Source organism: Pipistrellus kuhlii, unplaced genomic scaffold, assembly GCF_014108245.1.
Source record: "Pipistrellus kuhlii isolate mPipKuh1 unplaced genomic scaffold, mPipKuh1.p scaffold_m20_p_19, whole genome shotgun sequence".
NCBI classification, from domain to species: domain Eukaryota; kingdom Metazoa; phylum Chordata; class Mammalia; order Chiroptera; family Vespertilionidae; genus Pipistrellus; species Pipistrellus kuhlii.
This window is the reverse complement of record NW_023425504.1, coordinates 9476999-9549087: the sequence shown is the minus strand read 5'-3', so window position 1 is coordinate 9549087 and position 72089 is coordinate 9476999. Positions and strand designations below refer to the sequence as shown.

The following is a 72089-nucleotide window of genomic DNA, read 5'->3' as shown; positions in this document are numbered from 1 at the left end:
AAAACTACAGGACCTTGAAAAAAGAGATAGAGGAAGATATAAAGAGAGGAAAGAGCATATCGTGTTCATAGATTGGTAGAATCAACATCATTAAAATGTCCATTCTATCCAAAGCAATCTATAGATTCAATGCTATCCCCATTAAGATACCAACAGAATATTTCACAGACCTAGAACATACTCTCCAAAAATTCATCTGGAATGAAAATAAAAGACCCATAAAAGTTGCAGCAGGCCTGAGAAAGAAGAGCAAAGTTGGAGGGATCATAATACCAGATATCAATCTGTATAACAAAGCCATATTCTCAAAAATGCTTGGTATTGTCACAAGAATAGATATATAGACCAATGGAACAGAACAGAGAACCCAGAAATCAACCCAAGCCATTATGTTCAATTAATATTTGACAAAGGAGGCAAGAGCATACAATGAAGTCAAGACAGGCTCTTCAATAAATGGTGCTGGGAAATTTGGTCAGATACATGCAGAAAAATGAAACTGGTTCACCAACTTGCACCATACACAAAACAAACTCAAAATGGCTTAAACATACAATCGGAAACCATAAAAAAGGACTTAACCATACGATGGGAAACCATAAAAATCTTAGAAAAATGTAGCAATATCTTTACTGATACGACTCCTATGGCAATGGAAACTATAGAGAAAATAAACAAATGGGACTACATCAAAATAAAAAGCTTCTGCACAGAAAAATAAACCATCAACAAAACAAGAAAGTCCACTGCATGGGAGAACATATTTGCCATTGTTATCTCTGATAATGTTTTACTAGTAATCTCCAAAATTTACTGGGAACTCATACATCTTAACAAAAGGAAGATAAACAATCCAATCAAAAAATGGGCAATGGACCTAAATAGATACTTTTTGAAAGAAGACAGAGAAAAGACCAAGAGACATATGAAAACATGCTCAAAGTCACTAATTATCCAAGAATTGCAAATCAAAACGACAATGAGGTATGGTCCCACACATGTCAGAATGGCTGTCATCAACAAATCAACAAACAACAAGAGCTGGAGAGGATGCGGAGAAAAAGGAATCCTCATGCACTGCTAGAAGGAATGCAGACTGGTGCAGCCACTGTGGAAAACAGTATGGAGTTTCCTTGAAAAAATTAAAAATGGACTTCTCATTTGACCAATAATCCCACTTCTAGGAATATATCCCAAGAAATCAGAAACACCAATCAGAAAGGATTAATGCATCCATATGTTCATAGCAGCATAATTTAAAATAGCTAAGATTTAGAAATAGCCTAACTTCCCATCAGCAGATGAGTGGATTAGAGAACTGTTTTACATCTACACAATGGGATATTATGCTGCATTAAAAAAGAAGGAACTCTTACCATTTGCAACAGCATGGATGGACCTGGAGAGCATCATGCTAAGTTGGAGAAATAAATATCATATGATCTCACCCATTTGTGAGACAAAGGCAGGATTTCAGGAGGGGCTGTTGGGCTGAAAGACTGGGGAGTGGGGGTGGCCAGGGAGAGATCAATGGGGGGAAAAGGAGACATATGCAATATTTTACTCAATACATAATTTTTAAAAAGAATAATTACTGTGCTCTTCTTTTGATATCCACATAGCTCATTGCCTCTTGACTTCTTCCTCCTTATTAAATTGTCAACTCAATAATGAGAACTCCCCTAATCATTGTATTTTAATATAGCAATCAATGCAGGGCTATTTCCCTAGCTTGCTATACTGGGTAAAATTGTGTTTCTTCAAAAGCTATGTTCAAGTCCTAACCCATATATCTGTAAATGTCTTTATTTTAAAACTAGAAGCCTGATGCACAGATTCATGCACCCATTGGGTCCCTTGACCTGACCTGCACCCTCTTACAATCTGGGATCCCTTGGGGGATATTGGACTGTGGGTTTTGGCCTGATCCCCACTGGCAAGGCCAAGAGACCCCACCAGTGCACAAATAATTTCACCAAGCCTCTAGTGTGCATATAAAATCTTTGGTTAATCTCTTCCCAACCCAGCCTTCACTCCTTCCCTCTGATATTCATCAATCTGTTCCATGTTTCCATGCCTGAGCATTGAGCATCTGCCCCCTGGTCATCAATGTACATCATAGCTACTGGTTGAATGATCAAACAGTCAAATGGTTGCTTAGGCATATATATATATATATATATATATATATATATATATATATATGGACTAGAGGCCCGGTGCATGAATTCGTGCATGGGTGTGGTCCCTCAGGATGGCCTGTGGAGATTGGACTCCAGCTTACGCCCCCAGCCTCGCAGTCCAGCAGCCCTGCCTGAAATCCTGCCTTGGCCTGGTGCTTCCCCCTCACCTGCTCCACCATCTCGCCTGCAGGGCAATTGAATGGGGCCGGCCCCCTGCCCAGCTCCCTCAGTGCCAGGGAGCCAGGCAGCAGGCCTGTTCCCTGTTGCCATTGCTGGCCACCATCTGCAGGGCCATCAGCAGGGCAATTGGGCCCCTGCTCAAACCCACCTTGGCCTGGTACCACTCACTTACCTGCTCCACCATCCCACCACAGTTTCGCTCTCATCAGGGCCATTGCCACCCGCTACCAGCACCGCATGGCCAATGCCTGCCATGTTCCACACTGCCCCCTGGTGGTCATCGCACGTCATAGTGAGCGGTCGAACTCCTGGTCTCCTGGTCAAACTTCCAGTTGAACAACCACCTGAGGGGACAATTTGCATATTTGGCTTTTATTATATATGATAGTATCTTTGCAGATGTTATATTCAGGTTAGATCACTCTGGGTTAGGCTAGGCCCTAAACCCAATGATTGGTGTACTTATCAGAGAAGAGACAGACACATAGAAACACACAGGAAGAGTATTGTGTAATTATGAAGGCAGAGACTGGAGTGATGCATTTACAAACCAAGGAATGCCAAGGATTGCTAACAACCCCCAGATGCTCTAAAGAGAAGGAAGGATCAGCCCCTAAAGACTTCAGAGGGGCCTGTGAAAACCTTGATTTTGTATTCCTCCCCTCCAGAAAGAAGTGAATAAAATTCTGTTGTTTTAAGCCACCCAGTTTGTTACAGCAGCCCTAGCAAACAAATGCACTTGTTTTACTTTTGGCACAGCACTTATCATCTAACATACCAAATATTTATTTTGTTTATTATATTTCTCCTTACTAGAGTGTAAGATCATTGAGATCAGGGACTTTTATTTATACTGACTCCCTAGCACTAAAAGGGTGCCTGGCAAATAATAGATGCTCAATAAACATTCTTAGAAGGCAAGCAGGAAGGAAGGAAGGAAGGAAGGAAGGAAGGAAGGAAGGAAGGAAGGAAGGAAGGAAGGAAGGAAGGAAACTTACTGGTCCTATACACTACACTAAATACAATGATTTTTTTTAGTTTGCCTTTAGTTTTTTAATTTTAAATGGTTTTTGATGTGAAGTTTTTATGTGTTCAATTTCATCTCTTTTTTTTTTTTTAGTGGTTTCTGTCATCAATGTTATGCTTATAACAGCTTTTCCCAATCATATATTCACCTTCTTTTCCTTTTGGCATTTTATAGTTTAATTCTTATTTTAATTGTTTGTTACGAAAAGTTTAAATATAGAGGAAAGTGTAGAGAATAATATAATGTGCAGTTTCATTTTTTTATATTCAATCCTCCATCCATCTGAAATTTATTTATGTGTGAGCTGAGTTTAGTTATTGTATTGTTTTAGGTTTGTTCAAAATAGTTAATCAATTATTCCAGCAATTTTTATTGACTAATCTATCTTTTCTTTACCAATTTGAAATGATACCTTAATAATCATCTAAATACTTACATATATACTTAGATCCATAGAACAGAATAGAAATCTCAGAAATAAGTATCTATTTTATTATTATTATTATTATTATTATTACTATTACTAGAGGCCCAATGCATGAAAATTTGTGCACTCGGGGGTTGGAGGTCCCTCAGCCAGACCTGCACCCTCTCACAATCCAGGACCCTTTGGGTAGGGTCCCTACGCCTGGCCTGAGATCAGGGCCTATTGGGGCTTTCCTTCCCTGGGCTGCAAGCAGCTGGCCCCACCCCTGCCACTGCCACTGCTTGCCATCTGTGCAGTGCTGCCTCCCCCCCTCCCCTGCCACTGGTGGCCTCCCTCTGCAGGTGACAGGCTGGGGTGCAATGGCTTGTCTGGCCTGGGCCTCCCTCTTACTTTGTTGGGGGGTAGAGTCAGCCCTGAGCGAGGCCATCTTCCTACCTGATCACCCCTAACTGCTGGTCTGCCTACCTGATCACCCCGAACCACTGGTCTGCCTACCTGATCACCCCTAACCTCTGGTCTGCCTACCTGATAACCCCTAATTACTCTGCCTGCCTACCTGATTGCCCCTAACCACTTGCTTGGGGGCAGGCCAGCCCTTTGAGGGGCTGTCTGCCTACCTGATCTCCCCTCACTGCTTGCCTGCCTGCCTAATTGCCCCTTACTGCTTGCTTGGGAGCGCAGCCAGCACTGACTTTGGTTGGTCAGCCTCTGGTCATTACTGGTCGTTTCGACCCAAGGTTTTTATATATTAGGACTAGAGGCCTGGTGCATGAAATTCGTGCATGGGGGGTGGTGGGGAGGGTGTTCCTCAGCCTGGTCTGCACCCTCGACTCATGGGATAACCGGCAGTCGAACATCTCTCTCACAACCCAGAACTGCTGGCTCCTGACCGCTCCCCTGCCTGCCTCATTGCTCCTAACTTCTTCTGCCTGCTAGCCTGGTAGTCTCTAACTGTTCCCCTGCTGGCTTGATTGCCCCTAACCACCTCTGCCTCAGCCCTGCCCCTGGGACCCAGGATTCCCTCCTCCAGCCAACCACAGGCACTCGGGATCTGAGCTTTCCTCCCTCTGGTCATAGGTGCCCAGGCTGGCTGCAGACTCAGGGGATGGTGGGCAGGTGGCTTTGCCTGGGCTGCAGCCATAAGTGCTGGTGCCTGGGACTGCAGTGTAGGTGGCTTCTCCACCTCCCAGGCCACAGCCAGCCGCAGGTGCTGGTACCTGGGACTGCAAGGTGGGTGGCTTCTCCATCTACCAGGCTGTAGCCAGCTGTAGGTGCTGGCGCCTGGACCACAGGCGGGTAGCTTCTCCATCTTCCCTCAGATGCAGTGGGGGCAACTTCTCTGGCTGGCTGCAGCCTGGGATCACAGGGCAGGTGGTTTCTTCATCTCCCAGGCTGCAGCCAGCCTCAGGAACTGGCACCCGGTTTCTTGTCTTCCCCAGGACATGGGGTGGGTGGCTTCTCCAGCTGGCTGAGGCCTGGGATCACGGAAGAAGGCAGCTTCTTGGTCTCTGTGGTGCAGCCAGCCCCAAGGGCTGGTGCCTGACTTCTCTGACTCCCACAGGCTGGGAGCGACTGTAGGGTGGGTCTGCCACCATGTTTTCGGTTCAATTTGCATACTCACTCTGATTGGTTGTTGGGCGTAGTGGAGTGATATGATTTGCATGTTTCTCTTTTATTAGTGTAGATTATTGTTTACACTAGGGGTGTCGAACTCAATCAGAGAAGGGGCCAAAATCTAAAATCCAGCCTAAATCGCGGGCCGAATGGTTTACTGAACAGTCATAAACTGTCATTGTGATGGAAACGCAGCGGAGTGCAGTGATGACAGCGCGGTGCGGGCCACATTGCAAGGCCTGGCGGGATGGATTTGGCCCGCGGGCCTTGTGTTTGACACATGTGGTTTACACTATTACAGATATCCTCATTATCACCTTTTTGCCCACCTCCACCTTCACTCCGTCTTCCTTCTGGACAATACCACACTGTTGTGTCTATGAGTTATGCAAATACGTTCTTTGGCTAATCCCTTAAACTTCTTTTATCCAGTGCATCTATTTTTGTACTGGAATCACTTATAAAATGCTACTTTAGAATAGTTTTTTTAAAAATATATTTCCTACAGAGAGGAAGGGAGATGGATAGTTAGAAACATTGATGAGAAACATCAACCAGCTGCCTCCTGCACACCCCCCACCGGGGATGTGCCCACAACCAAGGTACATGCTCTTGACTGGAATCGAACCTGGGACCTTTCAGTCCGCAGACCGACGCTCCATCCACTGAGCCAAACCTGTTTCGGCTAGAATCGTTTTAATATATATTCATACAAGTTCCACTTCATGATTCCTCTTTTCTCACTATTTTATTGACGATTATTCCCTGTCTATTCTTACAGATGAACATTAGAATCCTTGTGAAGTTTGGAAACCATCCTTTGAGATAGTTTTAAATTTATCCATATATTTGTAAGCAAAAGCTGCTTATACCTCTATTCCCTCTGCCTCTGTCCTGAATTGAATCCTCATCTCCCATCTTAAAATAGCCTCCTAGATAGCTTCAGGCTAACATTGGCTGTCAGAGTGATCTTATTAAATGGGAAAATTTGGGTTTTGTTACTTTCCTGCTTGAAACTCTTAAGTGACTTGCCTTTCCAGTTGGAATAATGTTCCATAACCTGGTCCTAACTAACCTACCTATCCGCTCACAAACACAAGACATTCTGAACCAAGTACAATTCTTTGAAGGAGCCTCAATCTGATTTCTTCCTTCCCTCATTTTTTGCATAAACAACTCTGTCCCCCAAAAGACCCTTGATTGGCTTTGCCTGCTTTAATTCCCTCCAGGCTACCTCCCCTGACAGTGCACCTGGGAAGTACTTCCTGACCCAGCCACACTTTCCAGGTCTGAGGTTATGTGAACCTCCTCCTTGCCTCCAAACATTTAGCACAACACTCATCTGTTGGTCCCTAATTGTTCATTTATCAAAACCTCAAACAAGTAACTCCTTCCTGGGCTTCTGTTTCCTCAGTTACTAAGGAATAAAGCTGAGCTATGATTTATAAGTAAGGATTCTTTCAACTAAAAGTTTAAACAGTAGCTTCACCCATTTTGTTATTTATCCCTTGTTTGATAGTTAATAGAGCTGAGGATTGCCGAAAATGCAACTATCAAGTCAACATATGTTTGGGCTCAACATATGTTTCGGTTAATTAAACCTATGCCATGTGAATTCTTCTGACTAGAGAAAATTAATTCCAATACTGATGACCTTGAAAAACCATGGGATAATAAATTATTCTCTAAGTCAAAGGTAGAAAATATACCTGGTTGTGCTTCCACTGAACTTTCTGTAACTCTTTAGAAATGAGTAAGCCATATATCTAGTGTAGGTACACTAGTTTTGCCTGTAACTAATGATTTCAGTTACCCCTTTCCCCCAAATTCGAAACAAATGACTTAAATGCATAGCAGTTTCAGAATTATTTGAGGCATCTGACTTTAACAAGGACATATGAGAAATTTTGAAGATGGAAGAGGCCCTGAAATAATCCAGGTCAGCCCTGATTTTAGATGAAGGAATTGAGACCCTAATGGGCAGAGTAGCCTACCCCTAAGTGAAACAGCCTCTCCACATATGCCCATTAAAAGTGTAAACTGCAATAACTGTCTGCCTACTAGCCACCTTTGGTATAGCACCAGTGAACCACTAGAGACAATAAACTTGTATTATTAAAGCAGAGGTTTGGTGGTGTTAAGGATTATAACAAATAAGCTTTAATCCCCTCTTTTACTGAGCTACTTTATTAGAGAGGAGGGAGACCTTTGTTTTGCTGCCACATCAAACTTAACTATGATTAGGCACCAACAAAGTAGTAAGCATTAGACAGCACAGGAAATATCTGTAGAGTTCTTTATGCTTGTATAATTGCCTCAAGCATTAGTCACTTTTAAAAAAATCACACACACATAATACTGGAAGACAGAATTTACTACTGAAAGTCTCTTTTCATTAAGATTTCACTTCATCACTAAGAATTAAAATCCATCCCCCAACGCTACCACCAAAGAGAACTACTTAACCCCCATATGCTTGAGGTAGACCAACATTATCACTGTTTCCCCTAATGAGGAAAAGGAAGCCTTAAACAACTAGCTCAAAGCTAAAAGCAGTTCATTAAGAGCTCCTCTTATTGATTTAATCGGACCAATGTTATAAGTGAAAATTAAAATGGTTTGAAAATTCAAAAATCTCAAGGCAGCAGGAAATAAAGAATAACACCAATGTATAGTCTAGTTTGCAAGCAACTTTTTGATGAGAACTAAATGCTCATGTTGGCCGACAGTAAAACTACCACATACCTAGTTTTTCAATTTGTCAAAAAACATGACAAGTTAGTCTTAACGATTAACGTTAAAATATGAAACACAGAACTAGAAAGCAAACAGGAATTGCCTAGACTACTTTAAATTTTATGAATTTGAAATTTTAGACACCTTCCTCTATTTGTCCTAGAAGCTGAGGTCTTTCATTCTTTAGTGGCTTTCAAAGTGCAGTCTCAGGACCTGGCCACAGCAGCAGCATAACCTACGAACATGTTAGAAATGCAAATCTTCAGACCCTCCCCCACCCCAGTCCCACTGAAACTATCTCCGGAGGTAGAGGTGGCTCTCTGTGTTCTAACAAATGCTAATGTTTAAGAACCTCTGGAGAACCCAAACTGCCTTATCAAGGTGCCAACTGGCTGGATAAACTGAACACTTATTGTGTTATTAGTCAATATTCACTTTTTCTACCTTGTGGTCTGTCTCAAACAGCTAAGTACCAGTGCATGAATAATTTCTGCTCAAATTTAGTCACCCTACAGAGCTCCTGAACCCCAAATCCTAACATTAAGCCCAGGTGTCCAATATTTACTAGACTCCGATGTAAGGCTGTATTTCTCCCTCTCAGTGGCCCTTATTGAATTTGATAAGTTTACTCTTTTCTTATGGTAGATCAAATGTGCCCAGTTCCTCAAGGGCAGGCATCCTATGGGTTTACAGCTTTGCATTCCTCTCATAGATTGAGCATGTGTACTTAAAACAAAATGAACACGTTTTGCCTCAATATTTGTAAGTATAACCAAATTCCCAAAAGTAGGTGTCTGGTGTTTTATATAAATGTAAACTTAAGTAGTGATGCCCGAGTTTTCCTTTAGGACCCCCTCCCCACCATGATATATCTTTTTTTTTTAATCCTCTAGTCTTATTAATCTTTAAAAAAAAAAAAAAAAGAGTCCAGGTTTTTTTTTCCAGATCTATAAATGTCATTTATTTTGCAAATCCGAGATTCATTTACTTTAGTAACAATATGATCGTCCCCCATACTGACAAAACATTTCGTGATTCCCATTTTGTTTTTAAAATTTTTACATCATTTTAAAAATCCAAATACAATTCAACACTTTTAATAGCAGTAACCTGAGAAAGGATTTTACCATCTTACTTTATATTGATAAAAAACTGCCGTCAAGAAAGGTCCTGCGGTTTACAGATGGATACCGTGCAATTTTTCACCTATTATACTAATCAAAATTGCATCGATATCCACCCGACAACAGCAAAACAGGTCATTATACAATTACCAAATATCATAAATCAAATCCTTCAAAAATTAAGACGATAAAATCCTCTTTTCTTCCACAGGCCGGGACAAGTGCAATACTTTATATAGAACACAAGTAATGCAACAAATCCCCACCCATGGATGAATGGGTGTGAATGCTGGAGATGTGTGTGAAGACAGTCATAAAGCAGTAGGCAGCACACATTATCACAATCAGTTTTGCATGGATTTGCACAGCCATATATACATATATACGCTGAAATGCAAACCTGCAAAACTAATCGTAAGTAGCAGTCTCTTGGAATATTATCTCCATCAGCAAGAGATTCATTATCCAAGAGTACTAGAAGTGCTCATACTACAGTAGAATAATGGCAAAACTACCTGCACTATGAGCACTTTGGTACTACTAGGATCTTATCCTTGGTAAATAACTGTACACTGCACACAGTTCCCAACATCTGCTCCCAACAAACAATGAAAATGCAAAATACAAATCTTTGAAACTTGGCCTAGTCAAATGATTACTCAAGGCATACTTTTTTAATGCTGTGTATTAGGCAGCCTGTGCCAGAAGGGGCATTTAGGGCAGTAGATTCGAAGCTGCTTCACTAACTGCACTAGATGCACCTTAACACAAGAGACACATTAGGAAGGACAGTTCAAAAGCATCAACAACTTAATTATGCACAAACTACATTTCTCAGTAGCCATTGATTAAATCACCATGGTAATGTAAGAAGTGCTTGCATTGCAGTAGATCTCAAAAAGCTACCTGCACTGTAAGCACTTTTACATGGCCAAGGCCTATTCCTGTAGTAAAATTGTCTTCCACTAGCTCTTCTTTTCCATCTTCACAGATCTGTTCAGACTCACCTGGTTAAAAACAAAACAAAAAATTAGATACTGGACAAGTAAATGATCAGTTAAATTCCTGAAGCATGCTTTCCTTTGGCTTAAAGTACCCAAGCTAGATTTTGGAATAATCTGAATTATTTACACTAATAATTTATTGCTAGTTGAAAACACTAGCAATTTCAAAAATCCAGTTCTTAAGTATAAGCAGATTTTGGACTTCTCTCCATCTAAGAAAACTTGATATGTGCATCCCAGTACATTCACAGTCCCATTATGTCCACTCTGGTTTTAGAAGAGTCTTATCTAGAAAAGATGCATGCAAAATCAGGGTGAGCATTCTTTTCGAGGTAGGACTCTGTAAAAGATGACTGTTAGGTTAAATGAATATTCCCTGCCCCCCACCCCATTAATAGAAAATGAGAGAAATATTAGAGCTGGTTTAAGAACAGCCTTCTGCACTCTTCACATAATGCACAGATGGCCTAGAGATGTCACATTTTGATCTATTTCAAAGGGCTCTTGTTCTGTTTAAACATTTATGGACCCATTTTCTCCATTAAACCCAAAGAAGGCAGATTAGCTCTTCTTTCCTTCATGTCATTATCATCCATAATAAAACCTTCTCCCATTTCCAAGTGCTTATTTTACCTAAGAACATGCAGCAAAGTGAGCCCCTACTTGAAAAGGATTCCCAAGGTTCCCCTACCTCTTCCATGATAGGTTAAAATGTGTAAAAAAAAAAAAAAAAAAAAAAAAAAAAAAGGTCAAGGGACATAGAATTTGGAAGACGTTTAATTAGTGTGGGTCTCTTAAAAGTTGAGCTTCCATCATGGTATCCCACACAACTAATTCAAAGAAAACTCTTTAAACTGATTCATTACAATCACACAAGTCTAAAATGGATTTTCTACACAAGACTAAAGCTAATATAGAAGAGAGTAGGAATTGTCCTCTTTCATCATTTCTACACTTCTAACTTGGCAAAACGGAGCCCCACGGAGTCAGAGAAAGCACCTTCTCCAGTTAGTACCTTACTTTAATTATCTATTCATCTTGTGTAGAGATAATTGGACACTCTCTAACTTTTTGAAATTCTAAAAAGAGAACAAATAAAACCCCCTCCCTGTCGCCTTGGCGAATCCTTTGGCCTCTTCCCAGGGCTCTCACACCCTTACCTACTACTCCCACTGAAGTCGGAGCAGCCCGGTCCAGGGTGTGCTCCAGCTGCTCACACCACGCGCTCCAGTCCTCGTGCTGCAGCCGCAGCCCCAGGAAGATTAAAGAGAAAGAAACAAAGCATCATGGGAAACAGAGTTCTCCAATTCAAAGCACCAAAAAAAACCGCGCCAAGCCCACGCCTCCTCCCCCTCCATTCCGGTGTTGATGGGAGAGGAGGCAAGGGGGAAGGGAGTCCCTCTTTCCCCCTCCACTTACATCCCCCAATTTCTCTAGGAACTAAAAAGATCAGCAGTGGGGGAGAAATGGGGATGCTTTCCCACGCGCTCCCTGCTGCCCCTCCACTGCACGCTGGTACTTTGCTTTCCTCAAGACCTGCTTGCTCTGTCCCCTCCCACCCATCCAGTCAGGTCTCCCCATCACAGATGCTCCCACGCAGGTCTCCCCGGTCTGCCTGGTCCCCCTAACTAGACAACCCCGCGTGGAACCTAACTTGGACCCGCGCCCGCCCTCGCAGGTGGTGCGCGCGTTGATCCACCACCAGTCACCCCTCTCTGCATCTCTCCCTCCCCGATGCACCCGGGGTCGCCCGCCACCCAAGCGCCCAGGTCCCTTGGAGCCCGAAGAGGAAGAGAAGCAAGAAAAAGCGTCCGGGAAATTCATTGGGGCACCCCTCACCCGAAGCGCCCCAGTCCAGAACAGCGCGGAGCCACCAGTCTTCCCGCTGCCACTGGAAGAGCGCTGGGTCCCTGAGTCCGAAGCTATATCCCTGGGAAAAGCCCGCCCCTCCGCCTTTAATAGCCCAGGGGGGAAAGCCCGCCCCCGCCCACCCGGCCCGCACAGGAATTAGGAAACGGAACCCCATCTCCGGCAAAGCGAAAACCCCACCGAGTTCCAGTTACCCATTTTTTCCCCTCTTGCCCCCAAGCCCGGGTCCTTCATTAAGAGGCGCGCCTGGGAAGACGGGCATCCGTGCGGGAATCGGGTGCCACTGAGGCCAAGCCCAGGATGGTGCACTCGCCACCACCTCGTCCGGTACCGCTCCCGGGGTGCTCGCCCCCTCCCCTCCCTGGAAATAAACTGAGAGATCCGCGGAACCGTGGGACCTGGGTGTCCCGTCCCCCCCCCCCCCCACCACCACCACCACCACCCCGCGCGCGCATGCGTGCCACCACGCGGCTTGATTGAAAGTGTTCCTAAGGCCCAGGGAGAAAAGAAATACCCAGCACGTTCACTTTAAGCACATGTGAAAGTTTTAACCTCTGGCACCTTGTGCTGATGTTAGGAGGGTTTAGCCTTTGCCAGCCCCCCCTCCCCCACGCCCCAATCAGGGTTTCTTGGCTGGCATCGCTTGCGGTAGCTGCCACAGAGCACACGCACACATGCAAGGAAGATACGAATATGATGAAATTATTTTGCTTTCTCTTTTCATTCCACAGCTGATGAGGACCAATCGAGGGCAGACTGCTTAGAGGCCGAAACCCAAGTACACGCTGTGCAAAAAATAAGACGGTGTCTTAGTTTAAGAAACACAGTACAAATGGAATTAAACATCCCAGACTTTGTCCACTGGGATCATGCGCCCATCCGATTCCCTGGCGCAGGAGGTGAGAGTAGGGGCAGTGTGTAGCGTGGAGATGAGTTACAAATCACAGAAGGCAGTGAGTACGCGGGGTGCGGTGCAGGAAAACACTGGAAGGCAATCGGGAGTGGGGTGGGGTGTTAAGGAGAGAGAGGTGGGGGGATGCAAAATGAAGCTGGACTCCTCTTGTGACCTCGAGGCGTGGTGGCAGCCCAAAGCCACAGAAGACAAGGGGGCCTCATGATTCTTAACCTGCCGCACGGTAGTAGTTCAGGCAAGAAAATTGCAAAAGACAGACCTCTCCTGCCTATGGCCCATGATGGAGTCCAACCTGAATGGGCCAGCGGAGGATGCAACAAAAGCCACACTTATTTCTCCAACGTGAGTCCTTCTTGCAGGTGGGCTTTCTCCCTTTTCACAAAATGAACAGACAGACTTTGCAGCCCACCCTGACGGGTCTGCCTGATCCTTTCTGGAAACTGTGCAGCCCAAAGTTTATTACCCACCAAGATCCCTCCAGTGAGATCGCACCCACTGCGATGCAACTTTCGTCCTTGAATGGGAATGACTAGCAGTGGCAAGAAGAGGAGGGGAGGGAAGAGGTCTTAAACCCAACTTTGAGAAACATTGCATTAAAGCAAAATAAGGACAGTACCTTTAAGCTCCAGCAAAGCCTGGAGTAAAAAAAAAGGGGGGGGGGTTGCAAAAGTGGCGCGAAGATAATATCATGTGATCTGACCCCAGGACGTCTCCTTCCCCTTTTGCCAAACTCCCCTCCCCCCCCCAAAAAAAGGGGGGGGGTAGGGGAGTTACATCCGCTCCTCAGGAGCTATTAGCATAAATAATTGTCTCCTGCAGCTGCAGGTTAAGCTCCCTGTCAATGAGTAAACATATCCTTATCCTCATCACCATCAGAATAAAAAGACCCATTACTCTGGTTTTGGAAAATGTTCCCCCAAAAATTTCATTTTCATCCAAAGTCTTACTTTAGCATTCCGACTATGTTTGAGAGACAGAATAGAGTTAGACAGCACGAAATCATCTTATTAAAAGGGAACAAGCAGGAGTAGCTCCCCCAAAAGTGAGATATTTAAGTAGAGGCATTAAATGGAAATGACTTTTTGAGGGACTTCACTAGCTTAAAATTTTCCAAAAGTTTTTATCGGTTCTTCAAATAAGACATCCTCCCAGAGTCTTTCTACTCAGCCCCCCAACTCCCACCCCTCCTTCCCTTTAAAGCTAGAACAATGCCCGGAATAAGGTATTTTGAGATTGCTTTACCGGGATATTTTCTTGTTTTTAATGTTTTTAGAGGCTTGCAACCTATAGAATGTCCAGATCAAGTTCCCAAGTGGCGAAAATAATTTATTCCATTTATGTACCTGTCTAGCACAAGGTAAATTTAAGGGCAAGATACAGGTTATTTAAAAAACCAAGGACACACCAAGAAATTCTTGTCTTTTTCCCTCTAGAAAAAAGTAATCTGCCAAAATACCTAGAGAATCAAAAAAATAAAAATAAAAGTTAAAGAACAAAGCATCTCTCTCTCTCTCTCTCTCTCTCTCTCTCTCTCTCTCTCTCTCTCTCTCACACACACACACACACACACACACACACACACACACACACACTCAGAATAACTAACAGCTCAAAGAAAAGCACGTGATCCCTTCATGCTTTAAAACTTGTGGTCATGCTGAGGCTAAAAGCTAAGAGCTTGTGACCCCACAACCCCGTCCCCTCCCCCAGACCACAGCCCAGGGCTTAAGGCTCCAGGCTCCCACCAGGCTCCTGCTTGCTCCCAGTATTGTGAGACAAACAATGCTAAGACATTCTACAAATTAAAGGAGCCACAGCTCCTAGCCCCAGTCACGTCATTTATGCCCAAAGAGATTGGCCTGTGTGAGTATATAAATGCTATATATCATATAGGATGTATGCATATTCAGAAGTCCAGTTGTTATATTGGAACTTGTAAGAAAGGTATGAAAACTGGCCAAAGGGAGGAAGAACTTACCCTTTGTGAGACTAAGAATTCTAATCACAATTTAAAATTATTGTCATTATTTTGAGTTTATAATGGATTTTTAAAAAATAAATATCCTGTTAAGTATTGCCCCCCAAATCAAGATGTTCTGAGCTTTTATCTGCCTGAAAAGGGGAGGAGGGGCTCCTCTAAATTGACCTCTAGATTTCATTGTGCCTTATATAAAGCATCAATCTAAAGTAATCTGAGTTGTAGCACCTTTAAAAATACCAATAATTGACATTTTACCCAGTTGAAAAATCATTTCATTTGATTTAGTAATAATATTTAGTGGCTCTGTTCAACCTAATGATTGGTATCTTATAACAAAAAGATCCCCATGGAAACCAGAAAGTAATTTAAGAGTATTATGTTCCTCACACAACTAGAATAGAGCTTTTGTTCAATATGTATTTATTATACTACTTTAATTTTTTGGATGACACTTGCAGTAAGGTCTCTTACACTCTAGTTTTGTATGGGATAGGAATTCAGTGTCTTTGTGCAATATGTGCTTTGCTATATTTGTGTGATTCTGTGTTCTTGTGTGAGTGTGCATGCCTATGAGGGCTAAAACAAAGCCAGCACATCAGAACACTTAGTGAATAAAATGGGGTGTGTGTGGGGGTGGAGGTACCAAGAAGAAAATATTTCAGATGCTATTATGCTACTTGATTCTAGAGCTGGAACTGTGACTTCCTTAGAATCAGATAAAACTGGTCTTTACTAACTTTGGTTTTGTAAAATAAATATTCCTTTATTTACAAATATTTAATATTTTAAAAATGAATCCACCTTGTTTTGAATGATCAGAAAACTAAGATAAATCAATATGATAAAAATAAACTAAAATATTTTCTTTACCAACCCTTCATCTGTTTTGAAAACAGGTCAGCAAAACAAAGGGGGAAATTAGAGTTAATAATGAGTTTCTGATTGTTATTTCTTTTCAATAGCATCTAACATACATCATGGAAATAAAATAAACAATACATCTCTAGTGTCAATGTGAATTAAATCTCAACTTAAAAAAATTGACTTCTTAGTAAGAAGGAGAAAATTTCACTAATTGAACATACACAGTTAATATAATTTGGTTTAAAAATGTAGGAATTAAAAATATATTTATCCTAATCTCAAAGAGTTTATCATGATAACAAGAAGTGCATTGACATTCTGAAATGTGCATAAGCTTAAGATATACAATTTACTAGATTTTATTTGTTAGTAAATAACTTTTAGAAACCAATCTTTGTTAACTTTGATACTAATACAGTATTTACAAACATTTCTGTTCTTTATTAACGAGTTAATATTTGGAATGAATTACAATAAAAAATTACAATAGAATAAACTTATATCTTGCATAATTTGGATGAAATATGTTGGTACTAGCACTTACAACATGGAACTAATTTTGTTAATATGTGGTGCTTTAAAATTACCTTGTTCCATGGATCTTTTGCTTCTTTCAGTAATATGTTAAAACATAGTTTTCTTTCACTAACAACTATATTTATACAGATGAGATATTCTAAGCAAAATGCTTATGTAAATATTGAAAATATTAAATAACCTGCCTTCCATCAGTAGAAAAATTGTTTCTCAAATTAATTCTCCTACCTTGAAAATAGATTCAATAGACATTAAAGTGATTCACTATTAAAACTAAATAGTGTTAAAGGCATTTTTACATTGTTTGAAACACTTTGATTTTCCTGTTTATGTGATCTCAGAAGTGGAACTTCTGGTATTACAAACCATAAAATTGCTAGCAGACTGTAATACTATAATCAAAGAAAAAGCTGTAAAATAGAAATGTTTTACACACATTACTTCTTTTAAATCACTTTTCTGATTAAATATGTCCATCTTTTGCACCATTATAAATTTTCTAAGTGAAAAAAGTAGTCATAGTATGGAACATGATGAAAGATAAAGTTTTATTTTCAAAACACAATCTCCAAAATCTTATCACCATGACATTTTCTTCCAAAGCCAGCAAATCATTGTGTTAAAAATTATCTAATTATATAATAATTTTACACTAGTAAGTTTGTCATTTGAAAATGTCATGATTAAGAAGTAAAAACTTTAGATCACACCTATTCTTTTAAAGTTAGAAAAATTGAAATCATTTATTGTTTTCTCCGCATATAATTGAAATAAAGCATGATATGATTCTGCTACCTATGTTGAAAGAGAGCACAATATTTCTTGGAGTTTCTCTCTCTTTTTTTCTCCTCAAAGATAACATTTATCTCCAGCTAGTCCTCCACTCTAGTTAGAGATTCACTTTAACTGTCTCCTAACTTGTGATTGCTGAAGGAAATAGAACTATTGTGTGGCCTTTTTCATGCTGAGGAGGAAGGCTCAGTGAAATGTGTTGAATTATCCAGATGCCTGAAAGAGCTGCAATGAAAATTTAGAACCACCTAAATAACAGAGCTAACACTCACTTGTAAAAGGGAATCTTTCAACAGATATAGTCTACAGAGGACATCTACTTTAAAAATGAAAGAGATTTTATTTTCTCAAAACAATGCAATTTAGCTTACTTTTGAAAATCTTACAAGAAGGTCTAAGTCAAAAAGAAAAACTAATGATTAAAATCAAACATGAAAAGATGCAATTTTATTTTTGTAATTATTTAATTTATATGGCTGTTTAGAGCTCTACATGTATTTTTATTCTTTCAGAAAGGAGTGATCTGTTCATACCATTTCACACTCTTTCAAGTCCTAATGAATTTAACTACTTGAAATTTTACTCCCTAAAGTAAAAAAAAAAAAAAAAAAAAAAAAAAAAGATTCACATCACTAAGACAAACAGCTCCTTTATAGCTGTTAGTCATCCCATTTCTATAGCTGCTACTTATTAAAACATCTTTGAGAATTAAAACACTTTATATTTTAGAAGATTAAAGAAAAAAGAAAACATGGAAGTTGTGATTCAATATGGGTTGCATATTTTTTAAAATGTTTAGGTATCAAATTGATAAACTTGCTGAACTAAATAACATTATTATAGGATGTGTTTTAAGTACTCAAGAACTCAAGGTTAAAAAAGCAAACATGATATGTTGGTATGTATTACAAAAAATACTGTACTACAGAATGTTAAACCTTTTAATGTTTTTTATAATTAATTAACTAGACCAAAGTTCAGTGTTTCCTTGGAGGATATCAAGGCTAATAAACAAAAGCATTTTAAATATAGTTTGTCTGTTGATTTTGGAGAAATGGCAAGACAAATAATCCTAGTGAATCTCTATAGTTAAATTATATTTTTAGAATGTAATACTTGACTAATCTGTAAATCCTTTCATGTTTATTTGATTTGAAATTTTGCTTTAAAGACCTTTTAAACAAATGCATGGAAACCACTAGATCCTGATGAACTACAGTATTTAGCTTCTTTAGAGTAAGATATACACCTTGCAAATGTTAATAGCCTTCAGACTCAATTACACTTCTTGAGGCTTTCTTTAATTTGATCTGAAATAAAATGTTTTCTTCTTTACATGTTTTAATAATGCTTTTTCAGCTCTCAGAAATATACTTATTCTTCTGACACTGTATTATTTATATGTATCTTGATTTTTTAACTAGTTACCAGATATAGTTATAGCCATATATTTATTGCTCAACATAAATTATTTTTTTAATTTAATGTATCTAAAGATAATCAACAAACAAGAAATTGAATAGACCCCATCAGTTTCGTTAATCACCTAACAAATGCAAGGCCAATTTTTATTTGCTGTATTAGTCCCACTCAATTAATTACCCCTTTTCATTAAGCTTCAAAAGGCTCTTCTTAAAATACTACTTTATAACATCTTTAAAACCTGCTGGCGGGGGTGGGTGGGTGAGAATTCATACATTTACTTGATTTTTTTTTTTTTTTACTTCTGTGTCAAATATTTAAATATAAAATTAAGAGATTTCATTTTATATTTTGGTTCCTAAACAAAGTGCCCTATTTATGCTAGTTTGGGGGCAACAGTTCTTTGGTTTTATGCAATTTCAACTATTTCATTTACAATTCAAACTCACCATTCTTAAACTAATCTCTACACTTGATTAATCCTTGCATGCATACTGCATCTTTCTTAAGCTCCAGTAACAAAATTAGCAAGTTTACATAAATGTCTTTGATATTTAATATCTAAAGCTCTTAGCAAATTAACCCTAAAAGTAATTTTTCTGGCTTTTAACACTACCAGATATTTGCAGCTACATAAATTAACCCTAGTATTTTACAAATTAGCACAAACTAAAAAAAAAAAATCCCAAATTCTAATTTGCCTTACGTTATGCCTGACTCTTCATCAATTTCTTAGTTCTTTCAACACTAAGTGTATGATGTACTTAACAATATTAAACCCTGAAATGACAGAGCAGGGTATCTTTTAAAAGATAGTTTAAGCCAATATTTCAGGTTGGCATTTTTTTTAGTGGGCATCTAATCTATCCACTGAGCCAAACCGGTTTCGGCAGTGGGCATCTAATCTAATCACTTTATTTTACAGAAGAAGAAACTGAGACCCACCTCCATTCTAATAACATGACTAAAATGCCTTCACCAAGGGTCACAGAACCAAAATAAAGAAAGCCACTAGTCTGGCCTACTTTGAAAAGAACTTTATATAGTCCTTGACTTATTTTCCATCTCAATTTTCCTGTAGGGCAGTTGTAAAGACTAAATGAGATAGTGTGTGAAAGCAACAGAATGATCCCAATACGTGGCATTTCAGAGTGCTCAATAAATGTGCTTTTTTCACTTTCATGCTGATGAGTTATGACTATTTCTCAGACTTCTTGCCAAGATCTTGATTTCTTACTGCTATCTTTGGGGCACCGGAAATGCAAGCAAGACACTAAAAGAGGGTTTGGGGAGACTCAGGCTATCAAAAATTTAACATTCTAGTCATCTTCACACTTTACCCACATTCTGATTATACCAGCTGAAAAGACATAAAGTGTTCCAAGAAACCTGACACAGGGAAATGGGTACATGCTATATTTCTCACCCCTCACACCCTCACTTCAGATTGGGGTCCCAAATCATGATTCCAAATAGAACAGAACCAAATTTTTGCCTCCATTAATTGCTTTTTTTGGGATATTGGTTTCAAGCTGTTTATTAAGAAACAGAAGACTCAGAAAGAACCTTTGACAGTCCCCAATTTCCTGCTCAAGAGACTCAGACAGAGAAACCTACGCCTAATTTGAATTAAGTGTGGTAAATAGAGGGCTTCAAACAGAAGCCTGTTAGCTAGATACCCCCTGTGTCGCATTGTTTCTGAGTTGACTAGCAAGAATTTTCCTGCCCCATGTGTTTCACTCTTAGTCAACTACCTGTAAATAGCCCATTCTCATTTCCAAAATCTAATACCCTACCTCCCTTTTCTCCTTTATCCAAAAATGTTTTATATACCCAATGTTGCTTTGCTGTCTTTGGAATTTTCATGCCTATGTGAATTCCCCAGGTGCGTGTATCAAAACTTTGATTTTCTCCAATTAATTTATCGCTGTCAATCAGATAATTAGCTCAGCCAGAAGAACTTAGAAAGTGGGAGGAAAAGTATTAATATTTTAGTCCCCCCAAAATAAGGAACATTTGAAAATCAAAATGCTACTTTATGTTCAAATTCATAAGCTGCAATTAAAATTTCCTCAGATATCAATTTCTTCTTAGGTTTTCTTCAACTCTATAGTTGAAAATTAGAAACACAGCTCACTCTCTGATGCCTTTATATATACTAGCTTGACATTAAAAGAGCTATTAATATTATATAAACTGTTATACCATCTGTGTTATAATTCTGCCCCATCAGGTTTTATGGAATGACCCCCTCATACCATTTCCTTCATTCCACCAGGCATGTCATCAAAGGAGAATAAATTAAGTATTGTGCCAGAAAATGTGGTCTACTTTCTAAAAGGCATCTATCTCTAGCTTTCAGAAATGCCTTTTGGAATGAGCAATGTGGAAACAGTGTCCCCATTGTTGTATAGGAATGTCATGAATTGGATCCCCACCCCAGCCTTTTATAGAGAAAAAGAATAAAAAGCGTTCATCTGAGTTTAAAATTATCATATTTTATAGCATATGCTAACATGCTAATGAGATGAGGTATTATCACATCTTTGCTGAGGCTATTATGGATAATTGAGCTTTGTCCATCCACCAACTAGATTGTAAACTCTGTGATGGTCAAGACAACTTCAACTTTGTCGTTTTACGAGACCCCTTTTAGAATATGTTGACACTTCCATTGTTGGTCTAGTGACTAGGTTGAATATTTGTATTGGGGGATATCAGAAATGCCAGCTCTTTGTAAATTCCATTTCAACACTGTTTACTGGTGACTAAAAACCATATAGATAACATGAGCAATTCTTTAACTCTGTCTAAAATATATCACTGAGAGATCAATGTTCCTCTAGTAAATAAAGATAACTCTAGGGAGTTTCTCTGTAAAGATTTAGACAGCTCACAGAGAAGTTCCTTTTGGTGGTTTGACATAGAAAGGGGTAGGAGAAGATTAAGGGACTCCAGTTTAGTTCAAAGTGTTAGAGAGAGGTTTTTGCATCTCAAAGAAGGGGAGGAGGAGGGAATCTAAGAAGATTGGGGCTGGGAATTTGGCCCTTTTCCTTCCCACTGACTGCCTTAAACTCCCTCTCCCAAAACCTTATAGTTGTGGAGAAAAAGGACCTGTGAGAGAATCAGGAGATTTCAGTTGAGTCTGCGCTCTGTCACTAACTACCTGAATGACATTTAAGCAAATCACTTACTAGATTACCTCTGAGGTCTCTTCCCACTCCATAAATCTTTGCTCTTTATCTCATTCTCCCCCTCCTTTTTGTTCTCCTTCCCCCCCCCACCCCCACCCCTTCTTCCTGGTCTTCCTTTTAACTGCAATAATAGTAATCATTAATTAGTTACCTCTGGAGAGAGAGTTGAAATGGTATGTGGAGTATTAATGGAAACTAGCTTTTTATCTCTGTCATAAACTTTTTTCTTTATTTCTGTGGGTTTTCTTTATTGATTAAATTATAATTTCTCGTAAATTTAAGATGCTTATTACATGTAAGCATTCAATAATCTGCCAAAAAATGTTTCTTCTTTGTAAATATAAATGTTAACACAAAACATTTGGTCACAAAGAGTGCAGTAAATCAGAGGTTAATGTGGAATTATTCCACATAGATTTACCATGTAGAAAAATACTCCACAAAAATAAGTGTTGGAACCCATGGCTCATGTTGCTTTTTACCTCATTCATGTAAGCCAGAAGAAAGATTCTGGGAAACCCTTTGACTATAACTGTGTTCAAAGTGGATTAATGTTTTATCTCATGACATGTTCACATGACTGGCAGAGATTTGGGCAGATCAGTGGTCTCTAGTTCTCTCTCCTCCCATTCTTTAAGGATTCTTTCAAGTCACACCTCCTGCCTGAAGCCTTCCTTGTTAAGTCAACCACACTCTGATTCTTGCCTTCTCTGAAAAACCAGGGCACTTGAGTTCCATTTTGTTTTAGTGTATTTGGGTATTTATACAAGAATCTAATGACAGTCATGATCTGTGGCATCTCTTTTAGAGCTCAACAATTTTCAAAGCACATCAATATATAAGTATTATTGAGTTTAAAATTTATCCGAAACCTGTGAGATAGATGGCTGAAATTATTCCTCTTTCCATTGGCAGAACTGAGGCTCTGAGAGGATAAATAATTTGGCATGATGGAGCCTGCACTGGAATCTGGGCTGGCCTGTTACTCAACACCATTTCAGAAATCTTTATTCTTACCACAAAGGAGACACAGCAAAGTCATGATTAGTAAATCAGAGTAAAGCCTGGTACTGGTGTCAGTGAAAGAATGTGTCTTCCCTTGGAGCTTCTGAGAGGGATGGAAATAGAATTCTTTGGGACAGAGTTACATGGTGGGTTAGCCTCCAAAGAGACTTTTTTGGGGGGAAAGGTTTAAGCTCATACGGTTTAAGCTCAGACTGTATGTTCTTTGAACACTGCACTGTCCAATAGGAAGATAATATAAGCTGCACATGTAATTTTAAATTTTCTTGTAGCCAAATTGAAAAAGTAAAAGAAACAAGGAAAATTAAGTTTAAAAGTATATGTTATTTAACCCAATGTATCAACAATATACTCATTTGAACATGTAATCAATATAAAATTAGTAATTAGATATTTTTCCTTTTCTTGGTATTAAGTCTTTCAAATCTGGTGTGTATTTTATACTTATAGCACATTGCATTTCAGACAAAACAGATTTCAAATGCTCAGTAGTACATGTGACTAGTGGCGACCATACTGGACAGCACAGACAGAGGATTTTTGCTGCCTTCTGACACTGACCACTCTATTAATATCACTAGCTGTTCTCTCTCCATCTTTTTTCTTCATCATCCACAGTGACTGTTAACTGTTAGTATTGCTTTGCCAATGTTTTCAGATCATCAAGCCATCTCTGTAATAAAGGGCTCACTCCATATTTATCTCATAATAACAGATAACATTCATTGAGTATATGTATTATATGCCAGGCCTGCTTCTAAGTGCTATAACTTTATATATATGAATTCATAAAATCATCCTATCCTAACAACCATATGAGCTAATCTTTTCACCAACCCCTCACTTTACAATTGAAGAAACTAAAGTATTTAACTCCCTAAGTTATCCAACTATTAAGTACTGGAGGCTTGATTCTAGCCCCACAACATTAGCCACTTCTCCACCCTACCCCTACCCACACCCACCCCCCCTGGCCCTGCTCAAGAACTAGGGCCACAGACAACAGGAAAAAGTAGAACTTCATTTCAGTCAGTGACAGAAGTATAACTTGGTCTCAGCTCCTCCTGAGCCCTTCAGACCTGTGTGGGATTTGGACACAACTGTTCTTCTTTTGTGTGGTGGTTGCCCATAGCAGCTAGTACATATATATTTGGGTCTGTACCTACACACACACACACACACACACACACACACACACACACGTGCACGCAAACTATCCTATATAATAAAAGCCTAATACGCTAAGTGGCTGGAAGGCCATTCAACCAATCGAAATGTAATATGCTAATGATATGCTAAGGCCACCCAACCTCTTGCTATAATGTGCACTGACCACCAGGGGGCAGGCAGTCAACTGGTGGACCAGTTGCTGTGACATACACTGATCACAAGGGAACAGATGCTCTGACTGGTAGGTTAGCTTGCTGCTGGGGTCTGGGCAATCGGGACTGAGCAAGACAAGCCCTGGAGCCCTCCCACAATCCTTCCCCAACTGGCCAACCTCCCACGTCCCTCCTCAGTCTTTACCTTGCACTGGTGGGGTCCCTTAGCCTGGCCTGCACTCTCTCACAATCCAGGACCACTCAGAGGATATCAGAGAGCAATTTCAGCCTGATGGTGGAACAACAATCACTATGATGCACACTGACCACCAGGGGGCAGACACACAATGCAAGAACTGCACCCTGTTGATCAGTGCACTTCCAAAGGGGGAGGCTGCTCAGCCAGAAGCCCGACTCAGCTGGCAAGCACAGTGGTGGTGACAGGACTGTCTCCCACCTCTGTGGCAGCACTAAGGATGTCCAGGGAGCAGTCCTAAGCCATCAGTTGGACATCCCGAGGGCTCCCAGACTGCCAGAGAGCGCAGGCCAGTCTGAGGAAAGCCCCCCCCCCCCCCCCCCCCGCCACCGCCAAGTGTGCAAATTTCATGCACCAGGTTTCTAGTAGAGTTTGTAAAAAACATAGAATTAAGGAGTCAAAAGGGCTCTTAAATGCAGTCTCATCAAGAAAGTGCAACATGGCACATTAAGGAAACTTGCTCAAATTTCCACAATTAAACTAGAACCCAGATCATCTGACACTTCAAAAATTTCATAGCTACTAAATACCTCTTATGCATAGCAATTCCTACTTGAAAGTAGCAAGTCTATTCTCACTAATATACACATTATCAAATGTTTATCTTCCTGCCAAAGTATATATCTTTAAATTTTTTTCAGTATTTGCTAAAAGCATTTGTGGTTTTTAGACATTTAAATTTGAAAAACTCTGAGTTAAGTAGATTCCTCTTGCCTTGTCTTTGGTTAAACATTTACTTTGTTTTCTAAATGTTTCACCAGGTCAGCAGCATATTGCATTTTTTAAGGATTGCACACTTATTTAAATTCTCTACCACCCTAATTCTGAACCCTGAATAAATGTGTAATTAACAAAATTGAAATTGTTCAATTGTATGAAGAGATTGGGTTTAGCCATTCATTTTATAGATATATGTTTTTTAAAATGATGTTAAAATGCACTACTCAAATGGCATTGTTACCAGCCTGACCTTGAAGATTAGTGTTGGTAGCCTTTTCAGCCCAAAGGACAGCAGTAACATCTCACAAAGATTTTTTTTTTTTTCTTTCAGCAACAAACTAACCATCGCTCTTTCCTCGGATCCTTCTATTTCAAAGTGGAGAGCTTGACCATATTTTAAATGTTGAAATGTTTTCCACTTAAGCACACTTGATTTCTTATTAAAAAAAAAGAAACAGGGCTTTCATATATTATGTTTCAAAGTGGAGATGGCTGTGAAACTTGAGCCCTGACACACAACCTCAACCTGACTTTTTAAAAGTGCTCAGAAAACTGTTCTTCTAATAAGCATGACCACAGCCTGCTCTTTAATGATTTTTTTTTTACCAGCCTAAGTAATTTATTCTAAATCATTAAAAAATCAAAATAGTTTACATTAAATAAATCCTTGTGTAGGAAAGAGGATGGCCCCACTCATTGGTGAATAAAGACTGAGAGATGTAAATGGAAAATACAAAGCTAGTTTCGGTGTAGTTACAGCTTAATTCCAGGAGCTGATGCTTACCAGACTTTTTAAAAGAAAAGCGACATGTTCTGAATCATTTGTAAAATCATGCAAAACAAAAACAAAACAAAAAAAAACACACACACAAACAAACAAAAAAACCCCAAAACATTAGGGACTATGGGAAATTAGTTTTGTTTTGGCTTTCACATTTTCAGAGCCTACCACAGAGAACAAAATGCTAAGTACAAAAGCAAATGAATTAACATTAAGGTGGTTAAGCCAGAGTCCTGTTTTTTGTTTATTGCTCTTTGATTTTTTTTTTTTTGTTAGAAGCCCTAGGGCTACTAAATAGATGAATAATGTCAATAATAACGAATACAGCCTGCTATGGAAAACACTCTGTTTTCAAAACCACAGGTTAGTTCCTGGAAGTCAGCCATCAGAAAAAGGATGTGGTATAGCAGCAAGTTTAAATAGCTGTGCAACAAAGGAAAGAGATCGGTTGACTTCTGCCTCCTAGAGGGTTGAAGTCAGAAAGAACTATATTTGAATATGGTCATTCAGAAAGCATTGAAGATGAAGACTTTATCAGATTTTGAAAAGCTTCACTGATCACTTCTGCGAAATAAGGTGAGAAAGGAACTAATGTAACAGGATAAAGATAAGATGAAAACACATTAACTTTAGGTTCAACAAATTTTGGCTGTTATACAGAAGGCATTAACTTCACTTTTTAAATGAAGTCCCAAATCTCATTTCTCATTGTTGTGAATTGGAAGTCATTGTAATACACCTGGCTTAAAATTTCTGTGCAGTGGTCGAGTTTTGTAGCCAAATAAGTTCCACAAAATAAACTCATCGCAGGAACAGGAAAAGCGGCTCTTTTGAAAATACCTTGTGATCAGGCTCTAGGTCATGACCTGGGTCTTGAGAAACTTGAGTTAGTAGATGTTAGTTTTTCTTAGCTCTTTGTTTACCCTGGACTTAGACATTTTGTATTATTAAAAACCTGTGGCTTTTAAGGACATTCTATTTATCTTTCTAGGCTTTTTTTATGGAAATGCCTGGATTTTCTTGGAAACGGGGATTTTATTGTGGATTTCTGCTGCCCCTGGGAGAGGCTTATTTGTCTGGACAATAGTTTTCCTTAGTGCCACTACTCTTTTTATCTCCCAACGGTCACTAGCTCCAAGGTCGAGAAAAGTGCATCCTTTTGTTCTAATGAATCTGAAATTCCATTTTAAAAAGTCTGCAAAAGGGACTCTTGGTTAGTAACTTAAGGTATATTCCCACTACTTGACGTATCCAGAGGGTTAGCCTTCAAGACATTTGGGAAAAAAGAAAATCCAACTCAGTTAAAGTCAGAAATTGAGCAGCAGTAGGATTATTGCCACTTAAGAGTTTTATCTTTTGTTGTCTGTATTTTAAAGTGAATTGTAAAACATTGGCATGCTTGCTTGTCATTGTTAAAAAAAAAAAAAAATAGAACCGCTGAAACCGGTTTGGCTCAGTGGATAGAGAGTCAGCCTGCAGACTGAAGGGTCCCTGGTTCAATTCCTGTCAAGGGCATATACCTTGGTTGCGGGCACATCCCCAGTAGGGGGCGTGCAAGAGGCAGCTGATCGATGTTTCTAACTATCTCTCTCCCTTCCTCTCTGTAAAAAAATCAATAAAACATATATTAAAAAAAAAAAAAGAATAGAACTCAGTAAACTTTGCATAAGGCAGTAAATTACCACTGCCTTTGACTTTAAGTGAAATTCTCAGGGTGTCAAAAGTTCTATTGCTCTAGACTGCATCTAGTCCTTGTGATAGCATAAGCATTAAAATGCTTTGTGAGTTCATGTTGTTTGAGTGCATGGTCTTTTCATCAATAAATCAATCTTTCAGGAAAAAAGTGGAATTTTTTAAATTAAAAGCTGCAATGCTACCTAATTAATGAATATGAAACAAGACAAAAAATACAGTTCTTCCGTCTCACTAGCCACATTTCAAGTACTCATAACCACATGTGGCTGGTGGCTACTGATTTGGACAATGAAGATATAAAACATTTCCATGATTGCATAAAGTTCTGTTGGAAACACTGCTTCAAAGAGTGCCTATTCTTTGCCATAAATCTTAATACCTGGTAGCAGAAAATGCTGATTATTATTATAGCTCGTCGTCCACAGAATTCCAGCTTTCTAGATGATATGGTATGTCTTCTACAGTCTCAGTGTGTAGCAATTCATTGAGGCTGGTAATTTGGTATGATTATTAAGGACTATGGAACTTTCCCTCCATAGTTGTTTTTTACTCTAAACTGCAATTTAAAACAAACAACCTCTCAGTGACTCAGAGCCACCTAACTTTGATTAAGCAAGGAATGAATGCGGCTTCCTCTATTTTTTTCTAATCAGGCTATGCAGAACATTATAGAAACTATGCTTGATTGGCCTAAATTAAATGCACAAATTGCTAAGAAAAGATATAAGGGTAACTTTTTGCAAAGTGACTACTGTTGAAAGGATTCATGTGATAGTATTTTTTAATCACTTATTTGGCATTTTATTTTTTATAGTAATAATTGTTTTCCTTTTAATCCTTCGAAATGTGTCTCATAAATAATTGTGCTAATTAGAGTGGCTTTTTATGCTTTCCAAGTTCATGCTCCCTCCAATTCCCCACAAGTCCTTTATTTGCTCTATGGCCCACCTGGGCTTTCTTCATCTCCCACCATTGGTCATGCCCTTCTTGCCATCTGGAATGCTATCCCCATGTCTGCCTTTCTGAGACTTATCCATTCTTCAAGGCCCATTTGAATTGCCACCTCTTCCCGATCTCTCCAGCTGAGGTGACCTTTCTCCTGATTTTTTAAAAAAAATATATATTTTATTGATTTTTTTTACAGAGAGGAAGAGAGAGGAACAGAGAGTTAGAAACACTGATGAGAGAGAATCATCGATTCAGCTGCCTCCTGCACACCCCCTACTGGGGATGTGCCCGCAACCAAGGTACATGCTCTTGACCAGAATCGATCCTGGGACCCTTCAGTCTGCAGGCCGATGCTCTATCCACTGAGCCAAACGGGTTTTGGCTTTCTCTTGATTTTTAACTGCATTATAATGAAGTTTCATCTCTCTTACTAGATTATAAGCTCATGGGTACAAAGATCTCGGCCTTACTCATCACTAGATCCCTCCACATACTTGACACAGGGCTATTGCTCTAGATATGGGAAATTAAACCAATTTTCTAAAAATACACATAAGATTTCTTTTTGGGGAGGGGCTTTTGTAACATTTTAAAATGATTAACAGTATTACAATTGTCTCCCATTTCCTCTCGTCTTTTACCACCCTCCTCCCAGCTCCTACTCAACCCCGAGGTCTTCATTGCCCTATTGCTCATGTCCATGGGCTATGCATATCTATCTATATATATATATATATATATAAAAGCCTAAGTGACCAGCCAACCATTCGACCAGCCAACTGGTAGCTATGATGTGTATTGACCACCAAGGGGCAGACACTCAAGGCAGGAGTGGAAACCATAGGCATATACAAATGGAACAGACTGATAAATCTCAGAGGAAAGGAGGGAGGGTGGGAAGAGATTAACCAAAGATCTTATACGCATTCTAGAAGTCCCTGGGCCTGGCCTGTGCTCACTTTCAATCTGGGACCCCTCGGGGGATGTTGGAAAGCTAGTTTTGGCCTGATCCCTGCAGGCCAGGCTGAGGGACCCCACCAGTGCATGAATTTGTGCACTGGGCCTCTAGTCCTAGCTAATAAAAGAGTAATATGCAAATTGATTGTTACTCCAACACACAAGATGGCTGCCCCCATTGGTTCAAAGGTGACTGTCCCCAGGTGATGGCCTGCAGGGGAGGGCAGTTGTGGGTGATCAGGCCAGCAGGGGAGGGCAGTTAGGGGTGACTGGGCCAGTGGGGGAGGGCAGTAGGGGGGAACCAGGCCTCCAAGGGAGGACAGTTAAAGGTGACCAGGCTAGCAGGGGAGGGCAGTTAGGGGCAATTGGGTCGGCAGGGGAGCAGTTAGTGGTCAATCAGGCTGGCAGGCGGTGGTTAGGCGGAGATTAGGTTGGCAGGCAGAAGCGGATAGGGGCAATCAGGCAGCCAGGCAGGTGAGCAGTTGGGAGTCAGCAGTCTTGGATTGTGAGAGGGTCCCAGATTGGAGATGGTGCAGGCTGGGCTGAGGGACACACACACAAACACACACACACATGAATTTCATGCATTGGGCCTCTAGTAAGTATATAAGTTTTTTGGTTTATCTTTTCTCATCCCCCTCCCCCCCGACACACACACACACACACACACACACACACACACACACACACGGAGGTATGTCAATCTGTTCCATGTCTCCATGCTTCTGGTCTTATTTTGTTGGTCAATTCATTTTGTTCATTAAATCACACAAGATTTCTTTGAGTTTCATCTGCGTTGACAAACCAGGGAGTAGCATAGCACATATGGCTTTACATTAAGTTTTAATAAGTATACTTTGCCCATGCCAATTCATTTTGACTTATATAGATCATTTGTAATGTTATCACAGTTATGTATATTTGCCTACCATATTGTACTCATGTGAGCTAATAAACAAGGAAATTCGGCTGCAGCAATGTGTAAGCTGATTCTAGCTAAATCTAGATTGTATTATCACTTGACAAGATAACATTTTTTCTCACATCAAATTGTCAAAAGTGTAAAGAGCTTGATCAAGTAGTGTTGATATGGGGAAACAGGCTCATTTATTTCAGATGGGAATGTAAATTGGTACAATTTTTGTGGAAGGCATTTTGGTAATTTAGTAATAGTCATCATAATAAAAAATGTAACAAGCAATTTCACTCAGAGGAATGTATCCAACAAACTTCCACCTATAAACCAAATTTCTTATGGTCTCCTGAGGGAAGTACTCAGCACCATCTAGTATGTGTTCTTGCCTAAACATTAAACCTGAATCTGATAAAGTCTACTGATAAGATCACCAGTTTTCAGGAAATACAGAGAGGAGAACTTGTTAAAGAACACCATGCAATGCAGTTAGCAAAACCCAAAATGTGGAAAATTGTAAGACAAAAGATCTAATTTTGCCAACAAAAAAGTTGCAAGGAGAAAAAAGGGAGAAGAAATTTATACATTACAAGACCTAAGAGGCATGTCAATCAAATATAATGTGTGGACCTTATTTGGATTCTGATTTTAATAAATTAGCTATAAACAATTGTCCATAGGGGAAATTTGAACACTGACAGCATCTTATGGTATCAATAAATTGTTAATATTTTACATATGGTAATTGGATAAGGTTATTTTAAGATGTTATTATCTTTATTGATATACAATAAACTACAATACTTCTGGAATAAATTTGCTTCAAGATTATCTGGTGGGGTAATTGGAGGAGTATAGCCCATGAGTCAGTTGATTATCATTGAAATTGGGTGTCCATGATAGAGATCATTGTGCTGGTTTCTCTATTATTGTACAATATATCTTTCATATTTTCCGTTTTAAAGAGGAGAGGTATAATGTTTTATGACAGTATTGTTTATAATAGTAAAGAAACCTAATAACAACATATATATCTAGAATAAGGATTGGTTAGATAAAATAATGTAATGTCAGTCAATGGAATACTATGGTATTGCTAAAAAATATAGAGAGAAATAGAAAGGCAAATAGAACTGTTATGGAACAATCTCTAAGATATAGTAAGTGAAAAATAATGTAAGAAGCTATGAATAATATGCTCCCATGTAGGTAAACAAGAAGGGATAAATTCACATATATGTACATATATTTGTATACGTTATTTTAAAAAGTATTCTTTAGAAATTGCTAATAATGGTAGCACCTGGTGAAAGGGTTTGGCTTTCTAGGAAAATTGAATGAGAGACTTCAACTACTTTTCTAACTAAAAAAAAAAAAATACTTTTCATTTTTTAAGACCTTAAAATATTTCTGAAACCAGTAATCAAGAACTCAACTTTTTAAAATGATTCATGCTTATTGCCAATAGGTGCTAGAAATATTTTTGCCGACTGGTAAATGTTTGGGGGTAGAAACACATTTTGAAATGATCTGTAAATTGCCAAGCATTAATGCTCTCCTTTTTGACAAAGGAAATACATGCATTTCTAACTCACAAACAATAGAAACTTTCCCATTTGGAGATTTCCCAGAGGGACCTATATTTATAACTAAACACATGTTTTCAAGGGCTAGGAAGCTGCAAAGGAAATTCGACCCTCCAGAGCAGTGGCAGAGATAATCTGAAATAGCAGATAATCGAAACTTCATAACATTTTGTTTTGAAATGAATATTATTTTTAAAAGCTGACCATTATGTTCTTTATTATGTTTTGCTGAGTATAACATACATATTAAAGTGAATTTGTAGTGTCAGGACATCTATCAAAGGAAGGGAGTGGAAGACATGGGCCTGAAATATGCTTTGTGGTCAAGGAGATACTGATAACCTATAACTAGGTCAGGAAGTGATGACTGTAGATTTTTATTTCATTTCCCATCACCATTTAGACATTCTGCCTTTGCCTTTATATGAACTCCCTTCCAAAATCTGAGAGCATTCCATCTAGTTTTCCTTCCAAACCAAAGTTAACAATACTAATCTGTAAGAAATCATTAGCATCCTTTCCATTTATAAAGTAAAAAGATTAGGATATTTTTCAATTAATATATTCCACATGGACAGCTCTATTATTCCTGCCTAGTGAAAGGCGAGTGTCCTATACACCAGTTCCTCCAGGTATACAGTTTAACAAGTAGGGCAGAAGCCTTAGATAAACCATGTGGAAAGCTGTAGATCACTGATAAGAAGGCATTATTTTAAACATTTTGTTGTTGTGTTGGGGGTTTTGTTGTTGTTGTTGTTGTTGGGGATGGAGCTGTTGGATAAAGCAAAAACTGCACAAGGTGAAAGAATGAAATAAATCCCTTTTCTGATCACTGCCTGCCTGACATTGTGCTGGGCACTTGCAGACATGGTACATGTTTCATTCTCACAAACACCCAGTAATAGAAGTGAGGGCGGGGAACAGCTGCATGGAGCAGAAGAAGGAATAGTGACACCCCCCAGATTTCTAGTTTGGCAGGCTGGATAGATTTGATGCCTTTAACAGAGATGGGGAACACAGCAGGAGCTACAGATTTGGGTGAAAATTAGGAAGAGTTACTGAGTTCCATTTTCCACAGGATAATTGGTGGGTCAGTAGGTTCTGGCAGGTCATATGGTGCATGCTGGGTCATAACCTTTTAGCCAGTGAAAGAAACAAGCCAGTGAAAGAAACAAGCCATCCTTTCTATCCCTCTGAAAATCTTAATTCCCACCATATGTTTTACTGCCTATGGCACATTACAGATCATTGGTCGATTTTTTTAAATGCCAGAACACTGTATTTCTATTGTTCTTGTCTCTGTGCTTTTCACATTGATATTAGCAATAGAAAAAATTTATTTCTTTGAAGTGCAAGTAACATGGAAGTATATTTTATTTATTGCAACAGCTGTGTTACGCCAAAGTGGTATATATACACATATCCATTCATTTTCAACTCTCTTTAGTGAAGTGCTTCTTTAAAGAAATACAATTACCCAGTAAAACATTAAAAAATGTTCAACCTCACTCACAGTCAAAGAATGCATATTAAGCCTGGCTGGTGTTGCTCAGGGGATAGATCATTGTCCTGCAGACTGAAGGGTTCTGGGTTTGATTCCTGGTCAGGTCACATACCTGGGTTATGGCTGGATCCCCAGTGTGGGGCATGCAGGAGGCAGACAATCAATGATTCTCTCTCATCATTAATGTTTCTATCTCTCTCCCTCTCCCTGAGGATTAAAAAAAAAGAATTCATTCCAAAATTTTATACAATATACAGATAATTTTTTAATTTATCTTTGTTTTGTTATGTTTTTTATTGATTTTTAAAGGGGAGAGCAAAACCGGTGTCTCTTTTGATAACATGTCCTCCTTAAGTACAATCTGAGATTTAAAAATATATTATTGTAGACCTATGCACCCAGAGGCCATTGGTTTGATTCCAGTCAGGGCATATGCCTAGGTTTCTCAGTAGAGAGTATGCAGGGAGTAGCAGATCAATGATTCTCTCAAATCATTGATGTTTCTATCTCTCCCTCTCCCTTTCTCCCTCTCAAATCAATAAAATATATTTAAAAAATAAAATAAATTCTTACAACTGCAAACAAATCATAACAATGCAACAAATATTTTATTTCCAAAACTTACATACTCACATTCCTAGAAATTTTAATACTATCTTATCCTACCATCTCTCTTAATTCTCTCCAGAATGCTTTTTTTCCGTTTGCTTTATTTTATTTTTTTATTGAGAGATAAGGCATATAAAATTGTATAAGGCATACAACATATTGATTTAATACATTCATACAATATATTTGAAAATGATTGCCACTCTAGTGTTAGCTAACACCTGCATCATGTCACATAATTACCATTTCTTTTTGTGGTTTGAACATGTAAGATCTAGTCTCTTAGCAACTTTGAAGTATATAATATATACTTATTGACTATAATCATTATTTTGTACTTTAGCTCTCCAGAATGTATTCATCTACTAGTCACAACATTTTTTAAAATTTCTTTATTGATTAAGTCACGACATTTTAAAAATTTTTATCTTTATTGTTAAAAGTATTACAGATGTCCCTCCCCATTGGCCCCTTCCTTCCCACTCCTTCACACCACTATTGTCTTTGTCCATGGGTTATGCATATAAGTTCTTTAGTTAATCTCTTCCCTCCCTCCCCTTCCCCCTGAGGATCCTCAGTCTATTGCATGCTTCCACATATCACTTATATGTGGAACTTAATGAACAAAATAAACTGACAAACAAAATAGTTTCTAGTTATAAGTTTTTAAAAACACTTTTAAACAGCTTTATTGAGGCATAAGTGACATAAAATGAACTATACATATTAAAACTGTATTATCTGATAATTATTGCCACACGTATAAACTCATGAAATCATTATCAAAATCAAGATTTTTTTTTCTATTTTATTATTGTATCCTCAATGCTAGAACAGATCCTGGAACAAAGTGATGTTCAATTAATATTTTTTAAAAATATATCTTATTGATTTTTTTTTTTACAGAGAATAAGGGAAAGGGATAGAGAGTTAGAAACATTGATGAGAGAGAAACATCAATTCAGCTGCCTCCTGCACACCCCCTACTGGGGATGTGTCCACAACCAAGGTACATGCCCTTGACCGGTATCGAACTGGGACCCTTCAGTCTGTAGGCCAACGCTCTATCCACCAAGCCAAACCAGTTAAGGCATTCAATTAATATTTTTAAATGGATGAATGAATAGTAAATTAAGCATTATGAATTAACCAAGGGAACCTTACCATTGTATATAATGTTGGATGTGTGGAAAATATTTTCAGAGTTACAAATAATGAATTTGCAAGTCAGCATAAGAAACATGCTCTTGTAGATGATTATTTATTTGCTTTAAATAAAGTATAAATAATAATAATAAGCCATGTATTAAGTTATTGAGGAAAGTGCTGGTTTTACCCATTAAATATTAATCAAGGTAAAGTACTCTAGGCTATAATGATTTAAACATTATGGGTCTATTCTAAGATATGTCTTATTTTTATCCTGATCTCTATGAGTATTATTGTCATATAACTCATACCCCTTGGTTCTCAGTCTGTGATCAACATGTAATTTCTAATTATAACTGTAATTTCATGTAGGTTTCCTTAAAGAGATAAAAAATCAATGATTCAGCATATACTTTTTGGACTTCTACTATGTGTCAAACACTATGCTAAGTCCTGGATGTAGAGTGGGAAAATACCAAATAGGGCTTCCACATTCCTGGCATTTAAAGATAATTGTAGAGAAAGAACTTAAGTACTGTAAATAAATTTGTCATAAATGTTTAATCACAAATTATGACACATTTTTTAAAGGAAAAGTACAGATGCCACTGGATTAGTTGGTCAGAGAAAGTAACAGTTAAAGTGAGATATGAAATATGAGTAGGAGTGAACCATTCAAAAAGCACGGAAACAATATTCCAGGAAGAAGAAACAGCATGTTAAGGATCTAAGGTGGGAAAGAATAACATGTTGAGTAACTGAAAAAAGGTCAATTTGTCTGTAGTATTATATAAGAGGATATTCTACACTAATAAAAGAGAAACATGTAAATTAAACATCACTCTGCTATGCCCACAATCCACACCCACCAGCCAATCAGGAGCAAGTATGCAAATTAACCCAACCAAGATGGCATCTGGCCACAGAGCTGGAGCAAGTAGGAGGCTTGGGTTGTCCTGGCAATTGAGGAAGCCAAGCTTCCAGCCCATGCTCAAGACTACAAAGTTTCAATTATAGGAGATAAATAAATCCCAACAAAAATGGTGATGGCCATGAAGCTGGAGTGAGCAAGAGGTTTGGGTTGCCCCAGGCAATGAAGGAAGACAAGCTTCCTACCCGCCCTGGCTGGCCCTGGCTTCTGCTCAAGGCTAAAAAGTTTCAATTATAGAAGATAAATAAATCCTAGATACTTGCTTCCAGCCAGCCCTGGCCTCTGCTCAAGGAGACACTGAAAAAAAAGAAAGAAAAAAAGGAGGGGCTGGGACCTTGGATTAACAGGGGGTGGGGTGATCAGGCCAAAATGGGACAGCAGGGGCCATTGGGGATAAGAAGACCAGCAGGGGGACCAGTTGGGGGTGAGCAGGCCATCAGTGGGGGTCAGTTGGAGATGATCAGGACAGTGGGGGACAGTTTGGAGTGAGCAGGCCAGCAAGGGGGCAGTTGGAGTTGAGCAGGCCAGTGGGGAGGGAAAGTGGGGATGAGCAGGCCAGCAGGAAAGGCAGTTGGGGTGAGCAGGCTGACATGAGGGGAAGTAGGGGGTGATCAGGCTGGCCGGGGGAGGGGTGTATTTGGGGGTGAGCATGCCAGTGACAGGGGGCAGTTGGGGGCGAGCAGGCCAGCAGGCAGAGTTGTTAGGGGCAATCAGGCAGGCAGGCAGGCAGGCAGGCAGGCAGGCAAGTGAGCGGCTGGAGTCAGCAGTCCTGGATTGTGAGAGGGATGTCCCAACTGCCAGTTTAGGCCTGATCCCTGTAAAACGGCAGTAGGACATCCTTTGAGACAGTAGGACATCCTTCGAGGGGATCCCAGATTAGAGAGGGTGCAGGCTGGGGTGAGGAACCCTCCCCCCACCCCACCCCCACCCCGCACAATTTTTGTGCACCAGGCCACTATGGTTATATAAGCAGGAGTTAGATCATACTGTTTTATGGACAATATTAAATAGTTTGTAATTTATCTAAGGTTGAAATGTAGTACTTTAAAGGGTTTGACCCAGGCAAAATGACATGATCTAATTTTCATTTTTTTAAAATTACTCTTCTTGCTGTGGGATGAATGAATTGGTTGGAGAGAAGACTTGGCAGAGGACATCCAATGAGGAGGCTATTAAATTAATGTTAAGAAAGAGATGTTAGTAAGCTTAAGGCAGAATGGGGGCAGAAGACATGTAGAAACAAAAGACCCGGATCTGAGCCCTGAGGAATGGTCATTGAAGAGTTACATAGAAAAGTGAGGTGTTGTAAAAGCCAGAAACTGGTTCTAAGAGAAAAGGAATTATCAGGTGTGTCAGAAACTGCCAAGAGGTTGAATTAGATAGGAATGAAAAGTATGTCTGATCAATATGGCAACTTAGCCATCTTTTCTGACCTTTGTAAAGGAGTTTTAGTGGATCCAGCAGCTATGTTGAAGCAGACCAAAGAGGGAGTATAGGTTTTCTGTTTCTGGAATGTCATTACTGCTGAATACAAAAAGTAATGCTTAACAGATAAGAAAACATATATTTAAAAGCCTCGAAGGGTGCTCACTTTGGCAACCCATATAGTAAAATTGGAACAATACAGAGAAGATTAGCATGCTCTCTGCATAAGGATGAAACACAAGTATGTGAAGCATTTTATATTTTTGCTGTAGCCAGTGTGGCTTTGTTGGTTGGCATCCTCCCGTGCACCAAAAGGTTGCTGATTCAGTTCCTAGTCAGGGCACATGTCCGAGTTGAGGGCTCAATCCCCAATGGGGGGGGCGTGCAGCAGGCAGCCAAATGATGTTCCCCTCTCACATTAATATTTCTCTCTCTCCCACTCTCTTCCTCTCCCTCTAAAAATAAACATACTTTATTTTTATTTTTTATTTCTTTGGTTTTGCATTATTGTATTTTGCTCTTTCCAGTCTGAAGCTACTATCATGGGCATTTAGTTATACAAATGACACAAAAAAATAAAAGACCAAGACACCCAGAATGAGATGCATGGCGGACAGGGGGGTTAGGGGGCTGGCAGGGGTGCGGCTAGGAGCCAAGGGTCAGGGCTTTGTTCCACCCGGAGACCTAGAATCCAGTCAGACAAGGAGCACCAACCTGTCGGCAAATTAAAATATTTTAAAAGATAAAAGACTGGAAGATTTGTAAGGTAAGGAATTATCAAGGTAACGCCTAAGAGACTGTGAGAACAAAAAGAAGCAAAGTAATGACATCAGCTTTGTTCTGAAGACCACTGTAGAATTGGGGGAATGTGAGGATTTCAACTTTGCAAAAGCCACCAAAAACAAGTCACAAGTCCTGCAGCCAATTAAAAGTGGAAAGTCTAGAAGTCTTTCCCCCATGTAATTGATGCCCCAAATGAATAAGACCTCAGTGAAGGAGAAATTAACTTGATTTCGCACCAATTTTCCCCCAGGGACTACAAAGGAGTATTTCCTTTGTGGTGCTAAGCAGTACATGGAGGAACATTTTGGCCTACAGTTTCTCATCATGCAGTCCCGATTCCCACTGCCTGAATGAATCAATAAAAATAAATAAATAAACAAACAAATAAAACAAAATAAAAGAAGAAGAAATATCTAGTCATAAATTTAAAGTCAGCCCTGGTCAGGTGGCTCAGTTGGTTGGAGTGTCTCTCCCCCCTCCCTGTCTCCCTCTTTCCCTCTCTCCTTCCTTCTCTCTCTCCTTTCTCTCTCTCCCTCTTCTTCTCACTCACCTCTCTCCCTTTCTGCTTACAAATCCTCAGGTGAGAATTTAAAACAAACTAACAACAACAAAATAACATATCCTTGAGTGAGGACTAAAAATGTTTTAAGTGATCCAGCGCTGGTCTGTTAAGGGAATTTTCCCAAACACTTAGCAAAAGCAATGCAAACATATATCCTTTCTGAAGAAATTCACCTTTGTCCTAGATCACAAATAATTTATTCAAATTATTTTGTAAGAAACGTGAGCAGCTCACACAAAAGAGTTAATAATCAAACAAGCAATTGAATTCCCACCACAGGTGAGAACTGGCAAAAGTAAGAGACAACAGAGCCACATCCTGAAGTTAATTAGATTCTGGGATCATTAAACACAGGATGTGTAGAACTACTAGTATGCTTATTATGTTTAAAGAAATAAGTATGTGTGTGGAGAATAAAAAATTCTTAAAAATTGCCATACTTGAAAATTTATTCAATGATCTTCTAGAAGAAGAAAAAAACACCATGATTGAAATTAAGAACTCAATCAATTGAAGAGATTAACAGCAAATTAAACACAATTAATTGGAGAATTCATGAGTTGGAAGACATTTCAGAAGTTATTCATAAGAGAATAGATCTTAAAAGTTATTATAAGAAAAATTCTATAACTGTGGTAAAGATGGATGGTAACTAAACTTATGGCAGTAATAATTTTGCACTATATGCACTACATATAAATATAAAATCATTATGTTGTACACCTGAAACTAATATAATGTTATATGTTAATAATATCTCAAATTAAAAATAAATTATTTAAAAATAAGCACAGAGAGGCAAAGAGATAGAATATAGTAGTCTACCTTATCCCTGGAGCACAAGTTCCAAGACCCTCAGTAAGTGCCTGACAACACAGATAGTACTGAATCCTAATTATACTACTTTTTTTCCTATACATATATACCTATAATAAAGTTTAATTTATAAATTATACAATTTCACAGATAAAAATTCCATTCTTACCATAGGTCTTAGCAATTTCAACATTTTTTTCTTGCTAAGTTGAGAACTTTCAAATTTTTTATTTAAAGACAGCAATTTATGGCATCTCTTTGGTATATTCAAATTGCCTGCATCATTACTCTTGCACTTTAGGGCTATTATTAAGTAAAATAAGTGTTACTTGAACACAAATACTGTGATACCATGACAGTCAACTGATAAGCAAGACAGCTACTACTTGACTAATGGGTGGATAACATATACACCATGGATAAGCTGGACAAAGGGATGATTGATATTCCAGGTAGGATGGGGTTGAATGATGAGGGACTTATTATGCTATTCATAATGGAAGGCAATTTAAAATCTATGAATCATTTATTTTTGGAATTTCCCATTTAATAGTTTTGGAACACAGTTAACCATGGGTAACTAAAACTGCAAAAGCAAAACTGTGGAAAGGGAGGACTACTGTATATGAAAGAAGGTATAAAATGATTTTCTAGCCAGGTTTTGCTACTGTTTGGTGAGATTCAAATCAAGTTGTATAATATATCGATAATATCTAGCACATATTATAATAAAGTTTTTTTTTTCCTGAAGAAAGATAAAATAGCCCAGCCAGTGTGGCTCGGTGGTTGAGCATTGACCCATGTATCTAGAAATTGCTGTATCCATTCTGAGTCAGGCACATGCCCAGGTTTCAGGATTGATCCAAAGCAGAGGACATGCAGAAGGCAGCCACTTGATGTTGGTATTTTTCTCACATCGATGTTTCTATCTCTCTCTCACTTTCTTTTCCTCTTTCTCTGAAATCAATAAAAAAATTTTTTAAAAGATAAAGCAAACAAGAAAGAAACTTGGAATTTAGAGTTATCGACTCAGGTGTAAATTAGAGTTATAGAAGTAAAGGAGACAGAAATAATAGTTGAAAGCTTTCAGAACTGAGAAGAGACACCACAGTAGAGCAGCCAAAGAGAAAAGACAGATTGCTTTCAAATAAAGGAAAAACACTAGACTGCTGACAGCTAATTCCCAACAGCAACATTGGAGCCAATAGACAATTGAATGATAGCTTTAATGTGCAAACAGAAAACAACTACCAACTTATAATTGTATATGGCTTGCAAAAGCACATTTCAAGGAAGAGAGTGAAATATGGAGAACATGCCACCAGTAGAATTTCAATAAAGGACATCCCAAAGGTAGAATAAAAGTTATCTCAGATATCAGAGATGCAGATAGGAGGGAAGAGCAAAGCATGTGAAAAATAGATAAACCTAAATAAATATTAACTGTATAAATATAAGTAAGTCTTAGAGGGTTGAAGTGTATGAATATATAGAATTGAAATACAATATTAATACACATTGAGAGGGATGAGTAAATTAATCTAGCATTTTAAGTTTCTTATGTTGTCTGGGAAAAGAGTACTGGTTAGTTTCAAATGTTTATAAGTTTTCATATTGCAGTGTGAGGGATGACCATTTAAAAGTAAAATTAGAGGGCATAAGCTTGAAATTGGGAAAGAAACTGTGGAAAAAAAAAAAAAAAAAGGTGAGAAAGAAGGAAAAGGAACTTTTGGGAAAGGGGGACTTATAACACCAAAATAAGGTGGTAGATTTATCCCAAATATTAAGTAGCTAAAATGAACAAAGATTGTCAGTTCAGTTATTTACTGAGAAATATTAAAAACACAATGGAGCAAAAAATGTTGAAAGGAAAAAAGTGGAGAAAGTATATATCATCAAAGTAGTATACAACTCAACTTGATTTATATAATAGATTCAAGACAATTCATACAAAATCTTAGCTAGCTTCTTTGCAGAAATTGATAAGTTGACCCTAAAATTAATATGGAAAATCAAGGAGATCAAAATATCCAAAACAACCTTGAAAAAGAAGAAAAAGTTGAAGTACTCACATTTCCCATCTTCAAAATTTACTATAGAGCTGTAGTAATCAAGACAGTGCGGCACTGATACAAAGTTACACATATAGATCAATGAAATAGAACTGAAAGTGCAAAAATATACTCTAAAATTTACAGTAAATTGATTTTTTATAAGGGTTCCAATACATTCAATGAAGAAAGAATAATCTCTTTAACATATGGTTCTGGGACTGTTGGGTGTCCGCATGCAAAAGAATTGTTGGCCAATTCTCTTTTTTTTATTCTTTGTTGTTATTGTTAATACTCACTGGATGATATTTTCCCATTGATTTTCAGAGAGAATGAATGGGAGAGAGGAAGGGAGGGAGGGAGGGAGGGAGGGAGGAAGAGAGAGACAGAGAGAGAGAGACAGAGAGAGAGAGAGACAGAGAGAGACAGAGAGAGAGACAGAGAGAGAGAGAAAGTGCCCCAACCAGAGACGGGGAGTGACATCTTAAAAAATGAATAAGAAGCCAGGCCAGAGTAGCTTAGTTGGTTGGATCATCATCCTATGCACTGAAAGGTCGAAAGTTTGATTCCAGTCATGGCACGTGCCCAGGTTTTGGGTTCCATTCCCCTTTGGAGCGCATACCAAAAGCAACCCATCAATGCCTCTCTCTCTCTCTCTCTCTCTCTCTCTCTCTCTCTCTCTCTCTCTCTCTCTCTCTCTCTCTCCCTCTCTCTCTCTCTCTCTCCCTTGTGGAGCAGAGTGACGTTAATTTTATATTACTCTTTTATTAGGTAGGATTATGTGTTAAACCTCACCTAAGGATATTTTTCCATTGATTTTTAGAGAGTGGAAGGAAGGGGGAAACATTTATGTGAGAGCGACACATTGATTGGTTGCCTCCCAAATGCACCCTGTCCAGGGCCAGGGATTGAGTCTGCAACTTAGGTACTGTACGTGCTCTTGACAGGAATCAAACTCAGGACCCACGCTCTATCAACTCAGCCAAACCAGCTAGGGCTAGACTGTCACTTTTTAAATGTACTTCAACCTTCTTTCACTGGAGATTCTAGAGCTAATGTTTACTTTCATCCTCATGCTTCCTAGAAAATACTAAATTTCCTAAAAGTCACTATTATTACTATTTTGAACACCCCAGTTCCATTCTATTTCAGGCCAGGTCCATCTTTTGATCAGGCCCAAATCATACTATAACTAGAGTGTGATCAATTTGGTGATGGAAGAATCAGCATTGGGCAACTAGCCTAGTCATTAGTTATGCAACAAAATACCATAACTGAAATCTAAAACATAATGAAGAACACGGATGTGTTCCCAACCAAATTCTGGAAGTTGTGAGAACTTTTGAAGTTCAAAGAGAATAGTTTTGGGAATAACAAAAGGAACTTATTTTACCTGCCAGTAGTGTAGAACTATCGATAGTTGCCCCCAGTAGTTGTTAAATTCAAACAGGTGCAAGAGCAGTTTAGAGAAATTCCTGAGTCGTAAATAAGGAAACCATGGGCTACCTGAGATGCAAACTCAACCTCTCATAGGGGCACAACCAGGGGGCAATGCTCTCATGATACTGTTCCTTGAAGCCTTGACCAGAGGCAGAAATTCTGGCCAGACCATTGTGCTGAGGGTTAGAGGTATATGTGGGGTTGTGCGGTGGTATGCAACTGCCACATTGTTAGGGACCCTGAACCAAACCTAGGCGATCTTCCAGAGCTAACTCTCCTCAACGTCAGATTACTGACCTGCAGACCTAGGGACTAGCCTTACATCACTCCCTGTTTCCCTGACAACCGCAGTGTCCAGGTGCCTTTGTGAGTCATCCAGAGCCTCTGTGAAAAGCCCACTGTGGGTGGGGCAGCCTCACAGTTTCTCGCCCCATCCCACCCTGACTGGTTGGTTCTCTTGAGATTTGAGCTCTTGTTTCCTGCAGGAAGAAGCCATCAGGAGAACCACCAAACCGGGCATGCGCAGTGCTCTGCCCAGCTAGGAGCACCAGCTCCCTGGTCCTTTTAAATCAAGCCATACTGTTGCTAGGCAACAGCGTGGCCCGAGCTGGAGCTGCACTGCGGAGGCTCCGCTGGGCGCCGGCCCAGCCTGGGCTCGGTGGGCAGCTCCGAACTAAGGGGTGCTGCCGGCTGGTGGTGGCCCGCTTCAGAGAAGTGGGGACTGGAACCACCGGACCCCACCCACGTCACCAGGTAAGTCTGAGCGCGGGAAAGCCGGGAGGAGCCCGGCTGGGCCCTCTTCTCGGTCTGGCCTCTCTGTAGAGGATGTTCCCCACTTGTCCCCCTCCGCAGGTTTCCTCTCTCTTTAGAGACCCAGGCTAGGAGGTTAGGGAGAGTTTGGGAGGGAAGGAAACAGGGTTTCGGAGTGGAGGTATGAAAGAAGGAGTGGGGTTGAGCCGCCAGCTGCCCCTGGCTCAACCCCGTCTTGTGTCAGCCAGACTATAGGGATGGTGTCACCTGCGATTCTGGTCTGCCTGAGCCACCTTCTCTCCACTGAAGCAGTGATTGCAGGAGTTTCAGTTGACCATTTACAGAGGACCACACACACACACACACACACACACACACACACACACACACACACACTACAAATTATGAATGCCTAGATATAGCTTTATAGCAAAAAAGTGACTTCCAAGCCTTCAGAATTAAGGGAACTCGTCTCTTTTCTTCTAGAAAGAATCATTTCACACTACTGACAAAGAATTGTCCACAAGGCCCGGTTTTAAATGGCACTTCACTTAGTTCTCAATATCTACCAAGCAATAGAGAAGACAAGACAATTTGTCCCGTGAAGTGGACACTTGGCTCATATGTTAGGACTCTGAAAGATTAAGGCACAAATCAGGATAACTGCCCTTTTAAATGTTTTTATTTATTTATTTCAAATTACCTGTGCCCTGAGGGAGGGAACAAGACCTACATACACTCCAGACCTTTGCTAATGTGGTTCTTGGCGTACTCATTAATAACAAGCATGGTGCTGCCACTGCAGCCATCAGCTGTGGCTCATTTGTTCAATAGGTGTTGAAGGTGAGGAGATACTACTATGTTTGACTATGATGCCACCATCAATCTTGTCCCATTTGGTATTTGTATTACTTGGGAAAGGAAGACAGTGGCCTCATCATTGGGAACACTTTCTTCAAAGTGTCTGGCATCACATTTTAGATGGGCCAAACAGATATAAACAGGGATTTTGGCATTCTGGTTAATGATGTTTTCTAATTATGCTGGTGGGATTTTATTTTTCAGCTCAAACTGGAGAATGATGGCATCAAATAGAACATCCTGTACCTCGGGAAGTGTAAGTACAGTTGTGCTGGCTCATATCTTGTTATGAGTGTTTATTTTTTTATTTAAAAAAATGTTTTATTGAGTTTTTACAGAGTGGAAGGGAGAGAGATAAAAACATCGATGAGAGCCGAAACTGGTTTGGCTCAGTGGTAGAGCGTCGGTCTGTGGACTGAAAGGTCCCAATTTCGATTCCGGTCAAGGGCATGTACATTGGTTGCAGGCACATCCCCGGTAGGGGGTGTGCAAGAGGCCGCTGGTCGATGTTTCTCTCTCATCGATGTTTCTAGCTCTCTATCCCTCTCTCCTCCTCTCTGTAAAAAATCAATAAAATATATTTTAAAAAAAGAAAAAGAAAAAAAGAAACATCGATGAGAGAGAGTCATCGATCAGCTGCCTCTTGCACGCCCTCTACTGGGGGCGTGCCCACAACCATGGTACATGCCCTTGACCGGAACCCAGGACCCTTCAGTCCGCAGGCTGACATTCTATCCACTGAGCCCAAACTGGTTTTGGCTTGTTATGAGTGTTTAGAAGCCAGAGCTTCAACCTTGTAACTAGATCATTAATCTGCATTATCAATTACACTATCAAGAAAGCCTTATAAAAATACAAAAGAAAAGTGTCCTGGAGATTTTTAGCTAAGCCAAATACACTTTGAAGGGAAAATAAAAATCCTTTCCCTAAAATGTCATCCAAAACACTTCATAAGCCACAAGACACATAAGTATTGACAAAAACTCAATTAGAATCAAAGCACTATAGAATTTTCAGGGAAAATATTAAGGATCAATTATTCAACAAATATTTATTGATGGCTACTATGGGTCAGGTAACAGGTAGGGATACAAAGATGAATAAGGTACCAGGAGATCACAGTATATTGGTAATACAAAATTTTGTATGAAATGCTGTAGAAGCCCTGGAAAAACTCAGAGTGCAGCATCATCCTTGCTGATCTTCAAGCTGATACTCCAATTGTCATATATCTAAGAACTTATTGGTGACTCTGAAAGCCACTGGAGCATTTGGAAAGTTCTTGGTAAAGTAACTGCTGATAAAAATACAAATATTACTCTAGCTGGTTTGGCTCAGTGGATAGAGTGTCAGCCTGTGGACTAAAGGGTCCCAGGTTTAATTCCAGCCAAAGGCACATCCTGGGTTGCAGGCTTGATCACCCCAGCAGGGGGCGTGCAGGAGGCAGCCAATTAATGATTCTCTCTCATCATTGATGTTTCTATCTCTTTATCCCTCTCCCTTCCTCTCTGAAATCAATAAAAATACATTTAAAAATACATATATCTTGCCAAAACCGGTTTGGCTCAGTGGATAGAGCATCATCCTGCGGACTGAAAGGTCCCAGGTTTGATTCCCGTCAAGGGCATGTACCTTAGTTCCAGGCACATTCGGGGGGGGGGGGGGTGCTGATAGATGTTTCTAGCTCTCTATCCCTCTCCCTTTCTCTCTGTAAAAATAAACAAACAAACAAACAAACAAACAAACAAACAAATAAATAAAATACATATATCTTTGTAAAAAACACTACCACTTTTCTTCTTAGAAATAATTTAGCTTCAGAATTCGGAGGCATAAACAACTTGCAGGATTTAGTTCTAATTCTTCCCTGAGGATGCAGGTTAAATTAATGTAAGATTTGAGTTATGTTCCCTTCTACATGCCATAATACTATATATATATATATATATATATATATATATATATATATATATATATTTCTTCTTTTTTTTTTTCAAACTGACCTTTTCTGAGGTCTGATGACCTCAGGCTGTCAACCTTGAAGCACACATCTTTGGAAAAGGATTGGTTATTTAACTGGCTGGTTCATGTTCTCAAGAAGGGTAAGGCAAACCTGAAAACAGAATAAGAACCATGTTTAAAAAATATATTTTATTGATTTTTTACAGAAAGGAAGGAAGAAGGATAGAGAGTTAGAAACATCGATGAGAGAGAAACAACGATCAGCTGCCTCCTGCAACCCCCCCCCCCCTCACTGGGGATGTGCCCACAACCAAGGTACATGCCCCTGACTGGAATCGAACCCGGGACCCCTCAATCCTTAGGCCGATGCTCTATCCCCTGAGCCAAACCAGTTTCAGCAAGAACCATTTTTTACAGTATGCTTTAAAATTTCTTCCATTTTCATTTTCATTAATTCCTTTTAACCACCTGTGAAATAAGTATATCGTCCCTATTTTACAGCTGAGAAAAATTGAGGTAAGTTTTCACATAGATCTAAAGTGTAAGAGTCAAGATAACTGACTCCTTCATCTTATTTTTTCCAACATAGTCCACACTCAATTCATTTCTCAGGATCTTCCTTTCCCTTCCCCATGATTCTGCACGGTAAAACATGTTCACCCACCTTGATTTCAGACAGTTCCTTTGGGTTCTAATTTTAGTATTGAATTTTAGTATCTAATTTTAGTTTCTGCAAGTTACTAATTCTCAGTAGTGTGGGGAGTGGCAAAGCTCCCCTAGATGGGGCAGGTCAGAATCTTTTCAAATAAGGAAAGAGGCTAATGATGGCAGTGTTTTGTGCCCAGGAACAGTGGAAGCAGAATAAGAGGCTGAGAACTACTGCTTTTAAGTGAGAACAGGTTGGACAATTGAGCAAAAGAGCTAGGCCAGTGACTTTCTTTGTAGCAGACTTCACCCACCTCCTCCCCCATTTTCACTAAGCAGTTTTTCTAAGGGTTGGAAGAACTGAAAACCTCCAAGAATAATGGGGGAAAGTTCCTTGAGCTAAGAAGGGCCCTTTGTCTTCCTGTTACTGCCACTGGGCTGTGATTAAAAGCCCAGTGACTTTTAATCTGGTTGATTTGGGCTGAGGAACTGAGGGCAGTTACAGAAGTTTGCCCATCACAAGTTGAAGATGACCTTTTCCAACCAGCATTCCCAATTTACAAAGTTTGTAATGAAGTACTCTTGTGATGTGGGGGAAAGCTTCTGGAGGTTTTCCAGAAATATTTCTCAGTCCCTGAATCTCCCTGCCTAGAAGAATAATCTCTCTGCAGACACATCTAGATTTATGCAAAAGAGGTGGTCCTGAAATTTTGAAATCAAATTCTAATGTAAATGAGATAAGGCAACAGAAAAAAAATATTTGATTTCTTATGTCATCAAATTTTTCTAAAGCATGTGATTTAAAATATGAATACTTTATAAAACAAATAGATTTCACATATTTGATCACTTATCCACCTTAATATGAGTATATTCCTCAGGGACCCATACATTGAAAATGAAACAGTTTGTTGTTTGTTTGTGTTTCCCTTTCACAATAAACAGCAGCATATTATTTTCTGGAACTATTTAAGGATATATATGCATTCGCCTAAGATTTTTATGGAATGATTTGCCCAAAGATCCATAATAAATAATCACCCTTTGCTTAGCTCTTCACAATTATTATATTATATTACATTACATTACATTATTTTCAATTTATATTATCAGTGCTTCTCCAAATTTTTAGGTGAATATAAACTACTTTTATGAATTAATAGATCCCTTACTCCACCAAAATGACCTGCTATCTTGCCAGAGGATAAAAGTCACCAGAGGATGATTGGTTATGTTTTCAGGTAGATACTAACTAGAACCATCAAGAGTTCATTATTAATGTATGCCTGACACAAATGAATAGATATAGCTATATTATGGAAACCCAGGCATTGACAGTTTAAGCCCAAGGACTTCTGGGGGATCACTGTCTTAGGAGACCACTAATGTTATTTTTGTCATGTGACTATATCATTTTCCTTGTTCTGGCTTATTTCTTTACATCTCTTATTTCTCTTAGACCTCCTTCCCCTACTCTTCAAAATCCAACATAGTGTTGAGTAATAATAAATGTAATAGTAAACGTTCATAATTGACACAGTAAAAAGGCATGCTTGTACTTTCAATAAAACATCTGGTTTGATTTGCCTTATGCTGCAAAAATTACCTAATCAAGTTTATTTTGAGCAAAATGGCTATCACTCAGTGGTAGAGGAGTGTCATTGCTTCAATGCCTATTCCTTTTCCTTGCCAGAGAATACTAATGTCATGCTTATTCTACACAAACATAAAATAAAATAAAATAAATAGTGCAATTTGCAAAGAGAAAATGAGACTGGCAGCTTTTACCCCCAGTGTGGTCTTTGCCATATTCTGAGTAGTAGATTGGGGAACAAGCCATTAAAGGATATCTGGCCAAGAAAATAGAAAAAGGAAGGAAGGAAGGAAGGAAGGAAGGAAGGAAGGAAGGAAGGAAGGAAGGAAGGAAGGAAGGAAGGAAGGAAGGAAGGAAATAAGAAAGTGGGGGAAGGATGGAGGGAGGAAGGGAGAAAGGGAGAGAGGGAGAGAGGGAGGGAGGAAGGGAGGGAGGGAGGGAGGGAAAAAAGAAAAAAGGAAAGAAAAGAGAGAAGCTCAGGACCCCTGACCCTGCCCTGTATAAGCCATGTGAGGGAAATTCCAAAGGCGTTTCAAACCTTTCTCTTTCTGCCCTTTGATATGTGACATGCCATTCTCCATACCACCACCACCACCCCTTTGTTTTTCCTCTGTCCTTTTGTGGCCCTTTAAAAAATACCTAAGCTCTGAAAATACTGGGTTGTTTTCTTTCAATTTGTGGAATGAAACCTAGCAGAATAATAAAGGGGACTTTTAGAACAAGTACAGACCTGGGAGACAGGGTTTCAGTTTTATCATTACAGGCTGGTTAGCCTTGGTCAAGTCACTTAACTTCTCTGAGCCTTAGTTATAAAATAAATCTATTCTCCCCAGTTCTGTGAAAAGCATTGTCTATATCAGGAAATTGTACAGAAGTTCAGAAAGAAAGGGAGTGAAATTTACATATTTATGAGACGGTTGGAGATAGAAGTCACTTTTTCAAGTACAAATGAATAAGAGTTTTCTATTTTAACTTTTATCTCTACCTAAATATCTATATCAGTTTTGTCATTATTGCTATCTGCAGTTATTAAGTGGTCTCGGCTTACTTGGCCCTCTGCACATCTCCTTCCAAATCAATCTCATCAATTCCTTTCATCCAGAATTCAATAAGAGGAATAGTATTCTCTCTCCCATTGCTACATGATTGGAAGCATTTTTATCTTTTACAGGATTGTCTAGTGAAAATTTGACTGCTAAAAAAATGTGACTGGCTACAGATGATGTATTATAAAATTATATACCTGAAATCTGTATAATTTCATTAAAATGTCACCTCAATAAATTCAATTAAAAATAGTATAGCTGGCATGGCTCAGTGATTGAGCTGAATCAACCTGTGAACCAGGAGATCAGGGGTTCAATTCTGATCAGAACACATGTCTGGGTTGCAGGCTTGATCCCCCAGTGGGGGACATGCAGAAGGTAGCTAATCAGTGATTCTCCCTCATCACTGATGTTTCTATTTTTCTCTCCCTTCCTCTCTGAAATCAATAAAAATATTTTTAAGTGTATTTTATTGATTTTTTACAGAGAGGAAGGGAGAGGGATAGAGAGTTAGAAACAATAGTGAGAGAGAAACATTGATCAGCTGCCTCCTGCACCAAGGTACATGCTTTTGACCGGAATTGAACCTGGGACCCTCTATCCAATAAGCCAAACTAGTTAGGGCTCAATAAAAATATTTTTAAAATAAATTATAAATGAAACATAAAAAATATAACATGTGGCTGGCAATTAGCATCACCATCTTATCTTTTTCTTCTGTTTCTTTATGATTGTTGAAATAATCTACTCATTTGCATTCATAAAACTAGAGAAGAGAGAAACCAGCATTATATGATTATCTTTCCTTTTTAAGAACAGATAGGTTGCTGAAACCGGTTTGGCTCAGTGGATAGAGTGTCGGCCCTGAAAGGTCCCAGGTTAGATTCCGGTCAAGGGCATGTACCTTGGTTGCGGGCACATCCCCAGTGGGGGGTGTGCAGGAGGCAGCTGATCGATGATTCTCTCATCAATGTTTCTAGCTCTCTATTTCTCTCTGTAAAAAATCAATAAAATATATTAAAAAAAAAAAAAAAAAAAAAAGAACAGATAGGTCATAGGTACTTCTGGGTGGTGACTAGTAAAATAATTAAAATCAGAACTATTTCAAGAGAAAGGAGGTGATGCTTCCAATGGCAAATCTATACCATACCAAATCTATACCATAAATTTGAAGTCACAGCTTATTATTCTAGTCTGATTGACTAAACTTTAATATAGCTTGACTTACAGCTTTTGAACTCATCATTTTAACACCTTTACTGAATATTTGCATCTTTCCCTTTCCTCAAAGCCATGTGAGTTGACAGTGGGGATGTAAGCTTGAGGGTCGGGCATGTTCAGTACATGTAGATATGAAGTATCATTGTCGGTAGCAAGGACATCTATTAAAATTTAAACTATTCTTGCCAGAAAGAAAATATTAAAGATAATATATCAAATAGTGGTTATTCTCGGGGCCATGGGATTATGAGGGAATTCCTTTTCTATATTTTCCAAAATTCTACAAATAACAAATGCTACTATTATAATCTTTAAATAATATGAAATATTATATAAATATAAATTATGTGTTAAATAATTTACTACTATAACATTTAGAATTTTTAATAATATTAAAGAGAATATTCATTTAAAAATAAATACAACAGTTGCCATTTTTTTGTTACCAAGATAAAATTACATTTGTGTGCATGGGAAAAATAGATGCAGGCATAATTTGATCTTTCTCATTGGTGTTACCACAAATATATTACAGAAGATTAATGTATAAAATGAATGAATTGACCTCTTCCTCCTCCTTTTGACTCTTAGCAGTAACTAAGTTATTAGTTTGTTGGCTTCAGATGCCAGTGGCCCATCAGTGTGTTGCCTGGTTCCTTCTTTCTCCTTTCAGAAGTAGTAACCAATTAAATACTTCCATGTTTTAGGAGGGTTGTATGTTAAGGATTCCCTTTGAATACTAAAGAAACAAAATAAATATCCTCTAATTTTGATGCATTTAGAAAGTTTATTATGATTTAGCATGCTAAGGTTTCACCTAAAAACTATACTTGGAGTCAATATCTTGAGAAAAACACATTTTGTGGCATTAAGATTTTCAGTTGTTGACATTTGATTCTCATCATGAAATTGCTGTCAAAATGGATAGAATTCTGTACACTTTGCAATCATGCTTAAAAGCAAAGCCCAAGACTGGAATAGCAGGAATTTACAGGTCAAGGCAGAAGGGCATTTGGCAGAGTTACGCATGAGGAAGTCTGAATGATATACTTTACCAAAAGCAGCTCACATTGCAGTAAGCCCTGATGTTTTAGTCACTTTAAAGAATGAATAAACAGAAGTCCAACCCAAAAGAACTGGAGAAAAATTAGGGAAATTGGAAGCACAGGTATTAGCCTACTTTAAAATTAAGCCTATTAACTTTTAATCACTTTTACTCTTTTTGAAGCAATTTGTTTTCATGTGTACTGTTGTCTTTTATAGAATTATTTTCTCTACCTATAATTAATGGCCAAATGTGTCGATTTATTGGTTATATTTCATAGCATCAGAGAATTTTAAAGCTGGGAGGATCTATACAACTTAGCTAATATAGCCCTTTCAGTTTACAAATGAGGGAACTGAGGCCCAGGCCACTTCGTGAGTTATAAGGAGAACTAGTCTTCCAATATTTAGATTCCTTCAACCATGAGCTTAGTTCTTTCCACTACACTAGCTGCCAGTGTAAATAATGTGCTTTGATTAAAATTATTTTCCAGGAATTGGAAGAGGTGCTTGAAGAAATGGATGATAGGAGAAAACACTGGAAAGAGAATATGTTTGCTCCTTCTTTTAGTGCTCATGATGTTCTAAATGAGGTTTTACAGCCTGAATCTCTTCCTGAACAAATTACTTCAGAGAAGGCCAAGAGAATGGAAGGAATTTACAACATGTCTAGTAGAAAGTTTCAAGAAGAGAATAAATTTCAGAGGAAAGAATTTATTTCCCAACCAAATGAAGAAGAACAAGAACCAAATTTGAGAGAGAGAAAGATGAACATTTCAAAGAATGAAGCAGACACAAACTCTGTCTCCTGTGAATCATCTAATTTGGATGTTACAACTGAAGAAAGCTTTAATAGCACAGAAGACTACTGCATCCAGAATACAATGGAACATCCAAGTCTATGGCAACAAGACAACAAGAAGAAATATACTGAAGGAAAGTCTCCAAATTTTAGCCTGAATATCTTGAATGAAGAACTGGAAGAACTCAATGTGAAATGCAGAAAAATAGAAGAGGAATTTGAAAATGCTGAAAAAGAACTTTTGAACGCCAAAAAGGAAGTCTCCCCCAAAGCCCTAAATTTTCAAGAAACAGCGGCAGAAACTTTGAAGAAAGACTGGGAACTTCAAGCTTTAAAAAATGACCTATCTGAAAAAGCAACAAATGTCAAAAACTTAACTGAAGAGCTCCAGCAAGCCAGAGAAGTCATCCACAAGTTGAGCGTAGAGAATAGAGATTTAAAAGAAGCTGTAAGGAAGTTAAAACATCAGACTGAAGTTGGAAATGAACTTCTAAAAGAAGAAATAAAATTGTATTATGAATTAGAAATGGAAAAGATGCATAGAGAGCTCGATGCCATCAAGAATGAACTAAGAATTGAGAAGAACCTGCAAGCGAGGAATAACAGAGCCCTGGAGTTGCTTAGAAAACACTTTTCTTCTGTAACATCAAGTACCCTTGACAGCTTTACAGGGGATTGTTTTTAAAACTTAAAAAATTAAAAACCCTTTAATTAGGCAAACCACTGAGCCAAACGCGTGTTTCTTGTGCTTTCTTTGTATACTTCTTAAAATGTATTTACTGGGATGTAATTTTCATTTTTGGTGAATCCATACACCTGTAAAAAGTATATATATATCAACTTCAAAGCATCTGCTTTCTTTTTCTAATGAACTTATTGCAGATGTCCAAATGGAAATGAAGCGTCAAAAATCTTTTTAATATTATTTCACTCAGACCTGTAATGATCCACCAGAACATATATGAACACAAATCAGTAGCTCTTTTGTGATCTTGTGAGCATTATGTCTTTGGCATGTGACTATTCTTTAATCTGTGTTCATTGATGTTAATAATAAAATCATGTTTATGTATATAAGCATAACATGTATCTGTGGCTCTTATAGCTGCCTGTTCAGACTCAATGGGATACAAAAATGAATCTGCTTTCTTTGAGATCTAGCCGTAATAAGGCACATATAAACATCTCCAGGAAAAAAAATGCAGCTTTTTTCTCTCCCCTGCTGTTTTCCCCATGCTTTCTCCCTTGACCCAGCAAAGGTTCCCATAGACTAGAAGACAACTTAGAGACAGGGCTGTGACCTTTACTAGAGCCCTGATTTGTCAGCATTGGCTTTTGCATTTTCTTATGTTGACCACCAAGGGGCGCTGTTTACGCAGTTGTTCCAAAGTTCTACCCGGGTTGGGATGGGGGTTTATAAACTTCCTGCCCAGCTTACATCACCAGCTGGGGTGAAAGGTGCTGAGTGTTAGCTATGTAAGCTGCTAGTGAGCTGGTTTGATTTATACAGGAATCCAGCCCTCTAAGGGGCCTGAGCAATGACAATTTATTTTACACTTTTAGAGAATAAATATGTATTGCCTCAATCCTTTGGTGAAAACAATGGGCAGTTGATTCTTGGTATTTGTTTGTATCAACCATCATGATTTTTTTTGTTGTTGTTAATTGGAGCTCTATTTGTATGCAATTTTTAAGTCCAATGCACCCAATGTAATTACAGACTATGAAAGTGGAATACAATTTTAAGGGTTTAGGTATCTTCCCATATGAGAAATCCCCAGACTGGGGATTTTAAAAAGCCCTCATCTTTAAAATGAGGGAGGAGTACTGTCATCCAGATTCTTTTTGCTTCTAATGTTTTGTGATTTTATTCTCAAGTGTAACTGTACATGTGAGGAAGTAAAACTCTTATGGCATTGAATGCACTCAGTTCTAGTACTTTGGGGGACTTACATTTCTGACACCCCCTTTCAAAGAAACATTTCCAAATATCGTGCCATCACTAAATTAGGAAAGGGTGTAAATGAGCTACTTGCTTCTCCTTTATCTTGTTTCATTTTTACTTGTTAAGGTTGGAGAAGGCACTGAATGGAGACAAACTACACTGACCTTAAAGCTGAGCAGGGATTGCCTAGCATGGGAAGACTGGACTAAATTGGAAGATTGTCTTTGGTACTTTTAACCCAGGTACTGGCAGCCCACTCAAAGGAAAAGATGACTTTCAGGTTTTTGGTGGCCACTGGCTTCTCACCAAAAGGCTAGGTACAAAAGTAAACTAGGAACTCTTTTGACCTATTCAACTGTCTTCCTCATCACCCCCTTAAAGTTGTCCTTTTGTCCTTACCCCAGGGAGACTCTCAGTCTCTGACTGCTAGTGTGCAGAGCTGCTTACATGTTAAGATATTGCACAAATTGTAGTAATTAAACTACTGGGCTCAGAAATTCTCCAGGAGAATTTCTATCAACTGACCACCATCTAAAGTCTTAAGCGACAACTTGGTTTATCTCGTATGAATGTGCATGTGTGCTAATGTGTGTTTGAGGGGTGGGGAAAGTGTGGTGAAGGGAGATCCAGGAAAGATAAATGCATGACTTGACCCAGTTCCAGGGTGAGGGGAGTTGTATTACCAGGAAGGAACTGGAAAATAGATTCTTTTTAAAATATATGTATCTATTGATTTCAGAGAGCAAAAAGGAGAGGGAGAGATAGAAACATTAATCAGTGTCCACCTGGCATGGCTCAGTGGTTGAGCTCCTATGAACCAGGAGGTAACAGTTTGATTCCCGGTCAGGGCATATGTCCAGGTTGTGGGCTTGATCCCCACTGCGGGGCATGCAAGAGGCAGCCAATCTATGATTCTCTCTCATCATTGATGTTTCTATCTCTCTCTCCCCCCTCTTCCTTCCTCTCTGAAATCAATAACAAAAATGTATTTTTACAAAAAGAAACATCAATCAGCTGCATCCTGCATACCCCCTACTGGGGGTCAAACGTGTAATCCAGGCATGCACCAAGACCTGGAATCGAACCATAACCTCCTGGTTCATAGTATAATACTCAACCAACTGAGGTGGAAAATAGACTTTTTCTTTTAATTTAATAAATCTTTATTGTTCATATTATTACAATAGTTTCTCCTTTTACCCCCCATAGATCCCCTCCACCCAGTTCCCACCCTCTGCCCATACCTACCCCCACTGTCCTCATCCATAGGTGTATGATTCTTGACCAGTCTCTTCCCGCAACCCACACACCCTTTTCCCCCTGAGAATTATCAGTCCACTCCATTTCTATGCCCCTGATTCTATTATAATATATTCACCAGTTTATTCTGTTCCTCAGATTTTGAATTCACTTGATTTTTAGATTCACTGGTTGATAGATATGTATTTGTTGTTCATAATTTTTATCTTTACTTTTTTCTTCTTCTTCCTCTTTTTAAAGAATACCTTTCAGCGTTTCCTATAATACTGGTTTGGTGGTGATGAACTCCTTTAGCTTTTTCTTATCTGTGAAGCTCTTTATCTGACCTTCCATTCTTAATGATAGCTTTTCTGGGAAGAGTAATCTTGGTTGTAGGTTCTTGCTATTCATCACTTTGAATATTTCTTGCCACTCCTGCCTGGCCTGCATAGTTTCTGTTGAAAAATCAGATAATCATATGGGTGCTCCCTTGTAGGTGATTAACTGTTTTTCTCTTGCTGCTTTTAATATTTTCTCTTTGTCTTTTGCTCTTGGCGTTTTAATTATGATGTATCTTGATGTGGTCCTCTTTGGATTCTTCTTGTTTGGGGTTCTGTGCACTTCCTGGACTTGTAAGTCTATTTCTTTCACCAGGTAGGAAAGTTTTTGGTCATTATTTCTTCAAATAGGTTTTCAGTATCTTGCTCTCTCTGTTCTTCTGGCACCCCCCATAATTCTGATGTTGGTACGTTTGAAGTTGTCCTAGAGGCTTCTTACACTATCTTCAAATTTTTAGATTCTTTTTTCTTTTTTTGCTTTCCTGGTTGAGCGTTTTATGCTTCTTTGTATTTCAAATCTTTGACTTGATTCTTGTGTTCCTCTAGTCTACTATTGGGTCTCTGTATAATAATTTTTATTTCAGTCAGTGTATGTTTGATTTCTAGTTGGTCCTTTTTCATATCCTTGAGGGTCTCGCTAAATTTATTGGCCTTTTCTAAGAAATTCTTGAAAAACCTTATAACTGTGGTTTTGAACTCTATACCCAATATTTTGTTTTTCTCCATTTCTTTCGTTTGTGATCTGTTTCTCTGTCTCCACATTTTCACTGCTTCCCTGAGTTGATAGAGTGGCTTTGTGTGGTAGGTGTCCTATATGTCCCAGTGGGTCAGCCACCCAGTTACCTGAGGTGGACACTCTTGGTGCACACCTTTGTGGACTGTATGTACAGCCTTGTTGTAGTTTAGTCCTGATTGTTGTTGGTATCACTGTGAGGAATTGACCTCCAGGCCAATTGGCTGTGAGGACTCGTTGCATCTATAATGGAAGAACTGCTGTGCTGGAGACACGCTTATGGGGCAGGGCTTGTTTCAGTGGGGCTGTGGTGCTCACTGAGTCTGCCTCTTGAATGTGTCACTTATGGATATGAGTAGTTGAAATCTGGTGTCATCTCACACTGACCACTAGATACTCTAGCTTCTGGATCTCCAATGGGGTGCAGGTCAGCTACTGTCTGAGGCCACCCAACAGGAGGTACAGTGAGAACTACTGTTTTCTCCTTTTTGCTTGGGGTTTGGAGGTTTTGTAGCTGTCTCACCAGAGCTGCAGTTTGTTAGGTTAAGCTGCAATAGGGCCGGCCATTTATATGCAAAAGCCACTGCATGGAGCTTGGGTGGATTTGTAGATTGTGCGGGGTGGGGTCTCAGGGAGTCACTAGGATAAGGCGTGGCAAACAGCAATGGCTTCCAGTCAGCCATCTCTGCATCTCCATGTTTGCAAGTCCCCATGTCCCAAGACTCAGCGCAGTAAACAATGATTGCTGTGCGCACCTCTGCAAGAAAGTCACCCTCACTTTCTGACCCGATGGCAAACAGTCCAGCTTCTCCCCATAAGAGTTTGGGTCCCCAATGTCTCCCCAGAAACTGTTGTTCAGAGTAATCGGGAGCTTATCTCCCTTTGGGTTGAAAAAAGCAGGGCACCCGGTTGCCCTCCACCAGCCTGATTTGCGAGCCTCCATACCTCAGCTTTTCAGTGCTTGTGCACATCTCAATGCTCTTTTCTCTTTTCTTCTAGTTGTAGAACTTCCACTCAGCCAGCTTTCCCATATTTCTGGGTGATAGATGTTAGGTCTTTTGTTTGTAGTTTTGAAATTGTTGTGCGAGGTAGCAGTTTAGGTGCTTACCTATCTTAGTTTTCCCCCTAGAAAATAGATTCTTATTGAGGTAGCCTTGGATATTGAGCCCCAGCAAAGCCCACCCTATGGAAACCTAAGTCCATATACTAGCCAGGGAGATAATAGACAATCATCAAATCCATAGAGCTAAGGAGAAATTGAAGCCAAGGTAACAGAGCCAACAGTTTGGATCGTGGGGTTTATATGTTTTGATGCTTTTATTTTTAAAAGCAGGACTGCAATATGCTTGGAGAAAGCTAGGTGGTTCCTCGTCCTATGTAGATGGGAACAGCAGTGTGTTGTGGTGGCTTAAAGAACCAGAATCAAGGCAAATGCTAATACTCTGTCCCATTGTCTCCATAATCACACTCACTTGTTGCATTAGGTGGATCCCAATTTTGATCAGAATATATTGTCACTGGCCCTTTTAGTATATTGAATTGGGGATGTGGCGGTATTTTTATTTTTAACAAGAATGGCACATTAGGCTACTCATCCCTGTAATCTGTTGGGTAAAATACTTGAAATCAGAAATGCAATTGCATACCATTCCCCACCAAATACCAGTTCCTTACTTACTAGGAAACATGGGCTGTCACATGGCTATAGAAATACCTGCTGTACCTTGCTTGGGTTTACAATCCTGTTCTAGAAACATTAGCTGATCATTTATTACCACAGTTAATAACTTCTAAGACACACTTAAAAATATTTTTAAATCCTTGAATTTGGGACACATCTTGAAATCATTGGCATGTCATAGTATAATTATCAGATTTTTTTTTCTTTCCTAATGGTTCATAAAATAACAGTCTATCTTAAAATCAGTGGGATTTTAGATTTAATGAAATATGTTATGTGCTAGGCTGGGGACGTGCAGATAAAAGGATTTATGAATAAGACAGGTCTCTGACCTCCATAACCTTACTTAAATTACTAACTGAAAGAATGTGATAAATGCTATACTACTATTGCTAATACAAAGTGCTGGGGGAGCACAGAGGAAGATCAGTTAATTCTGCCTGTGAGACTAGAAAGGACTTCATAAAAGAGGTGATATTTGAGCTGAGCCTTGAAGGATAAGAAGGATTTTTCCAGGCCATGCATGGGGGCAGGGGCAGGGGCATTTCTGGAATGTGAACGTGGAAGGTCTACTTGGCTTCAGCAATGAATTAGAACACTGGGATGTTACATATTGCTGACTTTTAAAGTTCCATTTGAGGTTCTATTCTGAAAATTAGTGTGACTCCAATTTTTTGCTCATTTGCATGTAGATTAGAGAATGAAGTTCTAATGACATAAAGACCAGGTTCCAGATAACATAATGCGGGAATTTTTTTTTTTTTTTACTGGTGCCACTATACCTTTAGCTGTGATCATTTTTATTTTGGAAAGAAAAGACCTAAGAGATTTAGGTCATAATATCTAGCTAAGTTCACTGTGAGCAGTCTGGTTTCAAAAAGATGAATGAAAGAGAAATACCACAGTTGCTTCTCTTTCCAAGAAAGCACAGTATAATAGATTAAGTGCACAAACTTTGATTATCCATATACTAGCATGTGATGTTAAACAAGTTGTATAATTCCCAGAAGCTCAGTTCCCTCATTTTGCAGGATAGAGTTAATAAATAGTATTTGTTGGGAGAATAAGCTGTGATCACATATAGTCAATAAACATCACCATTGTTGTCAATATCATCATCATCATCATCGTTAATATTACATAACTGACAAGAGGAAATAGACCAAATCCATCTATCTCCTCCCAGCTATTAATTACTCTTACTAAACTCTATACATACAGGATAGGGCAAAAGTAGTTTTACATTTGTTTGTAGGGACAATAATACAATAATTAATAATAATAATACAAGAATAAACTGTTTCGCATACTCACAACTATAAACCTACTTTTGCCACACCCTGCATTATATCTCAAATTGTGTCCTCTGGAGAGGATATGCTAAACTCACTCATGTGTTTCAGGGATGTGTGATATGTTTGAAAAGGTAGAACAAGTTGCAGAAAACATATTTTTATTTTATTTGTATATGAAGCATTAAGCCAAAGTAATAAATTTGTCATATGGAGTTTCTTGCCTCAAGTCAAATCCTATAATTCTTGGGTCAGAGCCTACCCAGCCCCCCTCCAATCATATTGGTGTAAGGCTGGCCCCTGGTCCTGGCCAGCAGAATACCAGAAGGGGATAGAAATATCTGTTCTAGTACTTCAGTGGGGGAAAGCTCATCTAGAAAAAGGTATAGAGATAAAAGTCTATCATATATAGTATTTTCTACTGCCCCTTGGTACAGGGAGCCATGCAGCTGGGGACCCACTACTTTTCACAGAGTCTCTCCCCTGCCCCCTCTCTCACTACTGATCATACCCAATTCGTTTATATTTGCTACATTTCGGGGGCTCAGGTTGCCAATTCCCAGGGAAATGGATTCATACATAGTTCTCTGAGAGTGTGTTATGAGGTATACTTGAAGCATTTCTTTTGCCTTTCAGCCCATGCCTGTTGACTTCACAATAGGTGTTGTCATATACTGTATTCCAGATCATGATAGAAGATATATCTGAAACCCTTATATCCCTAGTATCCTAGCCTGAATTTGGACTATTGGTTTCAGCCTGGTTAAAAAACTTTATTGTGTGTCACACACTTCCATGTATGACATTTTATGTAATATGTACAAAAATACAAGTATTTCCTCTTTAGATGAGGAAACTGAGACTCAGAGATATTAAATGACTTATCCAGTATCACACAGCTAGTAAATGGTGAATCTGGGATTCAAACCCAGACTGTCCAATTCCACATATGATGCTTGTTCCATTATATCGGATCACTTTTTGTGCTAAAGTTAATGTGCCAAATATTCAATCACCATGAAGGTTATTTAAATTTCTCAAAGGCAAACTGGTTTATTACTGCAATCTGGACTCAACTCAAGTAAGCAATCTCTTAAATGGCTGAGATGAACAGTGAAGATTCATCTCATTATTAGAGAGACCATAAAGTGTTCATGTCTTCTGTTGGTGCATTAAGTCCATGTGAAGGACACAGCATCCTCTTCCTATAACAATAAACTTGACTATAAAAGCACCCTAAATAAAACAATTGAAATATGAAGCCTAATAGACAACTCTCTAAAACAAGTTCCAGCACTGATGGAATCAAGTTAATAAGCACCCAGGATTCTTTGAACAACACTCATTGTGGCTTTGTGAATCTGTTTGTTTGTTTTTATACAATTCAAAATTATTTATTACATTTAAAACAATATTTTCCCTTCCTCAATCATGGGCGGTCTGCTTATGTGGCTGCTGCTCCTTGGATGGAGTGGGCTGTTCGTGTGTTTGCTACTCCTTAGATGGGGAAGCAGGCCACTCACACAGCTGCTGCTCCTTAGACAGGGGCAGGCCACATGAGGCTGTTGCTCTTAGGCCTGGGGTGTGCTGCTGTTCCTTGGACAGGAGAGGTTTGCTCCTGTGTCTGCTGCTCACGTGGTTGCAGTGCCCTTGGCTAAAGCATTGGCCTGGTCAGAGGAGACCATGCTTCGGAACTCACAGGAGCCTGCGCCTATGGTGGCTGGAGACTTGTTGACTATGGTACCACAGCCAAGGAGGTAGCAGGTCGTTGACAGGGGCGGCTGTAGAGTCCCAGGTGTTATCTGAAGGCACCCTGGGTGGAGGTGAGGCTGGGATCCCAGTTACAGCAGCTCTCCCCTTCAAAAAGGCTAGACCTCTGAGGATGAGCTGGCCTCCCGGTACTGTTTATAATCGTAGTAGCAGAGACTGCCTAGTTAGGCGAGCCTGGTTAGCCTGCTCCCGAAGGTCCTGCTGGATCTAACTGTGACTTACACACATACACACACCCCACATGACCACACACTCCTCTTTTGCTCCCTCCCTTACTCTCTCTCCCTCACTGCTGCCTTCTTCCTGCCTTTGTAGTTAGGTCTTGGGTGTTATTGACCTATTCGTGAATGGAGTTTCCTCGCCAGGTGTCTGGTTATTTGGCTCTTTCTCTAGTACCTGGCCAGACAGGATAAAATTCACCTCTACAAGATACAACACAAAGGGAACAAAGCACGAATGTACTCATAACACCAATAACCCCAACTATAAGTGAACACCTGAGAAAAGAAAATTAGGGGAGAGAAAAGAGAGCACAAATGATATCGGAGAGAAAAAGATAAGAGAGAAAAGAAAAATGAGAAAATATATATATATATATATTTATATATATGGTTAAAACACCACAGAACCAATAGATAAACAAAAAAACAAAAAATACAAATATCAAACACTCAGCAAAAAGGATGGGGGCAGTATCTATAGAGGCTGAGCTTCTATACAAAAAATAAGGTTAAGATTTGGATGAATATGGAGAGGACCTCAGTTCAGTATAGAGGAAGTATAAAGGAGATGAGTGGATAAGAAGAAAGAGAATGAGAAGAAAATAATAATAATAATAATAATAATAATAATAACAATAATAATAAATTTCTAAAAAATTGATTTCAAAAATGGTATAAAAAATTAAAAATAGAAAATAAAAATAAAATAGAGTGATGGAAAAATAATGCTAAAAGAAATAGAGAATAAAGCAACAAACAAAAACAGGAAAACAAAGAATAAAGGGAAAAAAGAGATAAAAAATAAAAATGAAAAAGTGAAGTGTCATTCCTTTGGCTGGCTTAACATCCCAGTCTTCTGTACTGTACTGTTTCTCAGTTTCCTGTTGCTGGGACTGAAGGTCTCTTTTTAGGTCCTTGCCTGTGGACTCTCAGGGACTACTCAGATTTTTTAAAATCCTTTGTACCATTCAGGGTGGAATCTGGGTGTGTCTGTATTGGTTGCCTGGAGACTGGAGGGAGGAGCTATCTCTTCAGGACAAAATGGTTGCCCAGATTCTGGGCTCAGCCTTTCGTGACTGTGGACCCAGATCTAGAATTCCCTGCCATCCAGCAGTCCTGTGGACCTTCTTTCCACAGTCAGCAGCTGTGTCTGTCCCCAGGGATGCCACTTGGTACTGTGTGGTTCCCTCTGACCCTCTGGGATCAGAGGTAAATCTAGAAGGGGGTGTTCATCAGTATGTGACCATGATGGCTCTTGCATCTCTTTCATCTGGACTTCCAGCTTCCTGAAGTATGAGAACTAAACTAGTGGTTATAAGTAACATAGTCTGTGGTATTTTGTTATAGCATCCTAAATGTACTAAGATAGGTACAAACTCAACCCACCCAAATGAATTGAAGCATACCAACCAAGGTTCAACACCCAGTCAAAACAAGGCCCTTGATTGGGGAAATCTGGCATCCTGATGTATGGATGGAGTCTTCTAGAAAAGAGCCCAAGATCTTGACTCTCTAGATTTCCCTGAACTTTCTGCTTTAGTAGACTTGAACTACCTCATCCCTATTAAGAACTAATACCCTCTCACCCTCATGCTGGAAGACCATGGACCAGCCTCTCTTCACAGGTAACTTATGTTCCCTCTCAGGACTCCCCCTACCTCCTTTTCTGGGTGTTAGACTGATAGGGCAAGTCTAAGCATAACCCATCTAGGAACATTCCCTCCAGCAACCCTTCTCCTGAAACCCTTGAAATAGCAAGGTGGTGTGTGACAGCATCCTCTGTGAAAAACTGATAGGCTGGGGCAGCATCACTCTGCAGGTCATAGGAGCCTAGGAGTGGAGAGGGATCTCCCTCGACCTCTGCCCACATGGAAGGATGAGCCTCTATTCATGGTCCCTGCAGGTGGCTAGGTCTCCATCACAGCCTATGCTCAGCCCAATAGGAAGAAAATGGATTAGACTTCAAAGAAGCTGCAAGAAGTATCTGGCTTGGACCAGGAGAAAGGAGAATATAGGTGAAACTGGATTGTGTGCTTGATCAAGGTGGGGACAGAGCCGAAACTGGTTTGACTCAGTGGATAGAGTGTCAGCCTATGGACTGGAAGATCCCAGGTTTGATTCTGGTCAAGGTCATGTACCTGGGTTGCGGGCATATCCCCAGTAGGGTGTGTGCAAGAGGCAGCTGGTCGATGATTCTCTCTCATCGATGTTTCTAACTCTCTATCCCTCTCTCTTCCTCTCTGTGAAAAATCAATAAAATATATTTAAAAAATAAAATAAAAAAAAATAGCCGAAACCGGTTTGGCTCAGTGGTAGAGCGTCGGTCTGCAGACTGAAAGGTCCCGGGTTCGATTCCGGTCAGGGGCATGTACGTTGGTTGCGGGCACATCCCCAGTAGGGGGTGTGCAAGAGGCAGCTGGTCAATGTTTCTCTCTCATCGACATTTCTAGCTCTCTATCTCTCTCCCTTCCTCTCTGTAAAAATCAATAAAATATATTTTAAAAAAAATAAAAAATTAAAAAATTAAAAAATTAAAAATAAGAAAAAATAAAAAGGTGGGGACAGATACACTCAATAAGAGGTTTATTGAATGCTTTCCTGAGAGGCAGTATTTAACATTCTGTTAAAGACTCCAGGAAAGGGTTCTACTAGGATGGTTCCTAGTAGGAAAAAGTGATAACTATGCTGACTGTAGCTTAAATGTCAGAATTGCTGTGGTAAATAGTAGAGGATGGGATTAGAGGGCTAAAGGAAGTGGGTGGGCATGCTGGAATGGATATTATCATGTTCAGCCACATGACCCACTAGAAGACTGCATTCCATGGGAAGAAGCAGAAGGTACACCACTTAACAAGGACATCAGGAATGCACTGGTTGGAGGGACATCAGCATCACTCAAAAGTTCAGCATTAATCTCCTATGCAGTCCAGGACTGACAATAGAAATAGCTGTTATAAACTTAGCTCACTGATACCATTGTACATAATAACCAAAACAGCAGAAGCGAGGTGGTGGTGGTGCTTAATTTCCAGAAGCCAAAAGCTTGAAATTATTATGACAAAGTTTACATTGCATCCAAGGGGCTTGATCCACAGAGTTATGGAGATGGTTAATATTACATGGCATTCCCTAGAGGCAAAATTTATGGGCAGCTGAAAAGGGTACTACTCAGATTATAATAGCAGAAAATGTTTGGGAGCCTGAGGGCAGTCATTCAATAAAATAATAACTTATATGTATATATGCATATTCCATGGACCCAGACATTAGTGTGGTAGTCCTGAGTGGGTATGCATGAGGTGGAGGGGGTTAGTTGAGGGTAAAAGGAGGGATATCTGTTATACTTTCAACTATAAAGATAAATTTAAAATAAAAATAACAAATTAAATTTATGATGCCCTGTTCAGTTTCCAGACCTTAGCCAATTTTCAAACCCAGAGCTCAGTTATAGAAGTGGCTGGGTCCCTAGGAGAAATGACAGTGTAATTACACAAGTATACACTATAGTGATTCCCTTCTTTCCTTATACAAAGGGATCTCTGGCGGTTTGTTTATGTAATTGTGCACTGGAGAAGGGGTACACACAGTTATTTTGAGGACTACTGAATATAGATTCTGAGTTGACATTGATACCTGGAGATGCAAAACTTCATCATGAGAATGGGAACATATGAGAACCAAATAATTTAATGGAGTCCTGGCCAAGACCCAGATCACAGGAGGTTCACTGGATGCAAGAACTCTGTGATCACTCCCAAATACAAGTGTATAATTGGGTGCTTGACACAACCACTGCTTTGTGTCATTGGCCAGTGCGATAAGAGTTATCACAGTAAGGAAACAATAGGGAAGGCCAAGTTAAAGCCTCTGATACAAAATCAACACCACCATTACCACCACCCTGACCAAGATAGCATATCATCACGTGAAGGGGTAGAAATTAGTACTGCCCTTAAGAATCTAAAGGATACAGGGTAGTGATTCTTATCATACCTCAACTTAATTTACCAGTCTGTGACAGATGGGAATGACTATCTGTAGTAGCTCAAATCACAGCTGCTTTGCTATAAGTGGCAACTTTATGTGAGCAGATTAATAAACTCAAATACATGTTTATGGTCTTTGATCTGACAAAACTTTATTTTCTGTCCCAATCAGAAAAGAGAAACAGAAAGGTTGGCATTGAAATGGAATACGAAATAGTATACATTTACAGTTTTGTCCCAGGACTATATTAGCTTCCCTACCCTCTGTCATAATTGAAGATATAAGGGTCATCTGGACATACTGCAGAACATTATATTAGCTTATTACGTTGATGACATTTTATTGATCAAACCAAAAGAGCAAGAGGTAGCTAGTCTCTTGGTAAGACATATGCACTGCTGAGGGTGGAGGATAAAAAAAAAAAAAACCACAAAGATTAAGAGGCTTACCAGATTCATAAAATTTTTAGAGGTCCAATGCTCAAGAGTACTCTGGGAAATTTCCTTTAAAATAAAAGACAACTTGTACTTTGCACTTCTTGCTAAAAGAAGGAATCACAACATCTAGTGGGCTTTGTTGGTTTCTAAAGGGAGTATATCCCACACTGAGGGACTCTACATCATCCCTAATACCAGGCAACAGGGAAGGCTGCCAGCTATGACTGGGGCCCAAAGAAGAAAAAAATCTCTTCAACAGGTTCACGCTGTCACACAAGCTGCCTTATGGGCTGGCACATACAATATGACAGATCATACATAATGGAGGTGTCAGTGGTGGGAAAATATGCAGTTTGGAATCAGTGGCAAAATCCTGTGGCAGAATCACAATGCAGGCTCATGAAAGTCTAGAGTAGGGGTGTCGAACTCAATCAGAGAAGGGGCCAAAATCTAAAATCCAGCCTAAATCCCGGGCCGAATGGTTTACTGAACAGTCATAAACTGTCATTGTGATGGAAACGCAGCGGAGTGCAGTGATGACAGCGTGGTGCGGGCCACATTGCAAGGCCTGGCGGGACGGATTTGGCCCGCGGGCCTTGTGTTTGACACATGTGGTCTAGAGCAAGGCCATGCCATATGCAAAAGAGAATCATATGCCTTTTGAAAAACAACTTGTGTAAGCTACTGGGCCATGGTGACCATGGGAAAACAAGTAACCATGCAAAAGAACTTCCCATCAGACCCATCTTATATAATAAAGAGGCAATATGAAAATTGACCCTCACATCCTCACACAAGATGGCTGCCCCCATGTGGTCAAAGATGACCACCACAAGATGGCCAGCAGGGGAGGGTAGTTGTGGGCAATCAGGCCAGCAGGGGAGGGCAGTTAAGGGTTACCAGGCTGGCAGGGGAGGGCAGTTAGGGGTGACTAGGCCTGCAGGGGAGGGAGGGAAGTTGAGGGGGACCAAGCCTGCAGGGGAGGGCAGTTGGAGACAACTGGGCTGGTAGGGGAGGGAAGTTAGGGGTGACCAGGTCAGCAGGGGAGGGCAGTTGGGGGCAATTAGGCCAGCAGGGTAGCAGTTAGGCATTGATCAGGCTGACAGGGGAGTGGTTAGGGGGTGATCAGGCTGGCAGGCAGGTGAGCAGTTGGGAACCAGCAGTCCCGGATTGTGAGATCAGGCCTAAACCATCAGTCAGACATCCCCCGAGGGGTCCCAAATTGGAGAGGGTTCAGGCCTAAACCAGCAGTCAGACATCCCCCAAGGAGTCCCAGATTGGAGAGGATTGTGAGATCAAGCCTAAACCAGCAGTCAGACATCCCCCTATGGGTCCCAGATTGGAGAGGGTTCAGGACAACCCCCTCCCAGTGCACGAATTTTGTGCACTGGACTATAGTTAAATCATAAGGTCATGGGGACCCAGTGACAATCTATCAAAAGATAAAATGTAGAGTATCCAGAAGTGGTTATGAACATGACTAAAGGGTATAAGAAAATTTCAAAATCCGGTAGCTCAGATGCCCACAGCATGCACCATTGTTGTATAAGGGCACTTCCCTCAGTTCATGCCTACAGCTCTTTGGGGACCATATCAGACCAGAAGCAGGAGGGAAATGCTTGGTTTATGGATAGGTTGGGTCAATGTGAGGGTGCAAATAAAAAATGGACAGTGGCTGAATTATAGCCTCGCTTAGGAAATGGGGAACTTGAAAGATGTTGCCAAGTGAAAATTCTCCCAATAAACAGAACTTTGGGTGATGCACTTGGATGGAAAGAGAAGTGGTCCATGGTTAAAATATTTATGAATTTATGGTCAGTGGTGAATGGCCTGACTAGCTTATTAGGAGTGCGGAACAAAAAAAGACTGGATGATCTGAAACATGTGAATGGACATGTGAAAGTGGTCTTTTTAAAAAATAACCTCTCACCTGAGGATATTTTCCCATTGATTTTTATATAGAGTAGAAGAGAAAGGGAAAGACAGAGAGAAATTTGGATGTGAGAGGAACACATCGATTGGTTGTCTCCTGCACAAGCCTTGACCTGTCCCTGAGCCAGGGAGTAACCTGCAACTGAGGTACATGCCCTTGACTGGAATTGAACCTGGGACCCTTCAGTCTGCAGGCCAACACTCTATCCACTGGGCCAAGCCAGCTAGGGCTGAAAGTGGTCTTTAAGCATGAAGATATTTTCATCACATGTTAACACACACTATAGAGCCTAAAGGTCAAAGTAGGCACTGAACAACTAAGTAGGCAAAATGACTTGGACAATTGACATTGACCAGTCTTTGTCATTGACCACCCCAATGATGACATAATGGACATAGTGGCAGAGATCAATACTATGCATGGACCCAACAAGATGTACTGCCACTTATCAAGGTCAGTCTAGCTATTGTTCTTCAGAACATTCAACCCAACAAGTACAGAGATCAACACAGAGCCCATGATATGGCACCATTACTCAAGTAAACCAATTAGCAACTTGATGGCAAGTTCACAACATTATGCCTCTTTTATGGGCCAATGGTTAATTCTTATAGGAATAGACACATATTTAAAGTATGGGTTTGGCTTTTTTACCTGCAAGACCTCAGCCAGTACCTTTTTCAGGACCTAGGGAGTATTTGATCCACTAGAATGAGCTCTCATATAACATTGTGTCATACCAGGAAGACCAACTTTTACAACAAGGGGTTGCAAGAGAGAGCGCAGGACCATGGGATCCACATCATCCAGAAATTGCTGGTCTGATAGAACATTATGATAGACAGCTGAAAGCACAGCTTCAGAGAGAGAGAGAGAGATGAGTGAGAGAAAAAATATTTAAAGATATAAATATAATCAAGAAATAGGACTGTAAGACCCACACAGATCCAAGAAGATCAATGGACTCCAAATACAAGGAACACGAAGAAAACTACATCAAGGCACATCATAATCAAATTACTTAAAAGTAGTAACAACAACAATTATATGTAAAGGAACATTGCACATGAGAAAACTGAAGCCATATCTTTAAAATGTTCAAAGGGTGGAAATCAAGCACAAATTCTTTAATCAGCAAAAATATCATTCAAAAATTGAGACAAATAGGCAATACTCTGGGAGAATGGAGTGCTATCTTCCAAGATGAAGTATATGCACCGAATCAAAGAATTGTGTACAGCATTGGAATACATACAATTCTTTGGAATCAGTTGGAAGAATACATAGTATGGGAATAAAAAGGTGGAAGCAAGAGTGGTTCCCATTACCATCACTCTCAAGAACTCATGAGGGACTGCGGTAGGTTTGTAATGTGACAGTGTGCCCAGCATGAACTACATTTCCCAGAATTTCTTTACCTGTGAGATGTTTTACAGATTGGACAGGCCTTAATGAAGCAGGAGTATAATGTATAGTTCCTACATTGAAAATTCAGAGCAAGGGCACCAGGTGTAGTTGCAACTCTCATACACTGAGTGCCCAGATTATTATGTGTTCAGAGATCATAATAATCTGGCCACTCAGTGTATATTGTCACTTATCTACTGTCTTACCTCATTAGTGTGGGACAACAACTGGATCTGTGGCTGCTGCTACACCTTCCTTTTAACACTGCTTCAGCTTCTAAAAGTCCTAGATTAGGGCCAGGTGGATGTACTTATAGGCAAAGAACACCAGCTTCTCCTGTAGGATAGCCACATCATCAGCGTTGGAGATGAGAGATTGATACAGACTCCAAATCATGCTTCTGATTTCTAGTTTGTCCTTGTTTCCCCCAACTTTACATCTATTGCCCCTTTCCAGCTATCCTACAGACTTTAAGCTCCAGAATTAGATGTAAAGGTTACAGAGACTGTTTAACCAGCTCCCACAGAAAAGGTAAAATCTTCGAAATCTATGTTGATCAATTGATAGATTATAGATAGCTGTAGATAATATAAAAATAAAATATCTTAATGGTTCTGCTTCTCTGATTGAATCCTGACTGAATCAAATTACTTAAAACCAGTAACAACAGCTAAGAAAAACATTATGTGTAAAGGAGCATTGCACATGAGAAAACAGTGAGGCCACATCTTTAAAATGCTCAAAGGAACTTTGTGTTCACCATCCCTATAACTATAGAATTAGAGGATCTGGTCTCCAAAGGGGGCATATTTTCTTGGGGACACAGCAAAAATCCAATTGAATTCTTTGCTACAGCTGCTGCCTGGAAACTTTACTCCTTGTATCTAGAGACTAGCAGGCCAGAAGAGGGATTGATGACTTGGCAGGAGTAATTTACTCTGATTATCAGGAGGAAGCAAATAAGCAATACTCTGTTACACAATGGGGTAAGAAAAAATATGTGTGTAAATATGTTGCCACTTGGGCATATGTTAGTACTCCTTTGTCTAATGGTGACTGTACGGGAACAGGTACAGCAACCCTAGCCTGAGAAGGGCATTATGATCAGGAGCTCAGAGATGAAAGTACAAGTCAGGCCATCCAGTAAGCTACTGAGGCCACCAGAGGGCAGTAGCAAATGGTGAGAATGACCTAGAATGGATAGTGAAGGAAGGAGGTTCTGTCAATTGCAGCCCAAGACCAGCTGCAGAGGAAGGGACTGTAGGGAGTCCCACAAACAACATTCTTCTAAGTTTCTTCTCTGGAATAGAGGCCTGAAGGAATCCAGAAGGAGAGGTTCAAGGGATGGACAATGGTAGACACAAAAAGATGCATCACCCAGGTCTCCCTTAAGGAAGTAAGGTTTTCAGAAAAAACTAAGGTCAGCAGAGTCTCCAACTATCAGTTCTTTAAGGGTCTGCCTTACCTGTCCCATAGGCAACCCACATCTGGTGATTGAGTAAGGCAGGGGTATAAAGACCCAGCAATTTCCACCCAATGTGGGTCACTGATAGACAGTACTCTGGAGCTCCTTGCCCAGTTGACAAGGCTTTGTCAGGTTTGAATAGCAACTTGGCTTCTCTCTTTGCTCAATCCTACTTCCTCTCCTTTTCCTTCAGAGGTGTTGGTCCCTAACAAACTTCTTGTACCCCAAACTCCATCTCAATATCTTCTACCAGTGAACCCAACTGGGCAAACTCCACATCTCAGTTTTTCTAGTACACCATTCTGCCCTGGAATAAACATGGGAACTGGAGCCCTTTGCTCTCAGCAGTTTACTTATAGACATAGCTTAGTACATATC

General features: G+C 39.5%; 1 protein-coding gene and 1 non-coding gene across 2 annotated transcripts; both read left to right on the top strand.

The window, feature by feature from the left end:
- The first annotated feature begins 37842 nt into the window (after positions 1-37842).
- Positions 37843-37951, top strand: LOC118722231. The gene has a single exon (XR_004988939.1). It is a non-coding gene; the product is annotated as a U6 spliceosomal RNA (small nuclear RNA).
- Positions 37952-45161: 7210 nt separating this feature from the next.
- On the top strand, positions 45162-53950 carry CCDC160 (coiled-coil domain containing 160). Its single transcript, XM_036443400.1, has 2 exons — positions 45162-45205; positions 52956-53950. The coding sequence occupies exons 1-2, from the start codon at positions 45167-45169 to the stop codon at positions 53946-53948; spliced, it is 1032 nt and encodes a 343-aa protein (XP_036299293.1). The 5' UTR covers positions 45162-45166; the 3' UTR covers positions 53949-53950.
- Positions 53951-72089: the final 18139 nt, after the last annotated feature.

Excerpts from the sequence above, each read along its gene's own strand:
- CCDC160 (XM_036443400.1), top strand. The coding sequence starts at position 45,167 with ATGATGGCATCAAATAGAACATCCTGTACCTCGGGAAGT. Across the intron at positions 45,206-52,955 it reads CATCCTGTACCTCGGGAAGT|GAATTGGAAGAGGTGCTTGA; the intron begins GTAAGTACAGTT and ends ATTATTTTCCAG.